This window comes from Aegilops tauschii, chromosome 4 (assembly GCF_002575655.3).
Source record: "Aegilops tauschii subsp. strangulata cultivar AL8/78 chromosome 4, Aet v6.0, whole genome shotgun sequence".
NCBI lineage: Eukaryota > Viridiplantae > Streptophyta > Magnoliopsida > Poales > Poaceae > Aegilops > Aegilops tauschii.
The window spans coordinates 352,954,463-353,024,742 of record NC_053038.3 but is presented as its reverse complement, the minus strand read 5'-3'; the positions used below and the strand labels follow the sequence as shown (position 1 = coordinate 353,024,742).

The 70,280-nt window shown below is 44.9% G+C and overlaps 5 protein-coding genes across 8 annotated transcripts in view; 2 read left to right on the top strand and 3 right to left on the bottom strand.

Moving 5' to 3' along the window:
- Positions 1 to 2,898, bottom strand: part of LOC141021878 (uncharacterized) — a 5,805-nt gene extending 2,907 nt beyond the window's left edge. Inside the window, exons 1-5 of the mRNA XM_073497730.1 lie at positions 1,500 to 2,898; positions 982 to 1,385; positions 766 to 837; positions 635 to 656; positions 1 to 515 (exon numbers count right to left, since the gene is read on the bottom strand). The exon at positions 1 to 515 is cut by the window's left edge and continues 1,853 nt beyond it. Of these exons, the coding sequence (XP_073353831.1) occupies positions 1 to 515; positions 635 to 656; positions 766 to 837; positions 982 to 1,385; positions 1,500 to 2,898 (2,412 nt within the window). The remainder of the gene's footprint in view (positions 516 to 634; positions 657 to 765; positions 838 to 981; positions 1,386 to 1,499) is intronic.
- Positions 2,899 to 20,323: 17,425 nt separating this feature from the next.
- Positions 20,324 to 34,549, top strand: LOC109785673 (uncharacterized). 3 transcript variants are annotated; one of them, XM_020344272.4, is made up of 18 exons: positions 20,324 to 20,644; positions 21,339 to 21,408; positions 21,496 to 22,518; positions 22,605 to 22,784; positions 22,880 to 22,993; positions 23,579 to 23,637; positions 23,750 to 23,816; positions 23,899 to 23,950; positions 24,160 to 24,252; positions 24,510 to 24,593; positions 24,708 to 25,117; positions 26,638 to 26,699; positions 27,310 to 27,379; positions 32,778 to 32,858; positions 32,961 to 33,062; positions 33,183 to 33,313; positions 33,623 to 33,731; positions 33,957 to 34,549. In XM_020344272.4, exons 1-18 carry the CDS (start codon positions 20,604 to 20,606, stop codon positions 33,990 to 33,992), a joined length of 2,784 nt encoding a protein of 927 aa, XP_020199861.1. In that variant the 5' UTR covers positions 20,324 to 20,603; the 3' UTR covers positions 33,993 to 34,549. The 3 variants fall into 3 exon arrangements, with proteins under 3 accessions (XP_020199861.1, XP_020199862.1, XP_020199860.1); XM_020344273.4 differs by having other exon boundaries at positions 20,508 to 21,169; XM_020344271.4 differs by lacking the exon at positions 20,324 to 20,644 and having other exon boundaries at positions 21,262 to 21,408.
- A 347-nt stretch (positions 34,550 to 34,896) lies between these two features.
- LOC109785675 (serine/threonine-protein kinase PBL27) lies at positions 34,897 to 39,050 on the bottom strand. 2 transcript variants are annotated; one of them, XM_040387260.3, is made up of 6 exons: positions 38,828 to 39,050; positions 36,843 to 37,033; positions 36,361 to 36,547; positions 35,883 to 36,274; positions 35,770 to 35,844; positions 35,066 to 35,439 (listed from the first exon to the last, which is right to left on the bottom strand). In XM_040387260.3, the coding sequence occupies exons 1-6, from the start codon at positions 38,952 to 38,954 to the stop codon at positions 35,188 to 35,190; spliced, it is 1,224 nt and encodes a 407-aa protein (XP_040243194.1). In that variant the 5' UTR covers positions 38,955 to 39,050; the 3' UTR covers positions 35,066 to 35,187. The 2 variants fall into 2 exon arrangements, with proteins under 2 accessions (XP_020199864.1, XP_040243194.1); XM_020344275.4 differs by lacking the exon at positions 35,770 to 35,844 and having other exon boundaries at positions 34,897 to 35,439; positions 38,828 to 39,045.
- A 238-nt stretch (positions 39,051 to 39,288) lies between these two features.
- Positions 39,289 to 41,487, top strand: LOC109785678 (elongator complex protein 6). The gene is made up of 5 exons (XM_020344276.4): positions 39,289 to 39,591; positions 40,297 to 40,363; positions 40,454 to 40,662; positions 40,747 to 40,893; positions 41,069 to 41,487. Exons 1-5 carry the CDS (start codon positions 39,376 to 39,378, stop codon positions 41,192 to 41,194), a joined length of 765 nt encoding a protein of 254 aa, XP_020199865.1. The 5' UTR covers positions 39,289 to 39,375; the 3' UTR covers positions 41,195 to 41,487.
- A 245-nt stretch (positions 41,488 to 41,732) lies between these two features.
- LOC109785674 (two-component response regulator-like PRR73) lies at positions 41,733 to 47,500 on the bottom strand. The gene is made up of 9 exons (XM_020344274.4): positions 47,197 to 47,500; positions 46,288 to 46,705; positions 45,096 to 45,257; positions 44,843 to 44,976; positions 44,506 to 44,706; positions 43,940 to 44,120; positions 43,445 to 43,853; positions 42,583 to 43,363; positions 41,733 to 42,190 (listed from the first exon to the last, which is right to left on the bottom strand). The coding sequence occupies exons 2-9, from the start codon at positions 46,601 to 46,603 to the stop codon at positions 42,083 to 42,085; spliced, it is 2,292 nt and encodes a 763-aa protein (XP_020199863.1). The 5' UTR covers positions 46,604 to 46,705; positions 47,197 to 47,500; the 3' UTR covers positions 41,733 to 42,082.
- Positions 47,501 to 70,280: the final 22,780 nt, after the last annotated feature.

Genomic DNA, 70,280 nt, shown 5'->3' with positions numbered 1-70,280 from the left:
TATCCAGTCAACATCATCAGGCATGTGAATATTTAGAAACCAGTGAATAAACTCCATTTTGTCTTGAGGATCACATGGGCCATAGATATTTGAAAGAATCCAAGACTGATTGGAAAGCAAACTGGTGAACTGCATGGAAAGTGAGAACCTGTTTTGTGCAATGATCTCCCCAGAGAATTGTGAGCAATTCCAGGCCACAAGAAGCCCCCCAGAAGCTCCAACAGAGGGGAGGAAGGCAAAGTTATTAATTCTAGAGGGGCAGAATTTTTTTAAGTAGGCAGTGTCAAAGGTCTCTCTTTTGGTTTCTTGAAGGCACACAATATTACAATCACTCTCATCAATCTTCTGTCTTAAAGCCAAGCATTTGTCCTCAGAATTCATACCTCTAATGTTCCAATTTAAGATATTCCAGTTTCTGTTGTTGTTATTCATGGAAACAAAAAAAGATTTTGTATCAGAGAGCAAGCACCACCACTTGATCGTCATCCAAGAAGGGAAGAAGCTGGCATAATACCCTGATCCACAACAGAACATAATTCCAGCAGTGCAACCAAAGATGACACATGAAAAGACTAGCAGGAAAGTACAGCCACAGGCATACAAGGTTCAGAAAGCACCAAGACCCAAGTCTTACAGTTGGCAAAAGCAGCAACAAACTAAGAGGTGTGGGAGTACAGACACAATCCCACCACACAACACTCCAAGAGGGGTCCCTAAACATTAAGAAGAGGTGATAGCATGTCCTTCTCCTTTGGCCAAGGGCACCTTGTCCAAAACCTCCTCATCCATTCTCTTGGGCTTCTTGGCCAGCATGTCCTCCAGTTCCCCCTCAGAAACCTTACAGAAAGAGGCAGTGAGAATTTTAACAATTGATTTTTTGATGATGGGAGGGGCAGCATTGCAAGGTAAGCAATTATTATTAGGGCAAGAATTTCTCTTGTAACCAGCATTGTCTTTCTTAATTCTGTCACTTCTTCTTACCTCTGTTTCCACAAGTGGAGTTTTTCCACTTCTCCTCTTCCTTAAGTTTTCCTGGCCAAAAGGTTGCAGCAAGGCCTGTGACTCCACATCATGCAGATTTGCAGCTACCCCAATATTCTCTTTACCCTTGTCCTGTACACCTTCCTCCATGGCCTGACAGATTGGTGCATGAGAGGTAGGACATTTGTCAGGTATATGGAACAGAAAAGCTTGGTCCATATTTTCCACAGCAGTGAACAGATCCCACATTCCAGATTTTAACATATTGACAGTCCAGGAAAACTTATCAGGGGACAGGAGGAAGTGGACAATAAAATTAAACCAACTTACAGGAATGTTGTTAGAGAAAGAGCTCCTGTTGTCCAATGCTTGCTCTTTAAAGTGCTGCTTCCATAGTAACAGGCCTTCTTCGGAAACAGATAGTTCAGTGTTAGCAGTGGCAGCCATCTAAATACTTTTCAGACCAAGGAGGGAAGGTGCCATGTTAAAGTGATCATTGATTTGATTAACCCAGTTACCTTGGAGACCTGACTGCAGGTCCTCTAAATTCTCCACAGGCTGTAGACTTCCTCTAGCAGTAATAACCTGTTCAGCATTGTCTTTCAAGACTTGAGCTGAAGATCCAGCAGTTGTCATAGGAAGATCAGAAAACATGACAGGCTCCAAGGCTGCTTCCAGAAGTGCAGGTTGGTCAGAAGCGACCTCCAAAGGAGGAGAAACATCAGGAGCAGCATGTGCTGCAAGAGGGGCAACATGTTGCAGTGGAGTTGCAGGAGGCTGATCATGCAAAGCATCCATTTCCTGGTTTTGCTCCTGCAATACAGGAGGCTCCTCATCATCTGACTGGTAAGCTTGAATTATGTTCTGCAGTCCAGTAGCCATCACAACAGCATCAGGTTGGGCAATTGCAGGAATATCAGCCCTAGCATGAATGGCTTCCACAGTAGCTGAAGGTAAAAACATATGAGAATTGTCTCCTTCAGAAAAAGACATGCCTGAAGAGAAACTGCTATTACTGGGAGCTGGAAGCAGCTCCTCACCATCTGCCCAGGCCATTTCCTCCTGCTGTACAACATCCAGTAGATCTTCCAACTCAGCATTAGGAACATGCTGATGGTTATCGTCCCAATTATCCCAGTTTGCAGCAACCTGAACATCCATCTCATTATTTATGGCGGCAACAACATGCAAACCCTTAGCAGGCACAGCATTCTCAGGTAAAGGGTGCGGGTCCTCATTAGCAGGAGGTAAAGGATCCTCATCGGCAGGTCCTCCACCAAGGAGCTCACTGGCCAGCACTTCGATGGAGGAAGACCAGCCGTCTCCCTCAAATTCATCCCCTTCAGACCAACGCAAATTTTTTGGGATGGTATCCAAGTTCAGCACTCTTGCCTTGACCACAATGCGACCCATGTGGTCGTCCTCCTTGTCCCAGGAAATCATGCGGCCAAACTTACTAACAGCACAAGCAAGATCTTCAGTGGTGCGGAAATCAAAAGGGACTCCCGTCAGAAGCAACCACACCACTCTGTTAAGATGAACCCTCCTGTGATTCCTTCCCTCATCATGCCTCGCAAAGCTAATGAACACATCTCCAAACTCGTGGGGGCTATCAAGGACCAACTTGTCCCTATCCCTAACCCGCGCGAGACGAACATATGCTTCACCGAACGGACACCGCTGGATATCTCGCAGTCCCAGCTGTCTATGCTCTACAATAAAATCCTCAAGAACATCTCTTACATTGGGGAACGGAGCATCTGTAGGGAGAGGGTGGATGGTCGCCATCGCCCAGTCCTCATGACAACGAGGGCACTGCGGAAGCACCACCCGAGCCACACCATTGTGCCCAAGAACCTGTTGAATGTTGAAGCCTTGTGGCACAAAGGGGCGTGGGTCGATCGGGATGTTGGCCATCGGCGTCGCCGAAGAATGTGAGATCACCGGCGAAGGGAGGCGCAAAGCACTAGAAGCAGAGCTTGTGCACAGAGGTGAGACAGAGGAACAGAGCGGAGAAGTTGAGGAGGCAAGGGGGCGACGAGGCTGGAAATTAGGAAAAGATCCCAAACAAAGCTCACTAAAAGAGGAAACGAGCGGAGGCTCGCGGGCTGGGCCAACTGATTGGAACCAGTCATGGACCGCATCTAGGTCCCAGGCCTCAGGCGATGGGCTGGGGAAAGTGTCAAACCTGAGGTAAGGAAAAAGCCCAGGTAGGCAAAAGGCATTGCACTCCTTAGCAAAATGGCCCAACTTGCCACATGCGTAGCACTGAAAAGAGGAATTTGAGCGAGCCAGATTCCCGCCCGACGAACCCGCAGCGGGATCCTCGCCCGAAGAGTGAGTAATGGGCAATGAGTGCACATTATTGCCCGAGGCCACATTACTGCTGACGGTCGGAAACTTCGCTAACCGAGCAAAAACCGACTGTCGTGGTTGATCGCCGGAAAAACTACCGGCGGCGGAGCGTGGGCGTGATCCAGACCTGACCAAAGTCCAAGAAGCTTCTTCCTCGCGATAAAAAAGTTGTTCTTCACGTAACCAGTTCGGACCTCCAAAACCCCAAAGATTGAACACTAACTCAAAATCCTTCTCAACCACCCGCCCTTGATTATAAATTTCAAAACCCACCGCTTTGGAGGCAACCGAAAACTTGAAGGATCTGTCCTTGAGATGTAGCACACGAAACCCCTGTGGATAACCACCAAAGCAAGATTGCAACGTGACACTGACTGTGTGACAATCCAACCGAAATCGAGCACGGCAAAAGGAAACCACCAAAGTGAATTCACGTTGACGAAAACCAGGTGAAAACACCACCAGATGACCAAACTTTTGTCTCATAGAGAACTGAAAATCTTTAGCTCGAGCAAAGTTGAGAGAGGGAGGGTCCATGGCCACGCAGGGCCAAAAAACTACCCACAAAGGGCCCAGAGACAGACAGGTGGACGGATGGATGGTGGCCGCCGACGCCGGAGTGGCAGCCGGCGGGAGGAGGGGTGGCCGCTGGGGCCGGAGTGGCCACCGGCGGGGAGCGCCTAGGGAGCGCCTAGAGAGAGCCTAGGGGGACCTTACTTCGACCTTTAGGCATAGTGTTGGCTGACCAACCTTGTAATCCTCTTTTGATTCTCCCTCCCCGTCGATTTCCCTCTGTTCCCCCTTCGTATATGTCCTTTAGTTGCCCCTGCCGCCGCTCCCGTGGTCGCCCGTGGTCGCCATGGCCGGAGCTCCGCTCGCGGCGCCCCCTAGCCGTGCCCATGAGCACCTGGCCGCGCCCAGCACCTCCTGGTCGCGTCCCGCCGCGCCATGGCTGCGCCCACACCCCGCGCCCCACCCCAATAATCTTTTTATCCTTAATGGAACGATACAAGTATGTGTCATGTCCCTTTCTGTCACTGGGATTGAGCAACGTAAGATCGAACCCATCACAAAAGCACCTCTCTCATTGCAAGATAAATCAATCTAGTTGGCCAAACCAAATGGATAGATCAAAGAGAAATACAAACTTATAACAATCATGCATAAAAGAGTTCAGAGATGACTCAAATAATATTCCTGAATAATCTGATCCTAAACCCACAATTCATCGGATCCCAACAAACACACCGCAAAAAAGGATTACATCGAATAGATCTATAAGAACATCGAGGAGAACATTGTATTGAAGATCAAAGAGAGATAAAAGGCCATCTAGCTACTAGCTATGGACCCGTAGGTCTGTGGTAAACTACTCACACATCATCGGAAGGGCAACAAGGTTGATGTAGAGGCCCTCCATGATCGATTCCCCCTCTGGCAGAGTACCGGAAAAGGTCTCCAGATGGGATCTCTGAAGAACAGAAACTTGCGGCGGCGAAAAATGTATTTTGGGTGGCTCTCTAATGTATTGGTAATATTTGAGAATTTATAGAAGTGGAATTAGGTCAAGAGGTGCCACGAGGGGCCCACAAGCCTGGGGGCGCCGCCCTGGGGCGCGCCTGGCAGGCTTGTTGCTCCCTCGTGACTCTTCAGGTCTTCTCTCAAAGTTTCTAGGGTCCCTTCTGGTCCAGAAAAAATCGTCAAAAAGTTTCATAGCATTTGGACCCCATTTGGTACTGATTTTCTGAAAAGCCAAAAAAAGGAAAAAAAAAACAACTGGCACTGGGCACTAGGTTAATAGGTTAGTCCCCAAAAATGATGTATAATTGCATAATAAACATCCAAGATTGATACTATAATAGCATGGAACAATCAAAAATTATAGGTATGTTGGAGACGTGCTACTTCTTGAGCTTGCATTGATTTTTCCCTCGAAGAGGAAAGGGTGATGCAGCAAAGCAGAGATAAGTATTTCCTAAGAGCCAAGGTATCAATCCAGTAGGAGGCACAAGCAAGTCCCCAATATATGCACCTGCACAAACTAACAAACACTTGCACACAACACGAAAAAGGGGTTGTCAATCCCTTCACGGTCATGAACAAGAGTGAGATCTGATAGAGATAGGTATAAAAGATAAATAGAAGAGCAAACTAAAGTAAATATAAATACATTGCAGCAATGTATTTTTGGGTTTTTTGTTTATAGATCTGAAAATATATAATGGAAAATAGACCCGGGGGCCATAGGTTTCACTAGAGGCTTCTCTCTTGAAAGGAAACATATGGTGGGTAAACAAATTATTGTCGAGCAATTGATAGAAAAGCGCATAGTTATGACGATATCTAAGGCAATGATCATGAATATAGGCATCACGTCCGTGACAAGTAGACCGAAACAATTCTGCATCTACTACTATTACTCCATACATCGACCGCTATCCAGCATGCATCTAGAGTATTAAGTTCATAAGAATAGAGTAACGCTTTAAGTAAGATGACATGATGTAGAAGGATAAACTCAAGCAATATGATATAAACCCCATCTTTTTATCCTTGATGGCAACAATACAATACGTGCCTCACTACCCCTTCTATCACTGGGTGATGACATTGCAAGATTGAACCCAAAACTAAGCACCTCTCCCATTGCAAGAAAAACCAATCTAGTTGGCCAAACCAAACTGATAGTTCAAGGAGAAATACAAAGATATCTTAATCATGCATAAAAGAGTTCGGAGAAGACTCAAATAATATCCATAGATAAACTGATCATAAATCCACAATTCATCGGATCTAGACAAACACACCATAAAAAGGTATTACATCGGATAGATCTCCAAGAACATTGTATTGAAGATCAAAGAGAGAGAAGAAGCCATCTAGCTACTAGTTGTGATAAACTACTCACGCTCCATTGGAAGGGCAGCAAGGTTGATGTAGAGGCCCTCCGTGATCGAATCCCCCTCCGGCAGAGTGTCGGAAAAGGCCCCAAGATGGGATCTCACGGGAACAGAGGCTTGCGGTGGCGGAAAAGTATTTTTGTGGATGCCTCTGGCATAGGGGGAATATTTGAGAATCTATAGTAGAAAGATTAGGGTTGGGGGACTCCCGAGGGGCCCACAAGCCTAGGGGGCGCCCCCCTCGGGCGCGCCTCTAGGGCTTGTGGCAACCTCGTGTGTCTTCTAGCCTCCTCCCGAAGCTTTCTAGGTTTCTTTTGGTCCAAGAAAAATCATCACGGAAGTTTTATTCCGTTTGGACTCCGTTTGATATTCCTTTTCTGTAAAACTCAAAAACAAGGAAAAAACAGAAACTGGCACTGGGCTCTGGGTTAATAAGTTAGTCCCAAAAATAATATAAAATAGCATATTAATGCATATAAAACATCCAAAACAGATAATATAATAGCATGGAACAATAAAAAATTATAGATACGTTGGATACGTATCAAGACGTATCGCACCTCTCCAGTCAATACACAATATCGGGATCTAGATACCCATATTGATTCCTTCATATTCCACAAAGATCTTTCTCAGTTGAACCACAATGTCGGGGATTCAGTTAATCCCGTATAGAATTCCCTTTGTCCGGCGATATGTTACTTGCCCGTGATTTGATCGTCGGTATCTCCATACATAGTTCAATCTCATTATCGGCAAGTCTCTTTACCGGTATCTCCATACCTAGTTCAATCTCATTACCCGCAAGCATGTGACTAATGACTAAACTCATTAGTCACATGCTTGCAAGCTTCGTGTGATGTTGTATTACCGAGAGGGCCCAGAGATATCTCTCCATCACATGGAGTGACTGTTGGATATATGCCCTAGAGGCAATAATAAAATGGTTATTATTATATTTCCTTGTTCATGATAATTGTCTATTGTTCATGCTATAATTGTGTTATCCGGAAATCGTAATACATGTGTGAATACATAGACCACAACATGTCCCTAGTGAGCCTCTAGTTGACTAGCTCGTTGATCAATAGATGGTTACGGTTTCCTGACCATGGACATTGGATGTCGTTGATAACGGGATCACATCATTAGGAGAATGATGTGATGGACAAGACCCAATCCTGAGCATAGCACAAGATCGTGTAGTTCGTCTGCTAAAGCTTTTCTAATGTCAAGTATCATTTCCTTAGACCATGAGATTGTGCAACTCCCGGATACCGTAGGAATGCTTTGGGTGTGCCAAACGTCACAACGTAACTGGCTGGCTATAAAGGTGCACTACAGGTATCTCCAAAAGTGTCTGTTGGGTTGGCACGAATCGAGACTGGGATTTGTCACTCCGTATGACGGAGAGGTATCTCTGGGCCCACTCCGTAATGCATCATCATAATGAGCTCAATGTGACTAAGTAGTTAGTCGCGGGATCATGCATTACAAAACGAGTAAGTGACTTGCCGGTAACGAGATTGAACGAGGTATTGGGATACCGACGATCGAATCTTGGGCAAGTAACGTACCGATTGACAAAGGGAATTGTATACAGGATTGATTGAATCCCCGACATCGTGGTTCATCCGATGAGATCATCGTGGAACATGTGGGAGCCAGCATGGGTATCCAGATCCCGCTATTGGTTATTGGCCAGAGAGCTGTCTCCGTCATGTCTGCATGATTCCCAAACCCGTAGGGTCTACACACTTAAGGTTCGGTGACGCTAGAGTTGTTATGGGAATTAGTGTGCAGTTACCGAATGTTGTTCGGAGTCCCGGATGAGATCCCGAACATCATGAGGAGTTCTGGAATGGTCCGGAGGTAAAGATTTATATCTGGGAAGTCCTATTTTGGCCACCGGAAAATGTTAGGGATTTTTCGGTATTGTACCAGGAAGGTTCTAGAAGGTTCCGGAGTGGGGCCCACCTGCACGGGGGACCCACATGAACGTGGGTAGTGAGGGCAAGGCCCCACACCCCTGGTCATGGCGCACCAAGATCCCCCCTTAGAAGGAATAAGATCATATCCCGAAGGGATAAGATCAAGATCCCTAAAAAAGGGGATAACAATCGGTGGGGAAGGGAAATGATGGGATTTCTTTCCCCCACCTTTGCCAACGCCCCAATGGACTTGGAGGGCAAGAAACCAGCCCCTCCACCCCTATATATAGTGGGGAGGCGCATGGGAGCCGCAGCCCTTCCGCTGGCGCAGCCCTCTCCCTCCCCAACACCTCCTCCGTAGTACTAGTGCTTGGCGAAGCCCTGCCGGAGAACTGCAAGCTCCACCACCACGCCGTCGTGCTGCCGGAGCTCTCCCTCAACTTCTCCTCTCCCCTTGTTGGATCAAGAAGGAGGAGACGTCCCCGGGCTATACGTGTGTTGAACGCAGAGGCGCCGTTGTTTGGCGCTTAGATCGGAATCAACCGTGATCTGAATCGCTGCGAGTACGACTCCTTCATCCGCGTTCTTGTAACGCTTCCGCATCGCGATCTTCAAGGGTATGAAGATGATCTCCCCTCTCTCTCGTTGCTAGTCTCTCCATAGATTGATCTTGGTGATGCGTAGATTTTTTTTTAATTTCTGCAACGATCCCCAACAGTGGCATCATGAGCTAGGTCTATGCGTAGTTTCTATGCACGAGTAGAACACAAGTTGTTGTGGGCGTCGATTTTGTCAATTTACTTGCCGTTACTAGTCTTATCTTGATTCGGCGGCATCGTGGGATGAAACGGCCTGGACCGACCTTACACGTACGCTTACGTGAGACAGGTTCCACCGACTAACATGCACTGGTTGCATAAGGTGGCTAGCGGGTGTCTGTCTCTCCCACTTTTGTCGGATCGGATTCGATGAAAAGGGTCCTTATGAAGGGTAAATATAAATTGGCATATCACGTTGTGGCTTTTGCGTAGGTAAGAAACGTTCTTGCTAGCAGCCACGTAAAACATGCAACAACAATTAGAGGACATCTAACTTGTTTTTGCAGGGTATGCTATGTGATGTGATATGGCCAAAAGGATGTGATGAATTATATATATGTGATGCATGAGATTGATCATGTTCTTGTAATAGGAATCACGACTTGCATGTCGATGAGTATGACAACCGGCAGGAGCCATATGAGTTGTCTTAATTTGTTATATGACCTGCGTGTCAATGAAAACGCCATGTAATTACTTTACTTTATTGCTAACTGTTAGCCATAGTAGTAGAAGTAACACTTGGCGAAACAACTTCATGAAGACACGATGATGGAGATCATGGTGTCATGCCGGTGACGATGATGATCATGGCACCCCGAAGATGGAGATCAAAAGGAGCAAAATGATATTGGTCATATCATGTCACTATTTGATTGCATGTGATGTTTATCATGTTTTTACATCTTATTTGCTTAGAACGACGGTTGCATAAATAAGATGATCCCTCATAAAATTTCAAGAAAGTGTTCCCCCTAACTGTGCACCGTTGCGAAAGTTCGTTGTTTCGAAGCACCACGTGATGATCGGGTGTGATAGATTCTAACGTTCGCATACAACGGGTGTAAGCCAAATTTACACATGCAAAACACTTAGGTTGACTTGACGAGCCTAGCATGTACAGACATGGCCTTGGAACACAAGAGACCAAAAGGTCGAACATGAGTCGTATAGTGGATACGATCAACATGAAGATGGTCACCGATGATGACTAGTCCGTCTCACGTGATGATCGGACACGACCTAGTTGACTCGGATCATGTATCACTTAGATGACTCGAGGGATGTCTATCTGAGTGGGAGTTCAATAAATAATTTTATTAGATGAACTTAATTATCATGAACATAGTCAAAAGGTCTTTGCAAATTATGTCGTACCTCACGCTTTGGTTCTACTATTTTAGATATGTTCCTAGAGAAAATTTAGTTGAGAGTTGACAGTAGAAATTATGCGGACTAGGTCCGTAAACTGAGGATTGTCCTCATTGCTGCGCAGAAGGATTATGTCCTTAATGCACCGCCCAGTGTGCTGAACCTCGAGCGTCGGTTGTGGATGTTGCGAACATCTGACATACACGTTTTGATGACTACATGATAGTTCAGTGCGTAATGCTAAATGGTTTAGAATTGAGGCATCAAAGACGTTTTTGAAACATCGCAGAACATATGAGATGTTCCAAGGACTGAAATTGGGATTTCAGGCTAGTGCCCACGTCAAGAGGTATGAGACCTCTGAGAAGTTTCTCAAAGTTGCAAACTAAGGAGAAAAGCTCAATCGTTGAGCATGTGCTCAGATTGTATGAGTACTACAATCGCTTGAATCGAGTGGGAGTTAATCTTCCAGATGAGATAGTGATGGTTCTCCAAAGTCACTGCCACCAAGCTACTAGAGCTTCGTGATGAACTATAACATATCAGGGATAGATATGATGATCCTTGAGCTATTCGCGACACCGCGAAAGTAGAAATCAAATAGGAGCATCAATTGTTGATGGTTAGTAAAACCACTAGTTTCAAGAAGGGCAAGGGAAAGAAAGGGATACTTCATGAAACGACAAATCAGTTGCTGCTCTAGTGAAGAAACCCAAGGTTGAACCCAAACCCGAGACTAAGTGCTTCTGAAATAAGGGGAACGGTCACTGAAGCAGAACTACCCTAGATACTTGGTAGATGAGAAGGCTGGCAAGGCCGACAGAAGTATATTGGATATACATTATAATGTGTACTTTACTAGTACTCCTAGTAGCACCAGGGTATTAAAATACCGGTTCAGTTGCTAAGTGTTAGTAACTCAAAATAAAAAGCTACGGAATAAACAGGAGACTAGCTGAAGGTGAGATGACGATATGTGTTGGAAGTGTTTCCAAGGTTGATGTGATCAAGCATCGCATGCTCCCTCTACCATCGAGATTGGTGTTAAACCTAAATAATTGTTATTTGGTGTTTGCGTTGAGCATAGACATGATTGGATTATGTTTATCGCAATACAGTTATTCATTTAAGGAGAATAATGGTTACTCTGTTTATTTGAATAATACCTTCAATGGTCTTGCACCTAAAATGAATGGTTTATTGAATCTCGATTGTAGTGATACACATGTTCATGCCAAAAGATATAAGATAGTAATGATAGTACCACATACTTGTGGCACTGCCATTTGAGTCATATTGGTATAAAACGCATGAAGAAGCTCCATGTTGATGGATCTTTCGACTCACTCGTTTCTTTGAAAAATTTGAGACATGCGAACCATGTCTATTGGTTTATACGCATGAAGAAACTCCATGCAGATGGATCGTTTGGACTCACTTGATTTTGAATCACTTGAGACATGCAAATCATACCACATGGGCAAGATGACTGAAAGGCCTCGTTTTCAGTGAGATGAAACAAGAGAGCAACTTGTTGGAAGTAATACATTTGATGTGTGCAATCCAATAAGTGCTGAGGCACGCAGTGAATATCGTTATGCTCTTACTTCACAGATGATTTGAGTAGATTCTAAGTATATTTACTCGATGAAACACAAGTCTGAATTATTGAAAGGTTCAAGTAATTTCAGAGTGAAGTTGAAGATCGTCGTGACAAGAGGATGAAATATCTATGATATGATCATAGAGATGAATATCTGAGTTACGTGTTTGGTACACAATTAAGACATTGTGGAAATTGTTTCACAACTAATGCCGCCTGGAACACCATAGTGTGATGGTGTGTCCGAACATCATAGCTGCACCCTATTGGATGTGGTGCATACCATGATGTCTCTTATCGAATTACCACTATCGTTTATGGGTTAGGCATTAGAGACAACCGCATTCACTTTAAATAGGGCACCACGTAATTCCGTTGAGATGACACCTATGAACTATGGTTTAGAGAAACCTAAGCTGTCATTTCTTAAAAATTTGGGGCTGCGACGCTTATGTGAAAAGGTTTAGCCTGATAAGCTCGAACCCAAAGCGGATAAATGCATCTTCATAGGACACCAAAACAGTTGGGTATACCTCCTATTTCGGATCAGGAACCAAAAGTGATTATTTCTAGAAACGGGTCCTTTCTCGAGGAAAAGTTTCTCTCGAAAGAATTGGTGGGAGGATGGTAGAGACTTGATGAGGTTATTGAACCGTCACTGTAGCAGGGCACGGGAAGTTGTTCCTGTAGCGCCTACACCAGTTGAAGTGGAAGCTGATGATAGTGATCATGAAACTTCGGATCAAGTCACTACCAAACCTCGTAGGTCGACAAGGATGTGAACTATTTCAGAGTGGTACGTAATCCTGTCTTGGAGGTCATGTTGCTAGACGACAATGAACCTACGAGCTATGGAGAAGCGATGGTGGGCCCGGATTCTGACAAATGGCTCGAGGCCATAAAATCCGATAGGATCCATATGTAAAAACAAAGTATAGACTTTGGAAGAACTACTTGATGGTCGTAAGGCTATTGGGTACAGATGGACTTTAAAAGGAAGACGGACAATGATGGTAAGTATCACCATTAAGAAAGCTTGACTTGTCGTTAAGATGTTTTCCGACAAGTTCAAGGAGTTGACTATGGTGAGACTTTCTCACTCGTAGCGATGCGAAGAGTCTGTTGGAATTGTATTAGCAGTTACTGCATTATTTATGAAATCTTGCAGATAGGATGTCAAAACATTGTTTCCTCGACAATTTTCTTGAGGAAAAGTTGTATGTGATACAACCAGAAGGTTTTTGTCAGTCCTAAAAGATGCTAACAAGTATGCAAAGCTCCAGCAATCCTTCTAAGGACTGGAGTAAGCATCTCGGAGTTGGAATATACGCTACGATGAGATGATCAAAGATTTTGGGTTTATACAAAGTTTATGAGAAACTTGTATTTCCAAAGAAGTGAGTGGGAGCACTATATAATTTCTGATGAGTATATGTTGTTGACATATTGTTGATCAAAATGATGTAGAATTTCTGGAAAGCATATAGGGTTATTTGAAAAGTGTTTTTCAATGGAAAACCTGGATTAAGCTACTTGAACATTGAGCATCAAGATCTATAAGGATAGATCAAAAACGCTTAATAGTACTTTCAAATGAATACATACCATGACAAGATTTTGAAGGAGTTCAAATAGATCAGCAAAGAAGGAGTTCTTGGCTGTGTTATAAGGTGTGAGCATTGAGTAAGACTCAAGATCTGACCACGACAGAAGAGAGAGAAAGGACGAAGGTCGTCCCCTATGCTTTAGACGTAGGCTCTACAGTATGCTATGCTGTGTACCGCACCCGAAGTGTGCCTTGCCATGAGTCAATCAAGGGGTACAAGAGTGATCCAGAATGGATCACATGACAGCGGTCAAACTTATCCTTAGTAACTAGTGGACTAAGGAATTTTCTCGATTATGGAGGTGGTAAAAGAGTTCGTCGTAAAGGGTTACGTCGATGCAAACTTTGACACTAATCCGGATGACTCTGAGTAGTAAACCGGATTCGTATAGTAGAGCAGTTATTTGGAATAGCTCCAAGTAGCGCATGGTAGCTGCATCTACAAGATGACATAGAGATTTGTAAAGCACACACGGATCTGAAAGGTTCAGACCCGTTGACTAATAACCTCTCTCACAAGCGAGATATGATCAAACCCCATGGGTGTTGGATTCATTACAATCACATAGTGATGTGAACTAGATTATTGACTCTAGTGCAAGTGGGAGACTGTTGGAAATATGCCCTAGAGGCAATAATAAAATGGTTATTATTATATTTCCTTATTCATGATAATTGTGTATTGTTCATGCTATAATTGTGTTATCCAGAAATCGTAATACATGTGTGAATACATAGACCACAACATGTCCCTAGTGAGCCTCTAGTTGACTAGCTCATTGATCAATAGATGGTTACGGTTTCCTGACCATGGACATTGGATGTCGTTGATAACGGGATCACATCATTAGGAGAATAATGTGATGGAAAAGACCCAATCCTAAGCATAGCACAAGATCGTGTAGTTCGTCTGCTAAAGCTTTTCTAATGTCAAGTATCATTTCCTTAGACCATGAGATTGTGCAACTCCCGGATACCGTAGGAATGCTTTGGGTGTGCCAAACGTCATAACGTAACTGGGTGGCTATAAAGGTGCACTACAGATATCTCCGAAAGTGTCTGTTGAGTTGGCACGAATCGAGACTGGGATTTGTCACTCCGTATGACGGAGAGGTATCTCTGGGCCCACTCGGTAATGCATCATCATAATGAGCTCAATGTGACTAAGTAGTTAGTCGCGGAATCATGCATTACGAAACGATTAAAGTGAATTGCCGGTAACGAGATTGAACGAGGTATTGGGATACTGACGATCGAATCTCGGGCAAGTAACATACCGATTGACAAAGGGAATTGTATACATGATTGATTGAATCCCCGATATCGTGGTTCATCCGATGAGATCATCGTGGAACATGTGGGAGCCAACATGGGTATCCAGATCCCGCTATTGGTTATTGGCCAGAGAGCTGTCTCGGTCATGTCTGCATGATTCCCGAACCCGTAGGGTCTACACACTTAAGGTTCGGTGACGCTAGAGTTATTATGGGAATTAGTGTGCAGTTACAGAATGTTGTTCGGAGTCCTGGATGAGATCCCGGACGTCACGAGGAGTTCCGGAATGGTCCGGAGGTAAAGATTTATATATGGGAAGTCCTATTTTGGCCACCGGAAAATGTTCGGGATTTTTCGGTATTGTACCAGGAAGGTTCTAGAAGGTTTTGGAGTGGGGCCCACCTGCATGGGGGGACCCACATGAACGTGGGTAGTGGGGGCAAGGCCCCACACCCCTGGTCAAGGCGCACCAAGATCCCCCCTTAGAAGGAATAAGATCATATCCCGAAGGGATAAGATCAAGATCCCTAAAAAAGGGGGATAACAATCGGCGGGGAAGGGAAATGATGGGATTTCTTTCCCCCACCTTTGCCAATGCCCCAATGGACTTGGAGGGCAAGAAACCAGCCCCCTCCACCCCTATATATAGTGGGGAGGTGCATGGGAGCCGCAGCCCTTCCGCTGGCGCAGCCCTCTCCCTCCCCAACACCTCCTCCGTAGTAGTAGTGCTTGGCGAAGCCCTGCCGGAGAACTGCAAGCTCCACCACCACGCCGTCGTGCTGCCGGAGCTCTCCCTCAACTTCTCCTCTCCCCTTGCTGGATCAAGAAGGAGGAGACGTCCCCGGGCTGTACGTGTGTTGAACGCAGAGGCTTCGTTGTTCGGCCCTTAGATCGGAATCAACTGCGATCTGAATCGCTACGAGTACGACTCCTTCATCCGCGTTCTTGTAATGCTTCCGCGTCGCGATCTTCAAGGGTATGAAGATGCTCTCCCCTCTCTCTCGTTGCTAGTCTCTCCATAGATTGATCTTGGTGATGCGTAGAATTTTTTTTAATTTCTGCAACGATCCCCAACAGTGACAAATTTCTGTCTCGATCCATGCAACACAACAAATACTTTCGGAGATACATGTAGAGTATCTTTATGATCACCCATTTACAAAGTGACATTTGATAGCACACATAGTATTCCTCCAATATCCGAGAGTGGCATGATCTCATGGTCTAAGGAACAGACACTTGCCGTGAAAAAAGTTGTAGCAAATAAACTAAGTGATACGATCTGATACTAAGCTTACGGTTGGGTCTGTCCATTACATCATTCTCCTAATGATGTGATCCCATTATCAAATGACAACTCATATCTATGGTTAGGAAACCTTAACCATCTTTGATCAACGAGCTAGTCTAGTAGAGGCTCACTAGGGACACGGTGTTGTTTATATATCCACACATGTATTTAAGTTTCCTGTCAATAGAGTTCTAGCATCAATAATAAACATTTATCATGAATAAGGAAATATGATAATAAACAATTTATTATTGCCTCTAGGTCATATTTTCAACAAAGACATGAGTCGTATGACATACCTTCACGATTATAAATGTACACACTTCTCTTCCTTAAGATTGCATTCCTTGTTGTCTGACGTAGATCAGTTCCTCTGAACTATAAACAAGAATGCAAACGAAATCCAAAGGCAAAAGAAAAGAGCAAAGCAAAACTTATTCTATTTTTTTGGGTTTTTGAAAGCTAACTTTGTAAACAAAAATCACAAACAGTGAAAAATAAAAATGAAAAACGAAAGCAAACAAAAGAAAGTGTTGTAACAAACCAACACGAGTGTTTGAAGCTTGGTGAGCTGGAGTACAACCTCATTACAGCTTATTAAAAATAATACTGCCACATCTTGATGTAGACGTGGTAGTGACCTCCCCAAGCTTAGGCTTTTGCAAGATATCATTTTGGCGGCGGCTGGTGAGGAGTCCATCCTTGGCTCTAGTTGGAGAAGTTGGTGTTCATGTACTTGGACGTGCTTCGAAGGGACTCGGCGAGGTTGACTATAAATGTCCATGTAGGAGGTGTAGGCTTCTTCTTGTGGCTACTCATCTTGGGGCTGCTCCTCTTCTTCGTCGATGGCGAGTTATGCTTCATCAACTTGTTCCAGTTCAGGGGCCTCTTACTCAAAAGCTACATCTCCTTCCTGTGACACGTAATGCAAAATTTCATCTTGTATGGAGAAACAGTTAGGCATAGGAGTAGGTAACAAGTACCTAACTCCAGGAATTCGAATACAATGACAACCATGGCGAACCAATACCACTACAGCACCAGAAAGAACTCTAATATTAACAAGGTTGTTACCGACAATGGGGCGGAGATGGTCAACATTCTTTCTGTACACATTTAACATTTTTCAAATATAAGTTTAACATGAGTGTGGTATGCATCGATGACATCAGGAAGACGGTGGACCGTGTGCTGGGTTCATGGTTCATGGATGAGAGGTATGGTTACGTCCTCCGACGTCTTAGTCGTGCGGGGGTGCCAGATCTGGAGATCGATGGCGTGTTCGTGGTGTTGCCTCGGTCTGATTCGTTCATTGGTAATGATTTCACTTTTGGTGAACCACCTTGGAGGTCTGCAAAGCTGCATATCAATGATGGAGCTGCGTCAGGCTCGGGTGAGGAAGTGATCCGTCATTTTTTTTCTTTGGTGGTTGCTGTGGTGGCACCAGAGGCAAGTGACACGAGTTGGTGTCAAGTTCGGAGGATCCGTCGGTCTTGATTGTATTTTTTCCTCTTGGCTGATGTTCCTTTGTACAAAGGCTAGTGTTATGTTGTCTTTTCAGTTTTATCAGGTTGATGTGTACGTGACTTGTACTATGATCCTTATGATATAAATGAGACACGTATTACCATGCAAAAAAATACAAGTTCAATATTTTTTTAATACATGGTCAACATTTTTTTATGCACATCCATCATTTTTCAAATACAAGTTTAACATTTTTTATACACATTTAACATTTTTCAAAAACAAGTTTAACATTTTTTTAATAAATGGTCAATATTTTCCTATGCACATTTAACATTTTTAAAATACAAGTTTAACATTCTTTGAATACAATGTCAACATTATTTATATACACATTTTAACATTTTTCAAATACAAGTTTAACATTTTTCAAACACTTGTTCAACATTTTTTAAATGCATGGATTAAGATATTTTAAATACATGGTCAATATTTTTATATGCACATTTCACGGTGTATATTCTTTTGTACATTTTTTGTATGCATGATAAACATTTTCTCTATATACATTTAACATTTTTCAAATGCTTGTCCAACATATTTAAAATGTTTATTGTAGAGTGTTATTTAATACTCCCTTTGCTCCTAAATATAAGTCCTTTTAGAGATTGTAATATGGACTAGATACAAAGCAAAATGAGTAAATTTATACTCTAAACTACGTCTATATACATCCATATGTAGTCCATATTAAAATCTCTAAAAATACTTATATTTAGGAACAGAGAGAGTATATAGAATATTTTATACAACAAAAGTTAATAAATAAATAAATAAATAAGAACACAGAAAACGTAAAAAAAATGAGGCTGTGGCTTCTCGCGCACCTGGGCCGGCCAATGCGCCCTCCCCTTCAGCGAGGATTCCCTCGCTCTCACAGTGAAGTGATGAAGAGAAGAAGAAGGAGAAATTAAATGGGCCGAACCCATGGTCGGGTGGATTGGCAAAAACAACTAAAACTAGCGCCGAAAGCGTCAAATAGGGGCCGCGGGCTGTGCACTCGCTGGGCCGATTCGTAGAGGCAGAAGAAGAATTCAGCCGCTGCAGGCCGACAACAGGATGGATCCCCCGCGTTCTACACGCCCCCTGTGTCCAGCTTAACGAACAGATCGACCAACCGGATCCTCCATGTGGCGCGCTCGGAGCTGCCGCTGCTGCTGCTACGTCCTCCTCGTCCCAACCTTAAAGCTACGCATCATAATCTATCAGTTGCTGTTGCAGAGAGGTTTGTGTTAGCTGGTGCATCACGGGCTGGCAATCTTATCCTATTTCTACCTGCTAGGTTGCCGTGAATTCGAATTCGAGTACCTACTCATGGTGCCTAATTGCAACGTTCCTCTAAATTGAACCGGATGCCCATATCCGTTCTAAACATCCGGACGGTCTGCCCCAACTGGCCTTCTTAAACAAGCGCAGATCAAATGTTTGGGCTGTCCGGTGGTCACATACCCAACTCATATGAAGCGCATATGGGAGGTCTAGACGCGTCCGGACACCATCGCCAAGTCAGACCGACCCATTATTGCCCACGCTGCCCTCCCCCCCCCCCCCCTCCTTTGTGTCCCCACATATACCCCAGCTAGACGACCGAACCCTAGTCAAAGCTCACTCTCTCGACCTATCCGCTCCATTGTCGTCTCCTTCCCCTCCTCTTCCCGCCCTATCACATCCCCTACGCCATGGTCGGGAACGGATTCGACATCGATTCTGATGAGATCGACTAGGGGCGCTCGCCGTGGACAACTTGGCTTGTCCTGGCCGGACAACGAAGAGCTAGCATTCTACATTGCCCTACGCCGCTTGCGGGCGGACAAAGATGGGAGTTCCTCCTCGATGGTGTCGTCGGCAGCCCGGATGGGCAGGTGTAGCTCCACGCCACGGCCGCACGACACCTTTCGTGCCTTCCCCGGTCAGGCGACCAATGGCACCCGAAACCGCCAGCAGCAGCTCCTCTCGAGCGGCACTAGGTGCTAGTGCCCGCAAGGCAGTCGGAGTCCGAGGGCCGCGCGTATCGCCTCGTAAGGCAGAGGGCGACACAGACCGCTTCTGGTTGCGGGCCCTGCAAATTCACGCCGGAGGCACTACCGCCCGCCAGCGACGATGTCGTGGCCCTCCGCGACGCCAACCGCCGCTCGTACACCTCGCCGGAGGCAGATGCCCGCTGGTGGTGGCGCTCCGCATCGGGCTTAAGGAGTCAGAGCGGGGTTTGCGAGGCAGAGGGCGGCGGCGGTGGAGAGAGCCCCACGGCCTGCGAGGGAGACGTCGCTCGTCGCATGCCGGGGATCATCTCCTCCTCCTCCTCCTCCTCCTCAGACAGCAGCACGACCGACGACGATGCTCCACCCACCCTCGAGGACAACCATCGCTCCCGAGACCCCAAGGGGAAGCGCCCCGACGAGAAAGCAGTGAACTCCGGCAGCTCTCTCTGTTAGTTAAATTTTAATCTAGCGTTAGTTAAGTGATGCACTCCGGCGTCCCTTTTGGATCGGATTGTACTAAACTTTTAATTCTCTATCTATGTCAAATTGATATCTTTATATGTTCTTATATAATAATTTACATAATTTGCATGTTTTTATATGAATTTGAGGACAGACAAACAAGAATATGATCATGAACTGAGACAAATAGGGTATGCTCTCCGTGGATGCGTCCGGACGTATAGGCGCAAATTAGGCAACACAGTTGTAAGATGATCTGATTCCCCTCGCTGCTTGCTGCCTGGGACCACGTCCGGTCCTCTCTTCACCAAACCGGCAAACCGACGAGGTCAAACTTGGCCTGCCATGGCACGAGGGGAGCACGCGACACCATCACATAATTAAGTGCGCACTACGCGATCCTCCGCTTTTAATTTAATTTCAATCAAAGATACATACACAGTCCAGTGTACTACACCAACCAATGAACCACGCACCCTGAACCTGAATGATGGCGCGATTGATCAGCGGAGAAGCTTGTGTTGGACTACAGAAAAAGCCTCTCCTTTCCTCATTCACGAAATCTTTCAAAATCCGGGTCAAACCCAGCCGGATTTAATCATCCTGATCCCCTCCTCGTCCTCCCTCGCGGCGCGGGAGCTGCCTACGAGTCAAACTGAGAGACCACGACGACGAACCGCTGCGCCCCGACGACCGGCCACGGCGCGCGCCGCCGCCGCCACCATGGGCGCCACGCCCTTCGACTTCGATTTCGACCACAAGAGGTGAGTCAGTGCCGCCAGCAGCAAATCAACCAAGCAACGGAGCCATGCACCGTCCACCAACCAGAGGGAACCGATGGCGCCCGCCCGCCCGCCCGCTCCGCCGACATCGTCGTGCCGCGCGCCACGTGCTCCGGAGCTCCCGCCTCCACGCAAAACGAGTTTTTTTCCCCTTCCATTCCCACGATCTGCGCTGAATCCATCTTCTTCTATTCCCCTCTCTCTCTCTGCCTCGCGTCCGGGCATCGGGGGGCGCGGAGGGGGTGCAATTAACGGGTGGGCTCGCGCGCGGCTCCCCTCCCATCTCACCGCGATCCCTTCGCCGTTCGTGATTCTTCGCCCCCCACCCCGCCCACGACCCCCTCACCTCAATTTGATTTTTTCCTCGCATTTCTTCCCATGTGCGCGGATCTCGGGGCGCGGCCGGCCTAGGGTTTATGGCTTTGGTCAATCCATGGCGTGCGCTGCCCAGGTCGTCCTGTCGCTTCTTCTTTAATGCGCACTGATCCCCATGGACGCCGAGTACCGGTAAAGCCCATAAATGCTAGCCCTCATTTCCATTTCTTCGCCTCCTTGGTTTCTCTCCTCGTCGTCTTTTCTAGATTTGGTCCGGGTCAGGATTGGTGTTGGGGGAAATGCGGTGGCCGGAGTTGTCGTCTCTGGGCATTGTGGCTGATGTTGTTGAGGTTTGGCGCAGGGACGTTTATGGATTCGCGGTGCGGCCGCAGCATCTGCAGCGTTTCCGCGAGTATGCCAAGATTTACAAGGTAATTTGTCAGACTGCAAATGTTCTCTTCCTTTCTCTGTTTATTTACTGATGAGAACTTCTCATCTTTCCGTGGGTTGGTCGCTAGGAAGAGGAAGATGAGAGAACACATCGATGGAAGGACTTCTTGGACAGATTGGCTGATTCTGCGGATTTGCCCAGCACACCCAGCATTCATGCCGCTGCTGCGGGGGATGCTGAAAGTGCAGAAAAGAGCGTCAAAGAAGAGCACCATGAAGCCGAAAACACAGATACCGACACAAATTTGGAATATTTGAAGGAAGCTGACGGCAATGAGGAACTCGGAGATGTAAACGGCGAGCCAGACGATATTAAGGGTGTCACTAGCAACTTGGAAAAACCAAAAGAGGACAGCAGTAGCAGGGGAGCAGATTGCGATGAAGATGACGAAGAAGAAGGTGAAGCAGAAGAGAGGAACATCAAAATAGAATGCGTAGATCAAGTTGATGACAATGATGAATCCATAGAAGCAAAAGGCAAGCCAGAGGATTTTGACGATGTCGCTGGCAACTCAGAAAAACTGAAAGAGGAGACCAGTGCAGACTATGTAACACCGAACAAAGCCTCGGAAGAATTCAAGGAAATAAATGAGGGCTCTGAAGAAATAAAAGTTATAAATGGGGGCTCGGAAGGATTTAAAGATCAAAATGGTGGGTCGAAGGAACTGGGAGAAGTGAATAATGACAACTTCAAAAGGTTTGAGGAGACCCCCTTCGATAAGGGGTTGTTGGATGAATTGGAGCCCATAAAAGTCGAGTCCTGGCGGCGGGTGAGGGCATCACTCAGCATCATTGAGAAAATGATGAGCTCTCGGGTCGTGAAAAGAAATGATACTGCAAATGCCATATCTGGAGAGGTTGCGACACAGCTTGCGTCAATTGAAGAAGACAGGGCAGTAGAAGAAACTCATGAAGGGAATTCAGCAGAGGAGTCATATGATGCAGAGAAGGTGGATCGGTCACAGGACGGGGCACCTGGTGATTCAACGAGTGTTACATTGGAGGGAGACAATGGAGGGTCTTATTTTCCTTGGAGGGAGGAACTGGAGAGCTTGGTTCGTGGAGGTGTGCCAATCGCTCTTAGAGGAGAGGTGCAACTGCAACCAGAATTGCGCCTTGCTTATCTGTCGGCTATGAGATATACCTTTACAATTACATTTGGTTTATTTTCTTGCAGATGTGGCAAGCATTTGTGGGTGTTGGTGCTCGGAAAATCACTGGGTATTACAACAAATTGCTAGATGAAAGGACAGATGTATTGGATGAAAAGGACCTTAAGGACCAAGTGGTGAATGAACAGAAAAGTTCACCAAAAAAGGATCCCAAGCCTGAGAAGTGGAAAGGACAGATAGAGAAGGTTGTTCACTAACAGTTCAAACTAAGTGGAAGTGTGCCCTTTGTTAACAAGTTCTAGTGTTTCTAAACACTTGATTTTTTCTGTTATCATTACAGGATTTGCCTCGAACATTTCCAGGACACCCTGCATTAGATGAGGACGGGAGAAATGCCTTGAGGCGGTTATTAACAGCATACGCAAGGCATAATCCATCTGTCGGATACTGCCAGGTAATTTGCTCATTGAAGATTTTTGGATTTTGACCTTATTTTTTGTAACCATCCATGAGTTTGTACGCCTAGACATCTTAAAAAATCTAAAAAACAATCATGGTAGTGTAGAAAAATAATATCATGTGTGTAGTGCAAGGAAACAAAAGATATGAACATTGCTTTGTTATATAACTTCTTGTTATCTCTTGCTTTATTTGTACAGTATGCAAATCATTACTTTGTCATGATTTTTCTACATGTGCCTAAATTAGTGTTATGATTATTATTTTTGCATAGTGTGCTGACCTGCGAAGGGGTTTGTATGAGCCTATTTTCCTAAAATCAGTTTGTCTAATTCACATCTAGATGTTATTTAAGGATGTCACATCTAAGCTCCCACAAATATATAATGCAACAACAAGAAACAGAAAAAAAACTAAAAAGAAAAAATAGACCACAGACAGAGTGTACATCAGCTTAGATGTGACATAACTATGTACATCTAGATATGTCCTAGACAGACCCTCCTAAAATCTGCTTTGTACTTTTAAGTTGACATAATGATGGTAGTATTTTATCTTACATCTTTGTTTTTTCTTGTAGGCCATGAACTTTTTTGCCGGGCTATTTTTATTGTTCATGCCTGAAGAGAATGCATTCTGGTAGGACTGTGCCTTTTCTCTTGAAAGCTACATCTGATGAATGATAATTTTATGGTTCAAGATCGTAAGCTATCTCCAGTTCTACAATTTCTTTGCCTTTTTTGTATTTTAGGGCTCTGGTGGGGGTCATTGACGAGTACTTTGAGGGTTACTACACTGAGGAAATGATTGAATCACAGGTACTTCTGATTTTTTGACAATTTATTCATCCATGTTTTTTATGCCACGAACAGTTGTATAATGTTGCCGCTTCATTCACAGGTTGACCAACTTGTTCTTGAGGACGTTGTACGAGAAAGGTTCCCAAAATTGGGTCTGTATTCCAGTGATATTACTGATACCTATGTATTTTTACATTCACAGTATTACTAAAAAATGACGCATGTGGATATGACTCACATTCAGTTGAAATCAGGAGCTGACATAGCTTAGATTTGTCTGAAGGCACAATGATTTATTTCCTTGAGAGCGTTTGATGGTGGTTATCACTTTGCACTGACATCGGTCGCAACTCTCTTTCAGCCAAACATACGGATATCTTGGGAGTTCAGGTGACATGGGTGACTGGACCATGGTTTCTTTCAATTTTCATCAACATGCTTCCATGGGAAAGTGGTCAGGTTTTATACAATATCTTTGTGCTTTCATGAAGATATGACAATATACAATTACAAACATTTTTCTCTAGATTGCTGCTGTAATATTTGATTATTTAGAGCCCCTTAAATACTTAGCATCTCAGGAAAATTTGTTAGGATATTGAAAAAACCCACACTAGTTTTTTATGTGTTACATAATCCTTATATTTGTATATATGTTCGAACAGATTAATGATTTAACTATACCTGATTGGAACTTTTCCTGTCTTTTAGTTCTTCGTGTTTGGGATGTGATCCTCTTTGAAGGAAATCGTACAATGTTGTTCCGGACAACCCTTGCTTTGCTGGACTTATATGGTACTAGTTATCCGTTTTTGGATTAATCTGAAAATGTTACTATGTCCTATTTTTTGTTCATTTGACTAAACTTTGATGTCTGCCCAACACTATATCTTTTATGTTAACTTTTAGGGCCTGCCTTGGTGACCACAAAGGATGCTGGAGATGCAATTACGTTACTGCAGTCTCTTGCTGGCTCTACCTTTGACAGCAGCCAACTTGTATTGACAGCTTGTATGGGTTTTCAGTCAGTCAAAGAAATGGGATTGCGAGAGCTAAGAGAAAAGCACAGGCCTGAGATTATAGCGGCTATGGAGGAAAGATCAAAAGACCGTAAATCCTGGAAAGATAAGAAGGGGTTAGCAACTAAATTATATAGCTTTAAACATGACCCCTCATCTGTGTGTCCACAAGTTGATTCCAAGGAAGGGGCAGATGGTTTGCAAGTGAATGGGGACTCTGGGTCAACAACCCTGGGGAGCTACCTTACTGGTTCAGCATTAGAAAATGAGTTGGATGAGGGCATTGATCTTCAAGATCAGGTAAAAAAGATCCTCTTCTACTGATTTCCATTTTTTCCTGTATGAGATGGTTGTTTCCCTAAAAGAATGTAACAAAGATGCGTGTAAAATATGCATCCAAGTTTATTTGTTACTTTGATGGTTAAAACTTGGTTATTCGTAACAGTTCTCTGTGATGATCTTTTTGTATAGTTTAATGGTTCTTTTTACAACAACAACAACAACAACAACAAAGCCTTTAGTCCCAAACAAGTTGGGGTAGGTAGGTTAGAGCTGAAACCCATAAGATCTAGAAACCAACTTATGGTTCTGGCACGTGGATAGCTAACTTCCACGCACCCCTGTCCATGGCTAGTTCTTTGGTGATATTACAGTCCTTCAGATCTCTCTTTACGGACTCCTCCCATGTCAAGTTTGGTCTGCCCCGACCTCTCTTGACATTATCAGCACGCTTTAGCCGTCCGCTATGCACTGGAGCTTCTGGAGTCTGCGCTGAATATGCCCAAACAATCTCAGACGATGTTGGACAAGTTGCTCTTCAATCGGTGCTACCCCAACTCTATCCCGTATATCATCATTCCAGACCCGATCCTTTCTTGTGTGGACACACATCCATCTCAACATGCGCATCTCCGTTACACCTAACTGTTGAACATATCGTCTTTTAGTTGGCTAACACTCTGTCATACAACATTGCGGGTCGAATCGCCGGCCTATAGAACCTGCCTTTTAGCTTTTGTAGCACTCTCTTGTCACATTGAACGCCAAAAGCTTCGCACCACTTCATCCATCCGGTTTTGATTCGATGGCTCACATCTTCATCGATATCACCATCCTTCTGCAGCATTGACCCCAAATATCGAAAGGTATCCTTCTGAGGTACCACCTGCCCATCAAGGCTAACCTCCTCCTCATGCTTAGTAGTACTGAAACCGCACCTCATGTACTCAGCTTTAGTTCTATTAAGCCTAAAACCCTTTGATTTCAAGGTTTGTCTCCATAGCTCTAGCTTCCTGTTAGCCCCCGTCCGACTATCATCGACTAGCACCACATCATCTGCAAAGAGCAATATCTCCTTATATCCCTTGTGACCTCATCCATCACCAAAGCAAAAAGATAAGGGCTCAAAGCTGACCCTTGGTGCGGTCATATTTTAATCGGGAAGTAATCAGTGTCGCCATCACTTGTTCGAACATTTGTCACAACATTATCATACATGTCCTTGCTGAGGGTAATGTACTTTGTTGGGACTTTGTGTTTGTCCAAGGCCCACCACATGACATTCTGTGGTATCTTATCGTAAACCTTCTCCAGGTCAATGGACACCATATGCAAGTCTATCTTTTGCTCCCTGTATCTCTCCATAAGTTGTCGTACCAAGAAAGTGGCTTCCATGGTCGACCTCCCAGGCATGAAACCAAACTGATTTTTGGTCACGCTTGATGGTTCTTTTTCTGTATAATTTAGTTTTCGCTGAGCTTAGTAAGCTGATTTCTTTTGCCAATCTGGAATTTTGAACACGTTGCATTGCTTTCACACAGGTAAAATGGCTAAAGGTTGAGCTGTGCAAACTGCTTGAGGAGAAAAGATCAGCTGAACTCAGGTTCATGTTACTTCTGTTCTGGTTCTGATTTCATTTGTTCCCTTAAGACTTGTAATATGTGCTCACTTTAAGGCAGCATCGGTATAAATTTCATTTTCCTGTTATGCTACGATGCTGGTATAAGTTCTTCAGTTAAATATAAGGAAAAATGCATGTCCTTCAACGTTCTGAGTGATAGTTAAAACAAAAGTACCTTTTGGTATTCAACATATATTTAAAATAGCAAACAAAACAAAAACTTTTTGGTTTGAATAACAAAGTTGTCTACTGGCTCTGTTCATACATCTGAGTTTAGCTACAGTATTCAGGGGAAAAGGTATTATTCAAAGGGACACTGTGCTCCCTATCTCCTTCACGTCTTCATGATAAGTCAGAAGATATTTACTTTGTGTGACCAAATTTCTTGAAACCTGTTCATCGGTTTCACTATAAAAGTCTTATCTAAATCTGCATCTGGAATTGGTATTAATCTTTAAATTCATGTATATTCTCATCTTGTTTGTCATTGTAAGTTGGGCCATATGGCTTAATTTTGCACTGTAACATTTTGCTTACTTGGCCTGTCAACACATGTCCATAAAGCTTGGCTTATATTTCTTGATAATCACAGGGCCGAGGAGTTAGAAACTGCTTTAATGGAGATGGTCACGCAGGACAATAGACGTACGCTGAGTGCTATGGTAATGATGTTATCTAGACTAACTTCTTTCCATAGGACAGCACAAATTTATGGCAGTACAAACTCCCCGTCCTTTTTTGGGTTAAAAGGTGATAGAAAATATGCAACTTAGTATTATCAAAGGGCAAAAGCCATCATATATACATGTACAAGGGAGGCCAAAGGCCAGAATGCAAAAGGCCAAAGGCCACCATAAATATAACTCTAACACCCCCCCTCAAACTCATGGTGGATCCACAACACTGAGTTTGGAGAGATAAAATCCATGTTGCGCTCTAGTCTGGGCCTTCGTGAAGAAGTCCGCTAGCTGTAACTCGGAAGGCACATACTGAAGAGCAATAACATGGTCCTGCACACCAGCGCGCACAAAGAAAGCATCAACACCAATATGCTTGGTGAGCTCATGCTTCACTGGGTCCCGCGCAATACTGATAGCACCTGTACTATCTGACAAGAGTGTAGTTGGTGTAGTAAAAGTAACACCAAAATCCTCGAGTAACCAGCGTAACCAAGTCACCTCTGCCGTGAGAAGAGCCATAGCTCGCAATTCAGCCTCTGCACTCGAATGGGAAACTGCTGTCTGTTTCTTCGTCTTCCAGGCAATGAGAGAACCACCAAGAAAGACACAGTAAGCAGAAAGTGAACGACGATCCGAAGGATCACTAGCTCAGGTAGCATCCGAATAGGCCTGGAGCTGTAACGAGCTGGAACGAGGAAAGAAAAGACGGCGAGAGATCGTGCCACGAAGATATCGTAGAACACGAAGAAGGTGACTATAGTGAACCGAAGTGGGAGAAGAAACAAACTGACTCAAGATATGGACAGGATATGAGATATCCGGACGAGTGACAGCGAGATAGACAAGACTCCCAACAAGATGACGATAACGAGTCGGATCAGACAAGGGCTCACCACCAGAAGCACGAAGGTGAACATTAAGCTCCATAGGAGTCTCGACTGTGCGTTCATCACTAAGAGCCGCACGAGCAAGAAGATCCTGGATATACTTTCCTTGGGAAATAAAAAAGCCATCAGAGGTGGAGGAAATCTCAATCCCAAGAAAGTAACGAAGTGGACCAAGATCGGACATAGAAAACTGCTCACTTAGACGGGCCTTGACAAAGGCAATGTACTCAAGATCATCGCCGGTGATGATCATGTCATCAACATATAGAAGAAGAAGAGTGCGACCACGAGCAGAAAGGTGGACAAACAGCGCTGGATCATGAGCACTAGGTGAAAAACCAGCAGCAGTGACCATCGAGGCAAAACGCTCAAACCAAGCGCGGGGGGCTTGCTTAAGGCCATAGAGAGAGCAACGAAGACGGCAAACCATTCCATCATGAACTGAATACCCAGGTGGTGGCTGCATATAAACTTCCTCACGCAACTCACCATTAAGAAAGGCATTCTTAACATCAAGCTGAGAAACGGACCAGTGGCGAACAGAGGCCATAGCGAGAAGTGTGCGAACAGTGGTCATATGGGCCACAAGAGCAAAGGTCTCATCATAATCACGACCATGCTCCTGCTGAGAGCCACGAGCCACAAGACGAGCTTTATAACGCTCAAGAGAACCATCAGAGCGCGTCTTAATCTTATAGACCCACTACAAGTGATGGGACGAACACGGGGAGGAAGAGAAACCAGATCCCACGTGCCGGTGCGCTCAAGGGCAGCAATCTCCTCTGCCATGGCAAACTGCCATTCAGGATGAACAATAGCATCTCGATAAGAAGTCGGCTCAACAACGGTCGAAAGACCATAGTGAGAAGGAGAATATCGATCAGGGGGCGGACAAGGCCGAGAACGAAGACCATAAGTCGGCTGAGAGGAGGAAGACGACACATCAGAAGTAGAGGGCACATCAGTAGACTCATCCACAACACGTCGACGACGAGTATAATGGAAAGGAAAGGAGGGGAGAGGTGGAATCAATGGAGGTGGAGACGGGGAATGTATCGATGATGAAGGTATCGGTGATGAAGGTGGAGAAGAGGAAGGTATCGGTGATGAAGGTGGAGAGTCATGCGATGAGGGAGGAGAAGAAACCATAGGAGAGGACGGCGTCGGATCTGCAACATCGGGACGAGGAGTAGGAATACTGGGCACAAAGGGGGGTGTATCCGGAAATGTAAGAAAAGAGATTTCCTCCGTGGAAAAGACCGAGGAGGATGGTCGCGGGTAGTAGGGACGAGACTCATCAAAGGTGACATCCCGGGAAATACGCATCCGACGACGGGATCCCAACACCGATAGCCCTTATGCTCATCACTGTATCCGAGAAAAACACACTCAACAGACTGAGCGGTCAGTTTGGTGCGTTCGCGAGGGGCAAGCAAAACATAGCAAACACAACCAAATAAGCAAAGCGCCGAATAATCAGGAGAACGACCAGAAAGACGCTCAAGAGGAATACCACCCTGTAGAGCAGCAGATGGCTGAATATTGATGAGATAAGTGGAAGTGGTAACAGCCTCAGCCCAGAAGTGAGGCGGAAGAGAGACAGCGATCATCATCGCACGCGTCGTCTCAAGAAGGTGACTATGCTTGCGCTCAGCCCCACCATTTTGAGCATGAGCACCAGGACAAGAGAACTGGGCAAGAGTACCCTGCTCAGCAAGGAATCCTCGCAGCGCATGGGAGATATACTCACCAGCTGAATCTGCGCGAAAAGCACGAATAGGAGTGGAGAACTGGGTATGAACCATGGCAGCAAATTTTATGTATATAGATAAGACCTCACTACGAGAAGACATGAAATAGATCCAAGTGTACCGAGAAAAATCGTCTATAAAGAAAATATAGTACCGATGACCCCCTTTCGAAGCGAAGGGAGCCGGACCCCAGACATCAGAGTGAATGAGATCAAAAGGGCGCTCGGACACCGACTCACTGTGAGGATAGGGTAGCTGAATTTGCTTGCCAAGCCTACAACCTAGACAATCCAATGAAACGTTACCGAAGACAGACCCCAGAACACCGCTATGAACCAAAGACGAGAGACGAGAACCACATAAATGGCCAAGACGATGATGCCATTGTTGAAAAGAGCTGGTAGATGCAGCAACAGGGGTTATGACACTGGCGACGGTGGCAGCGGAGGGAAGACGAAGGCAGTCAAGCTCCCAACGACCATCAGAGCGTCGAGGGCCAGCACCAAGCAGAGCGCCTGTGCGACGATCCTGAACAGAACACGGATCAAAGTCGAGAATGACCCTACAACTAGAGTCTACAATCTGACCACCAGATATGAGCTGCATGGTAAGTCGAGGAACATGAGCTACAGAGGGAACATGAAATGAAGAAGTGCTAAGAGTGCCTCGACTAGCTACAAGAAGGGGAGTGCCATCAGCCGTAAGAACACGAACAGGAGACTCGACTGGTCGAATAGAGGTCAAAGTGGAAGAATCATAAGTCATATGAAAAGACGCTCCAGTATCAAGAATCCATGGGGATGTACTTGAATGGGTAGAAGGTGGTTTCTCATTGCCAGAAGAGTCGGTCACGGATCCTGCAGAAGATTCCCAAGCGGCAAGAAGGCATTGCAGCTGCGCAATCTCACGCGCAGACAAGGCCACGGCGGAAGAAGTTGAGGTAGAAACACCTGCCGACGATGAGCAGTCGCTACCACCCGTGAAAGCCGTGTATGGAGGCGACCGAGAGTGGCGAGTCGATGTAGAGCCACATGTGGCAGCCATCGAGGGAGACGACGTGAAGCGGTCATTGCCGCGCACGGAAGCCACGAGAGCAGTTGGTGTAGAGCAGGCACCATCACCACGGGCAGAAGCCGCGAGAAGAATCGATGAATAGTGACCAGCACAGCCTGCTGAAGATGCTATGCCGTAGGGGACAACGTCGCAGCGACGAACACCAAGCACTGAACGACGACGCCTGTGCAAGACAGGATCAATATAGGGAACACCGTCGAAAAACTGCGGGCAGTGATGGAGATGCAGGCCCGAAGGAGACATCATATCAGATTTTTTTTTACTCTTTTTTTTTCTTTTTTTTTACACTGAAAAACGACCAGCGAAATCAGCCAAAAGCAGCCGAAAGGTAGCGCACAGGCACGAGGCAGGAAGCCAGCGGGCCGAACCAGCCCGATCGCAGCCGCCCAGCCGAGCGCCTCGATGGAGCAAGCGGGCGGAAAGCGCCCAATGGGCAGCAGGCGGCGGCCTGATGAGTGCCCGATCTGGAGGCGGCCGGCGGCGGGAATCAGGTCCGATTGGCAGCAGGCGACGGCCAGATGAGCGCCCGATCTGAAGGCGGCCGGCGACGGGAACCGGCGAACGGCGACGGGAATCAGGTCGGCGGCGGGCGTCCCGATCGAGTGTGGCCGAATCGGGAGCGCGTCCCAATCTGAGCTGCAACGGGCGGCAGAAAATCGACTAGGAACAGCGACTTGGGGTGGAACCCGCCGCCGGCAGCAGAGAAACGGCGAGCAACCGGCAGCAGAGATGGAATCCGGGCGGGGACGAAGATGGTGACCTCCGATAGCAGCTGCTCCGTTTTCCAGTTCGAGATCAATCTCGCACGGACGGGGAAGAGAGTAGAGCAGCGGCAGCAGAGAAAACTGCACGCGCAAGAGGCAATGGCCAAGCAGAAGCAGGAGAAGGTTTGGAGCAGCGCAGCCGGAAAAGGATGATCGCCACGGCGTGATTGGATCGAGCACGAGTTGCAGCGTGCGAAAAAAGAACCTAAAGCTCTAATACCATGATAGAAAATATGCAACTTAGTATTATCAAAGGGCAAAAGCCATCATATATACATGTACAAGGGAGGCCAAAGGCCAGAATGCAAAAGGCCAAAGGCCACCATAAATATAACTCTAACAAAAGGATCCCTTGCATATTTATGTTTGGATTTTTTTCCTAAACATGCATCAAAATTCATGTCTTCCGTATTAGAAGAGGCACTGAGATGGCGTGGGTCTTACAGCCAAAACAGCGAAAAATGTGAAGAGCAATAAACTGAAAGGCTAAGGGCTAAAGCTACAACAAAACAAGGCAAAAACACACCAAAAAGGGAAAGAACTGTACAGCTGCCCTAAATGATTAGGATCAAACGTCAGGCCGCCGTGTGTGCAGTGGCAGCCGACGCAGCTCTTTCCCTCCAGTGAGCATCTATAGCTTGGCTTCGACGATGATTTCCTCAACCAGCATGGCAACATTAGGATTAGCAGAGTCAAAGACGCAGTCATTTTGCAATTTCCTGAGTCGCCACATGGTCAGCAAAATCAGAGAGCACGCGCCTTGTACTTTATGTCTGTATTTGTTTCTAAATAAAGAGTCACTTTAAGATTATCACAGTAATGATGTACTTTAAGTCCTTTGGTCCCTTTTCCCTTCTTTCTTAAATTTAGATCTATATGTTCTTGACTTAGAGAAGATTCTCAGGTTGAGAAATTGGAGGCAGAGGTATCTGAATTCCGAGAAACTTTCGAAGATAAGCAAGAACAAGAAAAGGCAATGCTTGAGGTGCTGTCTTAGTGCCTTGGCTTTAGATTGCATAACACTCTCAACTTTGAAGTATTTTGTTCTGTCTTCTTGCTTAAAAAGTACACTTACTTGCCCATGCAGATTTTGTTAAGAATGGAGCAGGAGCAGAAAGTGACAGAAGATGCACGCATAGCTGCTGAGCGAGATGCTGCTGAACAAAAATACGCTGCTCATTTGATCCAGGTTAATCTTGGAGCCGCTTTTTAAAGCTGTTTTCTGGAAGTGCTGTTTTTCCTTCTACTTGTACAACTTATACTGTTGGGGAAGGTGAGATGCATGAGGTTTCATACCTTGTATATGCAGGAGAAGTATGAAGCAGTCTTGATAGCGCTTTCACAAATGGAGAAGAGAGCTGTGATGGCAGAAACTATGTTGGAAGCTACAAAGCAGTACCAGGCTGGGCAGGTTAAAGCCATCCAAACGTTCGCCCCAAAGTATGTTTTGGTTACTTAGCTGAAATCTTCCACCCTCCTAGTATTACCTAGTACTATTGCTGTGCTCTTTTCAAAATACAGTTGTGAACTTTACACTGGGCAACGAGCAAGACTAATTTGCTTTTCAGCTCATTGTACGTATCTTAATAGCTTGTGCTTTAGTTGATTTCTTTTGTTTTCCCATTGTCGCGTTCTCTGTCAGCAGATACTGTGGTTACTGCTAGTTGTTATATATATTTCTCACTGATTTTTAATATTGCAAGTCTATGTTCAAATGGTAACATTTCATTTTACTGGATTCTTTTGTAGGTCACCGCATGCAGACCTTGGGAAGATAAATCAAGAACCAAATCAAGATACACCTAACAAGAAAGTGGGCTTACTTTCTAGGGGGCTTGGATGGCTAGAGAAGAGCAAGGTACGTCGTAAAATGTGCAGTGCCCTAGGATATAATAGTTTGTGTATCTATACAGAAGGACCAACCTCTCTATGCAATCCTTGGAGAAAAGGAGAAGAAAAAGTTAGAGCAATATATTCACATAGCATTTTGAAATCATGACAATCCCAATGGTTCTTCTAGCTAGAAAGATGATAAAAAACTAAGGTGCTGTTGGTTCATTAATTTTCGAATTACTTTTATCAGGGAAAGTCGAATCCCACTGAAACGAATGAAGGCTAAACTCCTGTGGAATCAGGTAGAAAATCGTCGGTGCCAGCAAGGATCTTGATATCCATGAGTGATTGGGTTGCCAAATCGCTAGAAGAATCCTTCGAAACCAGCTAATTTTTGTCGGCAGGAAGAATCAACTTATGTTTCTCATGAAGTTTTCCTGAAATTGTACTTTGTATCATATTGGGTTCAATGGTCAGATGGAGTTATGTTGGTAGGTCCAAATCTTTGCAAGGCATCCATGTAAATTTTCTTCTCCAATTAGTTTCATTAAGATTGTCAATATTTAGTGTTACGGTTAGGAGAAAGAAAAAATACACACGAAACCCCCTGTGTTGTTAGGTTAGTTTTTGAGGATGTCATAGGGTTATACTGGGGAAGAACATGTTTTGTTCCTCTTGTGGAAAGAGTTTTGCAAAAGCACTGTAAAGGAAATGATGTTCCAGTGTCTTATTTGTTCTTTCGATACCGTTGGCTTGCAACATATTATTGGCATATGTTGCTTAGTGTAAAATACAAAGTATCTGTTGATTATTGCCAGGAATGATCATTCATTATTTAGTAAACTATATGGCATCTATATTTGTGTTCGTCTACATTTTGTGACCTGTCATGCCCATAGCATCCAGTCGCAGGACATGCAACTGCCTGGCACAAGAGTCAGGAACAGTTGGATAATAATCACCTGAAAAATGGCAGATAAAATAGGAGTAAACACTACATAGTGAAAAATATGCATGGAAATATGAAAACACAAGTGACAACCTAGATTTTTTGTGTTAGAAAGGGAAAAAAAAGGAAGAGATTGAACCAAAATTTGTGGGGCACAACCTCAACAAAACCAACACTTTTAGGTACAGGTTGAAGAGCACACGTACAGCAGCAACATGTCAACAAGAGAAGGAAGCGAAGATTAAGCGTCATGCAAGTATCCTCAACTACTATGAAGCTATGTCTCCAAGACCACATATGACAAGCCTCAGGCCCTCAGCAAGGGACACAGGGATATTTGCACCTACTCTACTCTATCTATCTAGTTTCTACAAACAAAACTTCCCCCCTCCAGCAATTCGGCCATATCGGAATGGGGAGTAGAGCATGTTCTTGATCACAGTATCATCATCATGATCATCATAACAAAGCCAGAAACACTACATTGCTTTGCACCGGTGTCCCCATGACTATGATATACTACTAGTTCCTCCTATATATCTTCCCCGGGTTGGTGAACTTGAGCTGCTGACTGCTGGTGGGCTAGTCGCCGCGTTCTTCTAGACTTTGAGATGTGAGCGAGAGCGGCAGCTACGTCTGTAATCTGAGGTCTCTGGCTGGCTGTTTTATTCAGGCACATTCGAGCAACGGAAAGGACCTGGTACAATGATGTCATGCTGTACTGATTGCCAAGCGCTGGATCTGCCAACATTGCAAAATCCCTCCTGTTGATCAAAGGGGTGGCCTGAAATTATACACCAACAAAAGTCACAACAATTAATCTTCATCGCAGAAAGAGAAACTCGTTTTACTTTTTAGACAAAGGGTTCTTAAGATGTACATTAAAGGGCCAAACAAAAACTATATATGTTTCTGTCTAGTGTAGGCCAAACCTATTGTGGCTTCCATATGAGGAATTATGGAGAAATGCCAAGAAGAATCTTATCTCAGCAATGGCAAGACCAAATGTAATAAAAGAAAATAACAAATCTATGCTAATCAGATGATTAAAAACTACCGATAAACTTATGATGCTTCTGCCAGTTTTCAGAAGCAAATATAAATCAGAACTCACCAAAGATATCTCAGGTAAACACAATGTTGTCCTTGGTATAGACATTATAGCATTGGGGAGAAGCAAGGAGTAGTTCTATAAAAGAAAAAGAAAATGCAGAAAGTGATGCTTACCCATTCAGCAAGACTACGCTCAGCTTTGATTCGACTCTGATCTAAAGCCTTTCTTCCTGTGATTACCTCCAATATGACAACACCAAAGCTGTAAACATCCGACTTGATGGTCAACTGACCGCTCTCAAGATACTCCGGTGCACAATACCCAGGTGTACCCATCACTCTAGTTGAAACATGAGTATCGTCGCCAGTCGGACCTAGCTTTGCCAAGCCAAAGTCGGCCAGCTTTGGATGATATTCCTCACCAAGCAAAATATTCGCACACTTCACGTCACGGTTTATGATAGGAGGGTTACAGTTCACATGCAAATGCTTCAGGCCTTGAGCTGCGCCAACAAGTATCTTTATCCTTGTATTCCAGTCAATAGGCTTCTTATCAGGGGGGAGATCTAGGAGGATAAAAAACAAAACCGAATTCCGGTTAAACAAGGTTCTGATTATTCTTTAAACAATATATGGTAGTTTAGTAACATACCAAAAATATGAGTTTCCAATGAACCCAAAGGCATGTATTCATAGACTAAAAGCCTCTGATCATCATCAGCGCAGAAGCCAACAAGCTTGACAAGATTCGGGTGATGCATCCTGCTCAACACCATAACTTCTGTGCAGAACTCTCTGTTCCCTTGCAATCCATTGGGGTTGAGAATCTTTATAGCAACCTGTTGCAGCAACATACAAGCGGATCATATAGTACACCATATCCTCACAAGCCTCACTTTTCATAACAAAACAACCTCAGTAAACCATAGCATAGATCGTCGACCACATTAAAAAATACGAAACAAAATGCTACCATGATCCATTCTTGAACTCACATCGGTTTAACTTCCCATCACATTGTCGTTCATGTGACTAACAATTTAGCAAGAAAATATCTTCCGTGTTTAATACATCATCGAACATGACTGCAATTCCAATTATTGACTACCCATAAAACGTAACACATGAACTCACCTCGTTGCCGTCCAGCACACCTTTATAAACCTTTCCGAACCCACCCTCTCCCAGAAAGTGATCTCGTGGGAAGCCCAATGTCGCCGCATTCAGCTCCTCGTAGGTGAATGATAGGCGATTGGTATGCGGACCAGGGCTTGAGATAAACTTAGTGCGCACGGCCCCCTGACTGGCCTCTAATCTAGAAATCTCTGCAGAAACAAAATAGATGCACCACCAATGTAGTTGTCAGCTATCACATGAAAAAGCCTAAACACTTTCATTATCCAGAACAACACCCGTTTATGTGGAAAATTATGAATCAGCAAAAAGGAACCGAACAATTCCAATTAGTATGCAAGAACAAAAAGGTTTATTGTAAACAGAAAAGTCAAAATGACAGAAATAACACAATTCTTTACTCAACAATATCCATGTTGAAGCAATCATGTAATCTAATTATTTATTTTTGAGTAAAGTATAGATGCATGGGGTTACCCAGTAATTGGACATAGTAATTCTATAGGTAGACTCCCAATTTTTTTTTAAAACCCAGTAATTGGACACAGTAAATCAATAAATTTAGACAGACATGTACACCTAGTAATACACCAGGAACACATAGATGTATACAGTTGTACCTCATTAATAAGCACAATAAACAGGGGCAGCTATAAACAACATGTAACCTGTTTCATTTGGCATATCGTACTGCGCATATTCAAAATTTTATTTTGGTGTCTCACTTAAGTTTTCATCTATATCACTGAAATCCGGGCTTTGCCAACACACTAATCCAACCATAGCAAGAAAAGGGACTCAAATTTGAGCGGGAACATGTATTATGTATACATCACACATAGCATCGCGATCGGGTAATAACATTAATTTACTTCCTAAATAAAAATTTCCAGAATCAAAGAACATTTACTCACTAGCTGGTAAGATAATGTGCAGTTTCAAGGCCCAGAACAGCACTTTCTGTTCTAGAAGATTATTTGGACATTTGCACTGTTTTGGTCGGCGCCACGCCGCCACTGCCACGGTGGTTGTGTAGGTTTTGGGCCACTTTGGTTATCTTCTTCTAAATATAGAAGAAGACCTCAAGACTGTGCTCTGACGTGTGTTCTATAGAAAGAAGAAGAAGAAGAAGCCCTAGGACCACAAGTTCATGGCGAAATTAATTACTCAATGGTTGGAAATATACTGTATAGCGCCAGTATATCTTGTCCTGCACACAGACCAATGAGATACTAAATGACTAGTAGAATGCCCCTAATTATTATCCTGATTTATTAAAATTAACTATATTCGATGTACATGTACTACTACAAGAATAAGAAAAATGTCATGGTACATTAGCGAACAAGACCTCTCCATTGCCCTGCAAACTTGAAAGTTGAAACAGAGGGAGTAGCCGATTGGTAAAAAAGTGAATTGAAGTATCCAAAGATGCGGCAATTTCTTGGTAGTATATCCAAAGATGTGCACATGCAAAGCAGAAAGAGAGGAACGCGTGAATCTTGTGCGGTTTCAGGGCCGAGAATCACACTTTCTTGGCGGAATCGATTACTTAATCGCGAAGAAATGGACTTGCAAGAAATCCTAATTCCCAAGAATGCAACGACTCGAACGATTGCGCAAAAATCACGAGAAAGCATTGCGGCATCGCAAATTGTGGGAGCGAAGACGGGCACGGCCGCCCATGCCATGGTACTATTCCGTACACATTTCACGAACCAAACATCAAGTGAAGTAGCGCCAAGAAACCACGGGATCAGCCGCGCAAGAACCCTCGCTCATAGACCACCGACGTCAGAAACGAACCGAGAATCCGATCAACCGCACGATACCAAGAGACTACCTCGAGCGGCGGGGCCAAACTAGCAGGCCGCCGCACACGGCCAAGAACCGGCGGCGCACCGGCGTTGGGGAAGAAGAAGAAGGAGAAGAATTCCCGCACCGCAAAGGAAGAGGAGGAAGAAGGAGAAGCCGCGCGCACGTACCAGCTGAGGGCAAGGGCGTGGGCGATGGCGAGGCGGCCGGCGCGATCTGGGACGGCTTCTCGGCGGGCTCCTTCCTCCTGTCCCCCGCCGCGGCGCCCTTCTTCTGCGACGAGGTGCAGCACCCCATGGCGTCCCGAGGCGCGGAATGCAGTGGGGAGGGAGGGAGGGAAGTGCGCAGGGTTTGGGAGCCGGAGGTTGGAACGGACGACAAGCGCAGGAAGAATGTGGGGAGAAACGGACGAGTCGACACGAGACGACTCCGTCCACCCTTTTGTCCACGACTCCGAGGAAGGGCGGAACTGCTCCACTGTCCTCAGGTGCCGTCTGCTGCCTCCGCCACGCCACGCCCGCCCCGCGTGACCGTTTTGCTTCCGTGGACACGCACGCGCACTCTCCGCTACGGTCGATGCGCCTTCGGACCTACGTTACGTACTTCCTCCAAGTGCGCCTTCCTCTGGACTTTGTTTTTTCTTTGCTCTCTGTGAAATTCGCTCAGGCACCTCCTTTTCCTTCCTTGGCTGCCGCCGCCGCCGCAGCTTGAGGCGGAGATGGAGGAGTACGGCGCGGGGGACCTCCTCAGCGAGGCCATGTGCGCCGGCGCGCGGGTGGTGGTGGTGGAGGACTGCGTGGAGGCGCCCGCCGCCTTCGTCCTCCACCTCCTCCTTAAGCGCGCGCTCGCTGCGGGCGGTGGCGGTGGCGGTGGCGCGGCGCTCCTCGCCCTCGCGCAGCCCTTTTCGCACTACGACCGCGTCCTCCGCAAGATGGTAAGCGTCCCGTGCTTGCTCCCAGCCTTACCATAACCTAACCACGCTCTCTGTCTCACACACACTTGTTACTTACTTAGTGAGTACTGCAGACTTGTAGTATGTTCTTAGTAGAGAAATTATGTAATCGTGCTCATGCTTGCTTCGATTCATCATCTGTAAATAAATGGGTGACAGTCCATCACAAAATTTGACAAGGTGATCTGGGTATAGAATCTACGGAATAGTATAAATAAGTTTGCTCTAATCTGAATATGGGACCGAATCCCATACCAAACACTCGCACTTTGAAAGTTTAAATAGGTTGGACTGGGGGGACTTCACGGTTATGACTGATGATGTTTCACTGCTGGAAGTCGCTGTCGTAAATCCGACTCCGTTGCCCAACATCATCCATCATAACAGTGAATCATTGGGTTTATGCATAATGCTTCATGTCAGAACTGTATACTTGTGTTGCCAGGAAGCCAGTACCGAATGAACTGGCAGCAATAGCTCAATGTATGTGAAATTTCAGTATTTCAACAACCAGCTCATCCAGAACCAGAAGGTCTAGCAAGTTTGCACAAGTTAAATCTAACTTTGATTGCTGCACTGGAGGCTGGACTGACCATTCAGAGAGCGTATATTTTTCGATTTCTACCAGTACTGTGGCCTACTCTAAATGTTGGACGGCTCATGATTTCTTCTTCTGAAATTTTCCAGGGCTGTAACTTATCCATGCATAGGAAGAGTGAGAGACTTCATTTCTTTGACTTGCAGGGGTTCCCAGGCAAGCAAGCAAACAATCTTTGAGTACCTTGTTTCTCCAAATGCTGCATCATTGTTAACAAGTCACTGATTTGCATGCTTGTTTACTCAGGTGGAACACAGGGAGGTGCCATTGCTGATAGCTTAGCTCAGCTGTATAGTGCTGTTCAGAGAGTGGTGGAGACATGCAGGGCTGGAGAAAATGCAGGTCGGTTCACGGTTATGATAGATGATGTTTCACTCTTGGAAGTTGCTGCCAATGGTTCTGCAGATGATGTCTTGGACTTCTTGCATTATTGTGTGACACTTACGTCTGAGATGGTAAAACTGAATCTGCCAATCACTGCCAGTACTCTTTCTTCACAGCATATTCACATTTTTTACACCTTGTTTGTGTCTTGGCAGAATTGCTCGCTTGTGGTTCTTATTCATGAGGATATTTATTCAAGCGAGGATGGTGTGGGACTTCTCGCACATCTGCGCTATATTGCGGATCTTGTGATTAAAGCAGCACCTCTGAGCACTGGTTTAGCCACTGATGTTCATGGACAGGTCAGGTTCCTTCTTGATCACCACTCTGCATACTTTAGGTTCTTGGCTTGATTTTTTGAGCCACTATAGATAGCTGTGAATTACTCCGGCAAACGTTGGTCTTATTGTGAATGGTGGCACTTGGCACCGTCCATTTTATTTAGAGTTGACAAGCGTTTCATTCTTTTGTCAACAGCTGTCAGTGGTAAACAAAGGAATGCTCATCGAGCAAAGGCCGGCGAAAGGGCAGAAAGTTTGGAGCTTCCATTTTAAGGTGAAGGAAAACGGCGCAGACTTCTTCTACCCAGGGAGCAGACATTAGAACTTTGGCCACAGTAAAGCTGCACAGCAGATATCGCTTCAGTGATGCCAGTTGATGGGTCTCTCGTTATGTTGAAGTTGCCCTGTTTTAAGGAATATCATGGAAAGGAAAGCAGCATTGCCCGGTTCAGGACCTGCATGGTTGCATCTCTTTTTGCCTTTTTTTGGGAAGTTTGTGTTGCCTTTATTCATTGGAAAAGGGGATGTACACAACATTGTAAGCCTGTGATATGGAGTATTCGAGCAGACGCTAGGGGAACTGCAATGCCAAAACATAATTACTCCCTCTGTAAAGTAGTGATCTAAAAGGTCTTATATTACCCCCTCTGTAAAGAAATAGTATATGATTGTTTAGATCATTATATTAGTGATCTAAACAAGCTTATATTTCTCTACAGAGGGAGTAGAAGTGAAGTGCAACCTTTTGACTTTAGAACACCACCTTGTCAGTTATATCAGCTTGGTCAAGGTGGAATGATTTAACATGCATTATGTATATAGATAGATATAGATAGATACGAGTGACAGCTTGGTCAAGGTTGAATAATTTAACATGCATTATGTATATAGATAGATATATACAGATATGAGTGACAACTTGGCTACTGGCTTGCTCCTTCTTAAGACTCTTCTTGAGTAAGACTAAGCATATCTATCTCTCCAAGAGAACTGAAGATCGCAAACCACAACGAGGGGTAACATGCATGGTACTTACTACGACGGATGGCCACATAGATTAGATATTACAAAAGTTCATCTGGAGTCGGCCGGCCAGGGACAATAATCATACGGGTGGGTCTTTATTTGTTGAGCACTCTAATGTGAGAGTCAATAACCTATGTACGTATGTAGTAACAGACGCTACAGTGGACCAGAAGGGAGGGTCGTGTCATCCGTCTTCTGCTTGGCCTGCCTCATCTTGTCCAGACTGTCGAACGAATTGCCCACGGACACGTGGCCGCTGCTCGGCCAGTCTCTTCCTGCTTTGGTACCGCACCTGAAAATAGCCAAGCCGACGAGGCCGTCAATACAGACCATCAGAGACGTCAAATGCTTCAGCAGATAAAATCACACTCCCCAAGGCACTATCAATTACATTTTCTACGCCTATGCTGCTATGCTATTCCGTTTAGTGGCCTGCCATTACATTTTTGGAAGCAACATAAAAGCTCATGTTTCTCTCTCGCTCTTTCTCTTTTTGTTTTGTTTTGACGAAATTAAGCGTTTCTCTCTTTCAGAAGTAAGAAGTTAATATTCATCATCATCATGACTTGCGTCCAACTACTAGGAAAACATTCCTGGTCATTCATACTATACTAAATCAAACTGAAAGGGGCCTAATTTTGGAAGTCCCTGCTTTAGAAAGCATGTAGCTGAAAATAGATTTACCTTTTTCCCGAAGTTCCTCTCTTTCCGCTTCTGCCTGAATTTGTTCACTGCAGCTTCTCGTTGGCTGAGCTGATTCTGACAAACCATGTCATTGCCACTACCGCTCGGCCTGCTCCCGCTGCCATTGCCACCGTCAGCCTCAATTTTGTCCATGGTACCACTCTCCATGTTTGGCCTTGCAATATTGGGAGCGGAGCTACTTCCATTCTGCGTATTGCTTCCATTATTGCTGCCTGAGACGCTCACGTTCACACCATAGTTAGCAGCATGACCTTCCATGGGTGAATCGGAAGCATTGGATGAGCCACACCGAGCGTTTGATGCACCGTCAATTAATGTCTGTTGCTGTGCCATAACATGGCGGTAATAGTGTGCATGATGGTGATGCTGCACAGAGCTTTGCTGTGCCTCGCTTGAGTGGCCCACTTTCACTGCATTGGCAATTTCTTCAGCAGCTTTGTCCTTGCGTGCCACATGAGCTGGTGACACTTGGTGCTGCACCGGATGGAATGCTGAAGTCTGCTGGTTCGATTTAACAAGTGATGGTAACATAACTCTCTCCCTGTCTGTACAAGGCTTTGCGATGGCATTCTTTGTACTGGAGCCCATGTCATTGTTGTTGCTACTGCCATTTGAGCCCTGCTTTATTTGAGCAGCATCTGAATTTGACTCCATCTTGCAGGTGGAGTTCGTTTTCACAGCCTCTGAGCTGTTATCTTGAGGTGAACAGCTTCCCCGAAATGTTGCCCCACCTTGATCGGAAGCCATGGGAGTATGGTACCTTGCAAAATAAAGGACAGTTAGTACGCAACTTATTGCTGTGTTCATAACTTAGTAACTATAGTGATGTTATGCTTTGCACCTGGTGAATGCTGACAGATTTGATCTTTTCGGAATACTTTGTTCATCATGGATTTCAGTTTCACATCTAGTTGTTTCCGATATCTTCAGACCCAGCTCTTGGGATGGCATGTTGATGGGAGAATCGTTTTTCATTTCATTCCCGTTTGGCATCTTGGAGGAGCAGTCAGGTGCATCAGTGATTCTAGCAGCCTGTTTCGATTCTGTGTTTCTGGCTATTGAACTAATCAAATCAGCAGTTTGACAAGTTGGTTTGTCGATGACTATTTTGTTTACTGACTTGTTTTGGGATGTGAGATTCTCATGCTGTTTTTCTGTTGGATTAACAGACATCTCATTTGGAGAAGATTGATACCCAAGACTTGAATTTCTAGGAGCGCCTATTTCTAAGTATTTCCCCATGGAGTCATCTGCATAGAAGTGGCAGTTGGTTGACAGACAGTAAAAGAAAAAGGTGTATTTACTTTGTACAAAGGATACTGTTAGCATAAGATACCATTATTTTCTTTTTGATTATTGATGTTCCTTTTATTTGCAGTCGGCAACCACCTATTGCTGCCTATCTCTGATCTGGGGTGAATTACTTGCGCACAAGTACTATCAGGTGATTCTGCTAGATGATCAGAAGACAAAAGTTGTGGGCTATCAATCTCCACAGCACGCTTCGTCCATGAACTCTGCATTTTAATATAGATCGGCGGCATGAGAATAGATTTTCAAAAGAGATTTCTTAAAAAACATTGGCACAAACGCTATCATTTTGTTACTCAGTTCTAAGGGTGGACTCAGGGTGAGACGTTAAAAGGTCTAAAATGCCCACGGTGAATCGCTCTAGGATCTGATCTGGGGTGAATTAGTGAATTACTAGGAAGTACAAAGTATGTGCACGAAAAAATTGTACTTAACACATAGCTTTTCAACCAGCAGAGGTATTAATCCTATTAATTTTGGAAGAGTCAAACATTTGTTCCGAGTAGTATTCAACTAATACCCTTTATATTACATCTATCGCAATCTTCTGATGAGTAAGAAGTACCTTCCAATTTTAAGTAACCGACGTACCTGAGTGCCACTGCCATTATCACTGCCATCCCTAGCATTGGGCCCAACACTAAAGTCGTCATCGGCATCATCATCGTCATCGTCATCGTCATCATGACTGCCGCAATCGTCATCGTCATCATGACTGTTGTTCTCATATTCATCACCAGCCTTCGGTTTGGAACATTTTTGTGTATGGATGCCACTTTCACTTCCACTGGACTAGATTCAGAAAAAGGCAAATTCCAGAGTGATAATCAGAGAAGATAAATAGGTAGGTCAAAGAAACTATGCCCTCGTGACTTTTGGGCTTGGTTTTCCGACATGAAATAAGCTAGACCAACAACAAGCAACTTACACTGTGGCATCGCCTCCATATGTGCTGCCAAAGGGTCTTAAGTTCATTCTTCCGTATCGGCTTCACTAAGAAGTCAACTGCTCCCTTTGATAGACACCTAAAGACTGTACTCATCGAGTCATTCTTAGACATCACTGCACAGAAACAACATAAGCTTTAGAAGCTAAGAATATTTAAACTAACAAATTAGCAAGGACCAAAATAAGTGTATTAATCTGTTGGAGCAATATGGTTGAGCAGGAAAGCTGCTTACTGATCACAGGAATGCCCTTGCAAATACTGTGACTCGTGATCTTACTGAGCAGACCAATGCCAGATAGACAAGGCATGGCGACCTCGGTTAATACCAGGTCAATACGGTTTTGCACATCTTCAAGATATTGCCATGCATGCAATCCATTCTCAGCAGAGATAACTACAAAGGAAAGATATGCATTTTGCAGTCAATGGATTGACGTAATTGAAACAGTTTCAAAGAAAAGCAATATTGATTTAGCTTTCACCTTTGAATATAAAAGGAAAGGCATAATTCTAATAGGAAATAACATAATGTACCGACCGAATTAACAAAAACATCAAACGTGCAATTTACATCAGGAAGATCCATGACACTTGAATAGAGTTTGTATTTACCCAATTTAGTGCAAGAAACTACTCAAAGATAACTAGGCTCAAGTTTGCAAAGTTCCTAGGTTCAGTTAGCTTGTGAGAGTGGGGATAAGTTAAAGCCTTGTCAAATCACTTCAGTTGCACTGATTTCAATTAGCAGCAAGACCAAATGTCAGTTGGCTATTTGATTTTTCTTTCTCGGTGTTGGTGCTCACCTTGGCATCTTTCTAACAAAAGTTCCTGGCCATTTATGCATTCATTCATGTTAACAGTTAACAAAACTATGCTGATTGATCAAGATTGACCATGCCCATCAACTGATGCACCAAGACGGGAGCATTCACCATCAGGCACCTTCTTCCACTGAAGTAAAACTAATAGCCAGATCAACTAATTGCTGACTGGGGAATTGAATGAAGATTTCATGTTCTAAATACAGGTCGGCATCATGGTGTCTTTAGCTATGATCAATTAGGATGTGCCATCAAAATCATTGCTCTTATTTTAGCATGCTCGATGCACTCTTTTTCACAACAAGCAATTTCAGTTCCCCCTTTTCCACAATAAGCAAGTCCAGTATCCCCTTGTTCTTTTTTGTTTTGGAAAAGGAGGATAACCTCCAGCCTCAGTATCCCCCTGTATAAATGTTGTGATAGATGTATGGTCGCACTATCAGTTCAAAATCAACTCGAAGTGAAATCTAAAACTGAAAGAGAGAGAGAACAAAATACAATAACATGAACACTCTGGCCTCTAACAGACCTACAAACAACAAAAGATCAAAATCCAATTTAATAATTTACTTGAAACTAGAGTTTAAATTTGCAGGGCATTACCTTCATAGCCACACTTACGGAGCAGAGCACGGACAACATGTCGGGTACAGTCATCGTTCTCCACCAGCAAGACCCTTAGTGTCTTCACCGGCAGGAACTTCTCCCACCGGATAACCCGGTCTTGCTGCTGCTTCTGCTCGTCCAAGCCTGGCGGCGCACTGTGCGTGCTGGGCCAGTCCTCTTCCTTGATGCCGCCCCTCCATTCCTTGTCCTCGTTTGCCTTGAGGGCATGGCCATTCTCTACGGCGCCGTTTCCGGTTCCCCTAATATCACTGGTGGAAGGTCCGTCCGCGCCAGCTTGACCGGCGCTCACCATCAGCTGGATCCGTGGCGTTTGCAACTAGAGACGGTTCACAGACGACGGCGCATGCCCTGCCCTGGCTTCAGAAATGGGCATGCTGCATCCAACGACTGGAATCTGCAACGAGCACGCATGGATCAAGGTCGAATCTATCACGAGCATGAGAAATGCTTCGAATTATGGGCAGTTCGTCGTCAATTGACACGCACACCGTACGAAATTGTTAAGGCTCGGCGCGAGAACGGATTTACCGTACAAAATTGGTACTAGTTACTGGAGCAAAGATGAGCGTAATTTAGAGATTATAGGAGCTTAAAAGACTGAGGAAATAGTCTTGGTGATGAGATGAAATTAGACTGCATCAGCAGTACTCGAGCTTTCAACAGAATCAGACAGGTAAACCAAGCGTCAAACTCCCACCGCGACTCAACCCCGACGAGGCATCACTGACAGAGCGCCTCACGGCGGTCCACCCGTGCCGGATTCCGGCGGCGGGCGGCCGAGATCCACCGAATTTCGAGGCCCCCGGCCCCAAAATCAGCTAAAGCGAACCCCCAAAAAGGTGGACAGAGACGAGCGCTTGCGTTGCCAGAGGGAAGGGCGCGCACCGTGGTGGGTCGAGGGGCGGGCGGTGGCGGCATGGGCGTGGGCGCGCGAGCTTTGACCCGCGCGTGGAAGTAGCCGTGGATGTTTCCACAACGCGGCGGGGTGTCACGAGGACCAGGCGAGAGATAAAACTGAGCCTGGGCTCTGTGGGGAGAAGAGAGGAGAGAAGTGGTGGTGCCGAAGGAAGGAAGGAGGCGAGGGGACGAGAGGGAGGAAATAGATAACGGGGCGACCATGACGTGGAGCAAGTGGAGGCGGGGAGGGCCGGAGGGAGCGGGTGGGGCTTGCGACCCGCCGGGATCCGACGAAATCTAAAGCCGCGCGCTCCATCGGCCCGTCAGATCCGCCCGGGGAGCCCCGACACGTGGAGCGCCGCGTGGGGCTCCGCCGCGGCCGGGGCGCTGCCGGGTGGGGCCGAGCGACGCACTTCGGTAGGTGCGGGTTGGCGGCTACTGTAGTTGACAGTGGGCCCGGGAGGGGCGCCGCAGGAAAGATCGTCACGGCGTAGCCTCATCACGTCTTCACGGCGTTTAGGCATGGCTGGGTTTTTCTTTTTGTGGTAATGAAAGGGATGGGGTTGGAGGCTGGAGAGTGATCTGTGGACTAGAGTAGTACAGTTTTACCTTTTCTGGCATCGTTTTTCTGGTTCAACAGGAACGCTTCGTCTCATCCACACGTTTTGAGACCTCATGCAATGGCCTTTTTTTCTACGAGAAAACAAGTTTGCCTTGTTTCTAAAATAAGCTACTAATTCTAAATCAATCTGAGCCGCACACTTGTAAGCTTGCTTTTCTATTACTCCCTCCATTTCAAAATAAGTATCGTGATTTTTGTTTTGATTTTGAAGTAAAACGAGGAGACTTGTTTTGGAAAGGAGGCTTAGTTTATGGTTCTTCAGCTGTGCTGTGCTGTGCTAAGTTTCATTCATAGTAAATTGTCAATCTATAAGTAGTGAACTACGAGTAGAAATTTTAGCATTCTAGCTGGCCAACTATTTGTTTCTTTAGCTACAACAAGAATTAAAATAAAATGAGCATTAAAATAGTTTTATACCAAAAATAGCAACTATAATAAATAAAATAACGGACAATTTGGCAAATTTTGATATTATGCACCACTATAGCAAACAAGGCTTCTATCATTTATGGTTGTCGCATGTGTTTTCACAGATTTTTCGACCTTTCATTTTCGTTGCTACCACTCAGTGAGGTAGCAATAATTAATTATGTTTTAGCTTATCTCAGTTCTATCTATGAACTTGAAGATGGCGATGACAAACATAGGATAGACATGATTTGAGCCTTAGGAGCATGTTGAGAAATTGATTTGATTACTAAGTAAGCCACTCCATGCTTGGGCACGTGTAACGCCCTGACCACAATCATCGATTTCCATTTGTTATGACTGACTATCCCCTGGAATATAGCTTGGTCAAATATGCTTAATCAGCCCACTTTGTGCTTACTCACATGAACCTGAGAACCATTTTTTCGGAGGTTCTTTGGAGATGAACTTCCGAAAAAGAAAGTCCTAATATGAGTAGTTTATCAATTCTATTAACCATGATGTCACGTACACCCAACTCAAAGAAACCAACATCTCCGTCGGTCTAACAAGAACGCTCACTCTGGGGAGAACGTCTAGTTGATCGTTGGTTGAGAATGATAGTTGTCGCTGGTGTTAGGCTCTCCTGCGCCGCCGGCCACTCCGGCCCCAGCGCCCACCTGCTCATGACGATCGCCACTCCGGGACCGTCGCCCCCCACTCCCCATGGCCACCCCGTTGCCCCCCGACCGTCGGCCGTAGCCATGAGCTGCGATGGATGGAGTCGAGTCCCTCCTCCGCCGGATCTGATGCCCCGTCCTACCGCGACGCGCTCTGCTCGACGCCCTCTCGCCAGGCCTGTAGCGACCCGACCTCAAACGGTCAAGTCTCTGTGCTTAAGTGTCATCCCTGGATCGGTAATGCTGACACACACAGTACTCGAAGGATTTATAACAAAGTAGCAATCACACACTTATTACATCGATAGTCTCAAAAGAGAACTTATTACAATAAATATGGGTTAAGGCCATCTAAATAAATAACAGCGGAAGGTTTGGAAGATAAAGTGAGTCCATCAACTCCAACGACATAGCTGAGTGCACGACAACGACCTAGCGCACCTTACTCTTCGTCTGAAAAGTCTGCAACATGAGACGTTGCAGCCCGAAAACGGGTCAGCACATGGAATATGCTGGCAATATAACACAGTAGAGCAATGAACAAGATAGATGCTATCACTACATGCATATATGGCTGGTGGAGGTTCTATGGTTAATATGTTTTTGCGAAAAGCCAATTTTTCCCTACAACAAAGGAATATATTTTATTTAACTATCATGGTAGTTGAACAACATTGAGAAGGTTCCTCCAACTCAAACCCAATTAAAAGTAGTTATCAACCCAACAAATTAAATTAGAGTGATGAGATCCATAAGATAATCCAAGAACCAGATACTCAAGATGTTCATAACCGGGGACACGGCTAACCATGATTAGTTTGTACACTCTGCAGAGGTTTGCGCACTTTTCCCCACAAGACTCGATCTCCTTCGTTGGATTTCTCGCACTACATGGTGTTTGAAAAACAAATGAACGAGACACAGTCTTTCAGAAACATTAACTCTTTACTCTGGGTGGACAGTTACACCTACTTTCCCCTACATCTGCTAGCCCGCCACTGAAAGAGGTCATGCAACATATATACTCAACTATGCTAGAGCCCATAATAGCTTGTGGCTGCACACGGAAGTTTCTAGCATGAATAATCTTATGATCCCTTTGAGCCTGGGTGACGGACCGTAGGATGATCACACGGGTACTCCGAGATATCCTAGGACAACACTGGATTCTCCAGGTGCCCACAAGAAATCCACCCAGATGTGTATTAAAGTTGCCACCTTAAGTTAGCCATTAATTAAACACTCACAACTGCCATGGATCTCTCAAACCAAACCACGTCTACGAGCATAGCATAGCAACATAAGCATAACGTAGAAGTAACTCCCAGGGTTTGATAATAAACAGGGCAATAGGTTCTACCTCATCATCTACTTCCCAATACCCACACGTTAATCACATCCTAATCATGCAGTGTTTGAGGATTGAAACTAATGCATAAAAACTGGGTATGAAAAGAGTATGATCAATGTTAGGGATGGCAATGGGTACCCATTATCCGCGTACCCTGTGGGTAAAAACCCTATTAGGGTAAGGGTATGGGACAAAAAATTACCCATGGGTAATTAAATGGGAAAATATCATACCCATCGGGTAGAGAGGGTACGGGTATGGGATCGTATAACCCATGCCCGCGTACCCATGTACCCATCTAAAATGTTGACAGGTGGGTTTCCGTTAATATTCCAATGTATTCATTTCCCCTCCTAATCATGCTAGGTAAAAACTCTAATGTGTATTCAAATTATCTCTATAATTTATCATGATTTCGTGAACTAAAAGTGTATGCATATGTGTTGTTATTTATGATTATGTGTTGTTGTTTAACATTTTTATATGTCACTTTATAGGCAAGTATTTTTCTTTATGAGAATATGTTGTTGTTACAATATGTTGTTGTACATTGCTGTTTAAAATGTGTTGCTATTAATAATTTATGATTATATGTTGCTTTTTACAACTATTTTCTACTCAATTGATGTGTTGTAAACGCGGTTATTTGTACCCGCGGGTACCCATATACCCTGGCGGGTGACGGATATGGGAAAAAATTGTACCCTTGACGGGTATGGGCATGGGTGATGGGTAAACTCAGGGCGGACGGGTAAGGGTATGGGGTAGCTCCACCCGTACCCATACCCTGCGGGTGCCATCCCTAATCAATGTGTTACTTGCCTTGCTGACGATCCGCAAAACCTAGTGACTCGTAGTAGCACGCTTCGCACTCCGGGAATTCTATCGCAAACAAATAATAGCATACATAAGCACTCAAGCAAAGATGCACAGGTAAAACTCAAATAAGAAGATCAAATATGAAAGCTCAACTGAAGAGATTTGATCTGCAAAAAGAATCAATCAAATCGGAGCTACGGAACTGAAACTACGGTCAAAAGAACTTCGAATACAAATCTGCTTGAAACCAAATTTTAAATTGTCAAAACCTTGTTCAAGTTGATTAAACAGAAAGAGGGACTCGAGACAAAGATTTTGGCGTTGGTTTCACTGGATTTGGACAAACGGTTAAGAAACGGCAAGCGTTTGAAGATCAGGGGCTAATCTGCGATAAAAGTAATCGCGGATAGGTCCCTGGGTGAAAATAAAGTAAAAAGAAAAGACTAACGAACGAACGTTCACTGTCTGAACCTAACCGGCGAATATCGTTCGTAAAAACGAACGAACGGACGAGCGTCCGCTAAATAAGTAAACCGGCGAAAACCGAACCAAAAAACGCATCTAGGTTTTTAAAAAAAAACCAAAAAAACCGGGACGATGAGATCCGACGGCGGCGGCTCGGATTCCGGCAAGGCGCAACCGGGGCGGCGGCTCCGGCGGCTAGGCGACGGCGGCGCGACATCGGGACGCGGCGCGGGCGGCGGCGCAACACGGCAGCAGCAGCGGCGGGCGGCGCGGAGGCGTGCGGCGGGGCTGCAGTGCGGCTCGGGAGGCGGGTTGCGGTGCGGCGGCGGTGTGGGGCAAGAGGGGGGGCGGCGGTATTTATTAGGGGGGCAGAGGTAGCGTGGGGGAGGGGCGACGGCGTCGTGACCGACTCGGCCACGGCGGGGCTGGCGTGCGCGGCGCGGACTCCGCGAGGGAGACGGCGGCGCGAGGTGGGCCGGCTCGGCTGGGCCGCTGGCCCAGTCGGGCGTTGACCTTCTTTTTAAAACAGATTCCGCCGGAAAAAATCCAAAAAATAAAATAAAAATCTAAAAATGCCAAAACAAATTTTCACCGTCTAAATAGAATATTTAGAACAAAGTGAACATTTTCTTGGCCTAAGAGTGCAATTTTGAAAAATGCATATTTTCTAATTCAAATAAAATAGCAATAAAATCCAAATAAAATTATTTGTTTGATTTTAATATTTTTCCTCCAATATTTCATTTATTTTGGAGAAGTCATATTATATCCTCTCATTTTTTTAATATGAAATATTTTTGGAGGGAAAAGTAATTAAAACCAAAATGATCCTTGTTTCGATATTTGAGAAAATTCAAATATAAAAACGGTGAAATCCCCAACTCTCTCCATGGGTCCTTGAGTTGCTTAGAATTTCGAGGATCATGAAACGAAATGTAATAAAATATGATATGCATGAATGACCTATGTATAACATTCCAAATTAAAAATTTGGGATGTTACAAACCTACCCCCCTTAAGATGAATCTCGCCCTCGAGATTCGGGTTGGCTAGAAAATAGGTGTGGGTGGTCTTTGCGTAGATCATCCTCTCATTCCCAGGTGGCTTCATCCTCGGTATGGTGGCTCCACTGAACTTTGCAAAACTTGATAACTTTGCTGCGAGTAACTCGGTTGGCAAACTCGAGAATCTTAACTGGTTTCTCCTCATAGGTCAGATCACTGTCCAACTGAATAGCTTCCAGGGGCACTGTATCTCTCAGAGGTATATCAGCCATCTTTGCATGGCACTTCTTCAACTGAGAAACGTGAAACACATCATGAACTCCTGACAATCCTTCGGGTAAATCCAACTTGTAGGCAACCTCTCCCATACATTCCAAAACTCGGTATGGTCCTACAAATCTCGGGGCTAACTTTCCCTTAACTCCAAATCGTTTAACTCCTCGCAGAGGTTATACTGGAAGATAGGCTCTGTCTCCGACTTCATAGACTACCTCCTTGCATTTCGAGTCTGCATAACTCTTCTGCCTGGACTGTGCTACCTTCAGTCTATCTCGAATCAGCTTAACCTTCTCTTCTGACTCTTTGATCAAATCGGGTCCAAACAACTGACGGTCTCCAACTTCATCCCACATCAACGGTGTCCTGCATCTTCGTCCATACAAGGCTTCGAAAGGGGCCATCTTCAAACTGGCTTGGTAGCTATTGTTGTATGAGAACTCCGCGTAAGGCAAATTGTCATCCCAACTAGATCCATAATCTAGCGCACAAGCTCTCAACATGTCCTCCAGAATCTGATTGACTCTCTCAGTCGTCCATCTGTCTGCGGATGAAAGGCTGTAGTAAACTCTAGTCTGGTCCCCAAAGTCTGGTGCAGCTGATGCCAAAACTTTGAAGTGAATTGTGTTCCTCTATATGATACGATGGTCCTCGGAACTCCATGCAGACATACGATCCTGGTCATATATATCTTGGCCAACTTCGCACTTGTATAAGTGGTTTTCACTGGGATAAAGTGAACTACTTTGGTCAAGCGATCAACTACTACCCAGATAGAATCATATCCCGATCGGGTCTTGGGTAATCCGGTGATAAAATCCATGCCAAGCTTGTCCCACTTCCATTCGGGTATCGGCATAGGCTGCAGTAGTCCTGCTGACTTCTGATGTTCTGCCTTCACTCTCTGACATACATCACACACTGCTACATACTCGGCAATATCCTTCTTCATACCAGTCCACCAAAAACGCTCCTTCAACCAAAACTCACATTTGCTGAACTTGGCATACAACTGGTGTCCTCTGAGCTTCTCGAGAACTAAACGCAAGTGTTCCTTGTGCTCCTCTTCATTCTTCGAGTATACCAAAATATCATCAATGAACACCACAACAAACTTATCCAAGAACTCCATAAACACCTTATTCATCATACTCATGAAATAGGCAGGGGCATTAGTCAATCCAAATGACATAACCGTGTACTCATATAACCCGTATCTTGTGGTGAAAGTTGTCTTTGGTATATCCTTTTCTCGTATCTTCAGCTGGTGATATCCTGATTGCAGATCGATCTTCGAAAACACTTTAGCTCCTTGCAGCTGGTCAAACAAATCATTGATCATCGGCAGTGGGTACTTGTTCTTGATCGTCACTTCATTCAACGCACGATAATCAACAACCATTCTCAACGATCCATCCTTCTTCTCAACCAAGAGCACAGGGGCTCCCCATGGTGAGGAACTTCGTCGGATGTAACCTTTCTCCAGTAGCTCCTTAATCTGTTTCTTGATCTCTTCCAGATCATTCGCGGGCATCCGGTATGGTCTCTTCGATATCGGTCCGGTGCCTGGCAACAGCTCTATCAAAAACTCGATGTCTCGATCTGGCGGCATGCCTGGTAATTCCTCTGGAAACACATCCGGGTAATCCTTCACAACAGGCACTTCCTCCTGAACAACTCCTGAGAGGGAATTTACTTGAGTCCTCCTAGGCGCATGCCTAGATACATACTTGATCCTTTTTCCCTCCGGGGTGGTGAGCAGAATTGACTTACTGGCGCAATCGATGTTTCCTCCATACATCGACAACCAATCCATGCCTAGAATCACATCCAATCCTTGGGATTCTAGAATTATAAAGTCTGAGGGGAAGGTATGGCTACCTATGGTTAATGGCATCTGAAACATCCACTACTTGCCATATACTCAGCTCCGGGTGAGGTTACTAACATAGGTGTTCTAAGAACTTTAGTGGGCAACTTATACTTATCCACAAATCCCCTTGAAATGTATGAATGCGATGCACCAGTATCAAAAGGAACGAGAGCGGTAAATGACTTAACCAAAAACTTACCGATAACTGCGTCTGGCTGCTCTTCAACCTCCTCCACGTTAACGTGGTTCACTTGTCCCCTGTTGAAAGGGTTGGGCTTCTTCCCAGAGCTTCCATTGCGTTGCCATTCTTTGCTTCAGAACACTCGGTGGCGTAGTGTCCAGTCTTCCCGCACTTGAAACAAGTAATGTGACTTAAGTCCTTCTTGGCGGGTGTGGCTGGGTTGGAGCGGTTCTGATTGTTGCTTGCTCCATTCCCATTCCCATTCTTGGGGCCGTTGTGATTATGAGAACTTCCTCCATTGTGAGTGTGGCCTCCATGGTTATGGGTATATCCTCCCGAGTTCGGGGTAAAACGCGGCTTCTGCTGAGCCCCTGAATTGTACTTCCCTTGTCCATACTTCCTCTTGTGGCTCTCAATTTGTTGCTGCTTCCCTTCAATCATAAGGGCCTTGTCTACCAACTCCTGGTAGTTGTTAAATGTTGCCACCATTAACTGCATGCTCATCTCATCATTCAACCCTTCCATAAACTTCTCCTGCTTCGCGGCATCTGTGGCCACATCCTCAGGGGCATAGCGAGATAACTTGCTAAACCCATCTACGTACTGCCCCACAGTACGATTCCCCTGGCGTAAGTTGCGAAACTCATGCTTCTTCATGCTCATAGCTCCAGTTCAGACATGGGCTGTGCGGAAAGCTTGCTGAAACTGTTCCCAAGTGATATTGGCTATAGGGAAAGTGGCTGTGTAATTCTCCCACCATGAGGCTGCGGGTCCATCCAATTGATGTGCGGCAAAACGCACCTTCTCAGCATCTATGCAACCTGCGGTGGTCAACTCCCTTCCAATCCTGCGTAGCCAATCATCAGCAACTATCGGCTCGGTGCTACTGGAAAACACCGGCGGCCGCAACCTCAGAAAACGGGCTAAATTGTCAACTGGAGGTGGTGGCGGTGGGTTGTTGTTGTTGTTGCCTTGGTTCTAAACTAACAACTGCATCAAGGCATTCTGCTGCTGGATCAACTGAGTGAGCTCCGGTGGGAAAACAAATCCGGTGTCACGTCTCAGAGGCATCTGATGGGTTTAGAGAGAAGAGATAAAGAATAGAGTGAGGTCTAAGGGGAAATCACTACCCATATACACATGAGACAAACACAATCATATCACACCAAATCAATTCAAACAAGGGCATACAATCGATCTAATTATCGTTACAGTGCTCGGACTACTACTATATACATGCGGGAAATACTACTGATCATATGGTGGTCTACTAGAAATTTTGATCGGTGGAAGACTCCATGATATCCGCTCCAGCTTCATCTTCGTAATCATCATCACTACTGTCAGGGTCGGAGTCGGTGTCATCGATGATGATGTAGTCTTCATAACGGATGTCGTTGGATTGGTCATCACCTCCTACTGGCGCGGGGTCTCCTGTGACGCCCGGATAATTAAGCTACAGTGATCCCCTGCTAATGATGCCATGTCACCGCGGTTACTGTTGATAAACTCTCGATAGTTCAGAACTGAAACAAATTCAAAATTTAAATAAAAGAAAACAATAAAAGTTTTCAAATATTAAAACTAAAATGTTCGGAGTGAACCAAATATTGCATAGGTAATTATGGTGGAGAAACCACACTTTTATAAAATGTTTAAATACTCTAAAATGAATAAAACAGTAGCAAATACAATTATTTAAATGCTTTAAAAATAATAAACATCTTCAAAACTAAATTGTTATAAGTATTAAACTATTGTGGCAGTGGCATAATTTGTAAAATCTATTTAGGTGTCACTTTGGTAATTTACTAAAACAAAATAAAAGAGAAACTAGAAATAAAACAGAAAAGAAAAATAAATAAAAAGTAAAAAGAAAGCAAAAGAAAAGAAACCCCGGGCTCCCCAAGGGCCTTGGCCCACTGGCCCAGCTGGCCAGCTAGCCAGCCCAACCCAGCCAGCCCAACTCCCCCTCCCCGGTCTTCTTCCCTGTTCCAGCGACCGCATCGCTACAGGGGCGAGACCCCGCCGGATTACCTCGCCGGCATCGCCGCGAGAGGATAAGGCCTCCACCTCCCGCGACGCCTCGGGCACCTCCACTCCCCCCTCTCTCTCCTCTCGGCCTCTGCGCCTCTCTCTTCCCCCCCAGGTCCGCGCCGCTCCTCCCTTCCCCACGCCCGACGCGGTCGCCGCCGTTCACCGTCGTTCACATGGCCACCGTGCCCGCCTCGCCGCCCCAAGGTGTCTCCAAGGACCGCCGTCGCCCGCTGCTGCGTCTGGTGCAGCCCGTTGGAGACCGGAGCCCCTACAACGAGCACACCGAGCTCGTCTTCAGCTTCGGACGCCGGCGACCCCCTTCTTCCCCGACGCCGACCTGCTGCTCCTAAGCCTCTCACCGGCCTCCGTGTGCCGCGCGGTGAGCCTCTCCCCCCTCCTCCCCTGTCCTTTCTCTCTCGCGCGCCCCCTAGCGGCTTCCCCACACGCGCCCGAACGCCGCGCCGCGGAGCTCGTCGCCGGCGGGTCTCCGGTGACCATTTGGTCATGGGCGTAGGCCCGTTAGCTCGACCGCATCGTGCCGCACCCGCCTAGCTAGTTAGTTCGGCCGCTCGCGCGCTCTAACGTCGCACCCGCCCCAGCCCGAAGCACCTCGCCGCTGGCGAGCTCGAAGTGCTCGCCCCCGCCCGTTCCAGCCACTCCGGCCACCACCGTTGGACGCGCGGCGCCGAGCCGCGTCGAACGCGCCCAGCCACAACCCCGCAGACCCCCTGTGCGCGAAACCCGCGCCCCTCCCGAGCCGCGCCGCCGCGTTTGGCTCGTCGGAGTCGCTCCGGCGCCGGCCGCCGACGTGGCTGGCCTGGGGCCACCCCCAGTACCACTGCCAGTGGGCCCCATGGACCCAGTTGACTGGGTTGACTCAGTCAACTGCTGACTGGGCAGGCCCAGCCACTGACATGCGGGCCCCGCCGCAAAAATTAAAAAAAAAGGAAAAAGGAAAATGTTTTATAAATAAAATTAATTAGATTAACTAATCACTCACTGACATATGGGGCCCACCCCTCTAATTAGACTGTTAGTTTAGTTTAAATTAATATTAGACTAACAGAGGCTGACATGTGGGTCCCACTGGACCCACCTGTCTGGGTTGACTGGTCAGCCGACCTGTTGACCTGCTGACGTCAGCATTACCTCATGCTGACGTCATAATTCATTTTTGCTAAATTCAAATAATTCGAGAAATTCAAATAAACTTTGAAAATTCATATCTTTTAAACCGTAACTCGGATGAAAATGTTTTCTATATGAAAGTTGCTCAGAACGACGAGACGAATCCGAATACGCAGTCCGTTCGTCCACCACACCTCCCTAACCTATCGAACTAGCAACTTTCCCCCTCCGGTCCGTCTGTTCGAAAACGCGAAACATCGGGAATACCTCCCGGATGTTCCCCCCCTTCGCCGGTACCACCTACTGCCGCGTTAGGACACACCTAGCATCGCTCATTGTCATGTCACGCATCGTCATGCTTATGTTTGCATTGTATTTACTGTTTCTTCCCCCTCTTCTCTCCGGTAGACTACGAGACCGACACTGCTGCTGCCCAGTTCGACTACGGAGTCGACGACCCCTCCTACTTGCCAGAGCAACCAGGCAAGCCCCCCCCCTTGATCACCAGATATCGCCTTTTCTTCTCTATACTGCTTGCATTAGAGTAGTGTAGCATGTTACTGTTTTTCGATATCCTATCCTGATGCATAGCCCATCCTTGCTACTACTGTTGATACCTTTACCTGCTATCCTACTGCTTAGTATAGGATGCTAGTGTTCCATCAGTGGCCCTACACTCTTGTCCGTCTGCCATGCTATACTACTGGGCCGTGATCACTTTGGGAGGTGATCACGGGTATATACTATATACATTTATACATGACACATGTGGTGACTAAAGTCGGGTTGGCTCGAGGAGTACCCGCAAGTGATTCTGATGAGGGGGCTGAAAGGACAGGTGGCTCCACCCCGGTAGAGGTGTGCCTCGGTTCCTGACGGCCCCCGACTGTTACTTTATGGCGGAGCGACAGGGCAGGTTGAGACCACCTAGGAGAGAGGTGGGCCTGGCCCTGGTCGGCGTTCGCGGATGCTTAACACGCTTAACGAGTTCTTGGTATTTGATCTGAGTCTGGCCATTTGGTCTATACGCACTAACCATCTACGTGGGAGTAGTTATGGGTATCCCGACGTCGTGGTATCAGCCGAAGCTCTTTTGACGTCAGCGACTGAGTGGCGCGCGCCGCATTGGACCGTAAGCTCGCGCTTGTATTAAGGGGGCTAGGTCTGCTTCCGGTCGCGTACGCAACGTGCAGGTGTGCATAGGGCGATGGGCCCAGACCCCTGCGCGCATAGGTTTAGACCGGCGTGCTGACCTCTCTGATGAGCCTAGGTGGGGCTGCGACGTGTTGATCTTACGAGGCCGGGCATGACCCAGAAAAGTGTGTCCGGCCAAATGGGATCGAGCGTGTTGGGTTATGTGGTGCACCCCTGCAGGGAAGTTTATCTATTCGAATAGCCGTGTCCCTCGGTAAAAGGACGACCCGGAGTTGTACCTTGACCTTATGACAACTAGAACTGGATACTGAATAAAATACACCCTTCCAAGTGCCAGATACAACCCGGTGATCGCTCTCTAACAGGGCGACGAGGAGGGGATCGCCGGGTAGGATTATGCTATGCGATGCTACTTGGAGGACTTCAATCTACTCTCTTCTACCTGCTGCAAGATGGAGATGGCCAGAAGCGTAGTCTTCGACAGGACTAGCTATCCCCCTTTTATTCTGGCATTCTGCAGTTCAGTCCACTGATATGCCCCTTTACACATATACCCATGCATATGTAGTATAGCTCCTTGCTTGCGAGTACTTTGGATGAGTACTCACGGTTGCTTGTCTCCCTCTTTCCCCTTTTTCTATACCGGATTGTCGCAACCAGATGCTGGAGTCCAGGAGCTAGAGATCCCGAGGGTGATTCTACATGGAGTTCGGCTTCGAGGAGTAGTTAGGAGGTCCCGGGCAGGAGGCCTTGCCTTTTCGATCGTTGCTACTTTTGTGCTAGCCTTCTTAAGGCAAACTTGTTTAACTTATGTCTGTACTCAGATATTATTGCTTCCGCTGACTCGTCTATGATCGAGCACTTGTATTCGAGCCCTCGAGGCCCCTGGCTTGTATTATGATGCTTGTATGACTTATTTATGTTGTAGAGTTGTGTTGTGATATCTTCCCGTGAGTCCCTGACCTTGATCGTACACATTTGCGTGCATGATTAGTGTACGGTCAAATCGGGGGCGTCACATCTCCCATGAATACTCTGAGCTTCCTTGTCAGGTCGTCATTCTTCTCCACTAGTATTGCGATTTCTTCCTCGCATCCGTCGCATGTAGACTTGAGTTCCGCTTCTAGCTCCATGTTCCTGGTCATCGCCTTCTTGAGATCTATCATGCTTGCACACATCTGGTTCTCCTGTCGACGAATGTGCTGGTTTAGCTCCTGGATAAAAGCTGCAATGGACCTGTCCCTCCCGGTACTGATCATCTCCCATTGCTCATCCCGGCGCCCACATATCTGATAGATGGTGTCCTTAAGATCCTGTTTGTAGACTTCTCTGATGCGTCCCATAGCAATGTGGGCTGCCATGCTCTTTCCTAGACTCCAGGTTGGTGCGTCAAAAGAAAACTCTATGGGCTCAGTGACTGGCGTGAACGTCCTTCCTGGAACTTGAACTCGAATCATCCATCGCTCCTCTTCTGGTAAAGTGGCGGTGTAGGTCCCGGTGAAGCTTGGTATTCCGATGTTCAGGTACCTAGTAACTTCCTTCAAGTGTGTCCCAAAAGGTGTGTCTTCATCCGGTTGTGTAAACTTGTTCCTTGAGTCCGCCATCCTAAAGGGTAGAAAATGGAGAGGAGTTAGAAATGAGTAGAGAAGAGTGACCTATGGCTCATCTTAGTGGTCGTGTCCTATATTCAGCGTGTGCTCTGATACCATCTTGTAGCGACCCGACCTCAGACGGTCAAGTCTCTGTGCTTAAGTGTTATCCCTGGATCGGTAATGCTGACACACGCAGTACTCGAAGGATTTATAACAGAGTAGCAATCACACACTTATTACATCGATAGTCACAAAAGAGAACTTATTACAATAAATATGGCTTAAGGCCATCTAAATAAATAACAGCGGAAGGCTTGGAAGATAAAGTGAGTCCATCAACTCCAACGGCATAGCTGAGTGCACGACAACGACCTAGCGCACCTTACTCTTCGTGTGAAAAGTCTGCAACATGATACGTTGCAGCCCGAAAACGGAGCACATGGAATATGCTGGCAATATAACACAGTAGAGCAATGAACAAGATAGATGCTATCACTACATGCATATATGGCTGGTGGAGGCTCTATGGTTAATATGTTTTTGCGAAAAGCCAACTTTTCCCTACAACAAAGGAATATATTTTATTTAACTATCATGGTAGTTGAACAACATTGAGAAGGTTCCTCCAACTCAAACCCAATTAAAAGTCGTTATCAACCCAACAAATTAAATTAGAGTGATGAGATCCATATGATAATCCAAGAACCAGATACTCAAGATGTCCATAACCGGGGACACGGCTAACCATGATTAGTTTGTACACTCTGCAGAGGTTTGCGCACTTTTCCCCACAAGACTCGATCTCCTCCATTGAATTTCTCGCACTACATGGTGTTTGAGAAACGGATGAACGAGACACAGTCTTTCAGAAACATTAACTCTTTACTCTGGGTGGACAGTTACACCTACTTTCTCCTACATCTGCTAGCCCACCACTGAAAGAGGTCATGCAACATACTCAACTATGCTAGAGCCCATAATAGCTTGTGGCTGCACACGGAAGTTTCTAGCATGAATAATCTTATGATCCCTTTGAGCCTGGGTGGCGGACCGTAGGATGATCACACGGGTACTCCGGGATATCCTAGGACAACACTGGATTCTCCAGGTGCCCACAAGCAATCCACCCAGATGTGTATTAAAGTTGCCACCTTAAGTTAACCATTAATTAAACACTCACAACTGTCATGGATCTCTCAAACCAAACCACGTCTACGAGCATAGCATAGCAACATAAGCATAACGTAGAAGTAACTCCCAGGGTTTGATAATAAACAGGGCAATAGGTTCTACCTCATCATCTACTTCCCAATACCCACATGTTAATCACATCCTAATCATGCAATGTTTGAGGATTGAAACTAATGCATAAAAACTGTGTATGAAAAGAGTATGATCAATGTGTTACTTGCCTTGCCGACGATCCGCAAAACCTAGTGACTCGTAGTAGCACGCTTCGCACTCCGGGAATTCTATCGCAAACAAACAATAGCATACATAAGCACTCAATCAAAGATGCACGGGTAAAACTCAAATAAGAAGATCAAATCTGAAAACTCAACTGAAGAGATTCGATCTGCAAAAAGAATCAATCAAATCGGAGCTACGAAACTGAAACTACGGTCAAAAGAACTTCGAATACAAATCTGCTTGAAACCAATTTTCAAATTGTCAAAACCTTGTTCAAGTTTATTATACATAAAGAGGGACTCGAGACAAAGATTTCGGCGTTGGTTTCACTGGATTTGGACAAATGGTTAAGAAACGGCGAGCGTTTGAAGATCAGGGGCTAATCTGCGATAAAAGTAATCACGGATAGGTCCCTAGGTGAAAATAAAATAAAAAGAAAAGACGAACGAACGAACGTTCGCTGTCCGAACCTAACTGGCGAATATCGTTCGTAAAAACGAACGAACGGACGAACGTCCGCTAAATAAGTAAACCGACGAAAACCGAACAAAAAAACGCATCTAGGTTTTTTTTAAACCGGGGTTTTTACCTAAAACCAAAAAAAACCGCGACGACGAGATCCGACGGCGGCGGCTCGGATTCCGGCGAGGCACGGGCGGGGCGGCGGCTCCGGCGGCGCGGCAGTGGGACGCGGCGCGGGTGGCGGCGCAGCAGCGGCGGGCGGCGAGGAGGCGTGCAGCGGCGCGAGGCGGCGGGGTTGCGGTGCGGCTCGGGAGGTGATACGTCTCCAACGTATCTATAATTTTTGATTGCTCCATGCTATATTATCTTCTGTTTTGGACATTATTGGGCTTTATTATTCACTTTTATATTATTTTTGGGACTAACCTATTAACCGGAGGCCCAACCCAGAATTGCTGTTTTTTGCCTATTTCAGAGTTTCGCAGAAAAAGAATATCAAACGGAGTCCAAACGGAATGAAGCCTTCGGGAACATGATTTTCGGAACGAACATGATCCAGGAGACTTGGACCCGACGTCAAGGAAGCTTCCAGGAGGCCACGAGATAGGGGGGCGCGCCTACATCCCAGGCGCGCCCTCCACCCTCGTGGGCTCCACGTTGCTCCACCGACGTACTCCTTCCTCCTATATATACCTACGTAACCCCAAACGATCAGATACGGAGCCAAAAACCTAATTCCACCACCGCAACCTTCTGTACCCATGAGATCCCATCTTGGGGCCTGTTTCGGAGCTCCGCCGGAGGGGGCATCCATCACGGAGGGCTTCTACATCAACACCATAGCCTCTCCGATGAAGTGTGAGTAGTTTACCTCAGACCTTCGGGTCCGTAGTTATTAGCTAGATGGCTTATTCTCTCTTTTTGGATCTCAATACAATGTTCTCCCCCTCTCTCGTGGAGATCTATTCGATGTAATCTTCTTTTGCGGTGTGTTTGTTGAGACCGATGAATTGTGGGTTTATGATCAAGTTTATCTATGAACAATATTTGAATCTTCTGAATTCTTTTATGTATGATTGGTTATCTTTGCAAGTCTCTTTGAATTATCAGTTTGGTTTGGCCTACTAGATTGATCTTTCTTGCAATGGGAGAAGTGCTTAGCTTTGGGTTCAATCTTGCGGTGTCCTTTCCCAGTGACAGTAGGGGCAGCAAGGCACGTATTGTATTGTTGCCACCGAGGATAACAAGATGTTTTTTTATCATATTGCATGAATTTATCCCTCTACATCATGTCATCTTGCTTAAGGCGTTACTCTGTTCTTATGAACTTAATACTCTAGATGCATACTGGATGGCGGTCGATGTGTGGAGTAATAATAGTAGATGCAGGCAGGAGTCGGTCTACTTGTCTCGGACGTGATGCCTATATACATGATCATACCTAGATATTCTCATAACTATGCTCAATTCTGTCAATTGCTCAACAGTAATTTGTTCACCCACCGTAAAATACTTATGCTCATGAGAGAAGCCACTAGTGAAACCTATGGCCCCGGGTCTATCTTCATCATATTAATCTTCCATCACTTTGCTTTTTTACTTTGCTTTTATTTTACTTTGCATCTTTATCATAAAAATACTAAAAATATTATCATATCATATCTATCAGATCTCACTCTCGTAAGTGACCGTGTAGGGATTGACAACCCCTTATCGCGTTGGTTGCGAGGATTTATTTGTTTTGTGTAGGTGCGAGGGACTCGCGCGTAGCCTCCTACTGGATTGATACCTTGGTTCTCAAAAACTGAGGGAAATACTTACGCTACTTTGCTGTATCACCCTTTCCTCTTCAAGGGAAAACCAACGCAGTGCTCAAGAGGTAGCAAGAAGGATTTCTGGCGCCGTTGCCGGGGAGGTCTACGCAAAAGTCAACATACCAAGTACCCATCACAAACCCTTATCTCCCGCATTACATTATTTGCCATTTGCCTCTCGTTTTCCTCTCCCCCACTTCACCCTTGCCGTTTTATTCGCCCTCTCTTTTCCGTTTGCTTCTTTTTGCCCGTCTCTTGTTTGCTTGTGTGTTGGATTGCTTGTTTGTCATGATGGCTCAAGATAATACCAAATTATGTGACTTTACCAATACCAACAATAATGATTTCCTTAGCACTCCGATTGCTCCTCTTACCGATACTGAATCTTGTGAAATCAATGCTGCTTTGTTGAATCTTGTCATGAAAGACCAATTCGCCGGCCTTCCTAGTGAAGATGCCGCTACTTATCTAAACAGCTTCGTTGATTTGTGTGATATGCAAAAGAAGAAAGATGTTGACAATGATATTGTTAAATTGAAGCTATTTCCTTTTTCGCTTAGAGATCGTGGTAAAGCTTGGTTTTCGTCTTTGCCTAAAAATAGTATTGATTCTAGGAATGAGTGCAAAGATGCTTTTATCTCTAAGTATTTTCCTCCCGCTAAGATCATCTCTCTTAGAAACGATATTATGAATTTTAAGCAACTTGATCATGAACATGTTGCACAAGCTTGGGAGAGGATGAAATTAATGATACGTAATTGCCCTACGCATGGTTTAAATTTGTGGATGATTATACAAATTTTTTATGCCAGATTGAATTTTGCTTCTAGAAATCTTTTAGATTCGGCCGCGGGAGGCACTTTTATGGAAATCACTTTAGGAGAAGCTACTAAACTCCTAGATAATATTATGGTTAATTATTCTCAATGGCACACTGAAAGATCTACTAATAAAAAAGTGCATGCGATAGAAGAAATTAATGTTTTGAGTGGAAAGATGGATGAACTTATGAAATTATTTGCTAGTAAAAGTGTTTCTTCTGATCCTAATGATATGCCCTTGTCTACTTTGATTGAGAATAATAATGAATCTATGGATGTGAATTTTGTTGGTAGGAATAATTTTGGTAACAACGGTATAGAGGAAACTTTAATCCTAGGCCTTGTCCTAGCAATTCCTCTAATAATTATGGTAATTCCTACAACAATTCTTATGGAAATTTTAATAAGATGCCCTCTGAATTTAAGACTAGTGTTAAGGAATTTATGAATTCGCAAAAGAATTTCAATGCCTTGCTTGAAGAAAAATTGCTTAAAGTTGATGAATTGGCTAGGAACGTTGATAGAATTTCTCTTGATGTTGATTCTTTGAAACTGAGATCTATTCCTCCTAATCATGATATCAATGAGTCTCTCAAAGCCATGAGAATTTCCATTGATGAGTGCAAAGAAAGAACCGCTAGGATGCGTGCTAAGAAAGATTGCTTTATGAAAGCGTGTTCTTCAAATTTCTATAAAAACAAAGATGAAGATCTAAAAGTTATTGATGTGTCCCCTATTAAATCTTTGTTTTGCGATATGAATCTTGATAATGATGGGACTGAATATGATCCACCTTTACCTAGAAGGCGTTCCAAAAATTCGGAGTTTTTAGATCTTGATGCTAAAATTGATAAAAGTGGGATTGAAGAGATCAATACTCTAGATGTTAATAAACCCACTATTTTGGATTTCAAGGAATTTAATTATGACAATTGCTCTTTGATAGATTGTATTTCCTTGTTGCAATCCGTGCTAAATTCTCCTCATGCTTATAGTCAAAATAAAGCTTTTACCAAACATATCGTCGATGCTTTGATGCAATCTTATGAAGAAAAACTTGAGTTGGAAGTTTCTATCCCTAGAAAACTTTATGATGAGTGGTAACCTACTATTAAAATTAAGATTAAAGATCATGAATGCTATGCTTTGTGTGATTTGGGTGCTAGTGTTTCCACGATTTCAAAAACTTTGTGCGATTTGCTAGGTTTCCGTGATTTTGATGATTGCTCTTTAAACTTGCACCTTGCGGATTCCACTATTAAGAAACCTACGGGAAGAATTAATGATGTTCTTATTGTTGCAAATAGGAACTATGTTCCCGTAGATTTTATCGCTCTTGACATTGATTTCAATCCTTCATGTCCTATTATTCTTGGTAGACCTTTCCTTAGAACGATTGGTGCAATTATTGATATGAAGGAAGGGAATATTAGATTCCAATTTCCATTAAAGAAAGGCATGGAACACTTCCCTAGGAAGAAAATAAAATTACCATATGAATCTATTATGAGAGCAACTTATGGATTGCCCACCAAAGATGGCAATACCTAGATCTATCCTTGCTTTTATGCCTAGCTAGGGGCATTAAACGATAGCGCTTGTTGGGAGGCAACCCAATTTTATTTTTATTTTTTGCTTTTTGCTTCTGTTTAGGAATAAATATTTGTTCTAGCCTCTGGTTAGATGTGTTTTTATGTTTTAATTAGTGTTTGTGCCAAGTTAAACCTATAGGATCTTCTTGGATGATAGTTATTTGATCTTGCAGAAATTCCAGAAACTTTCTGTTCACGAAAATAATTGTTAAAAATCACCAGAACGTGATAAATTACTGATTCAAATTTATTCTGATCAATAAACAAATTGTCTAGGTCTTCCTATTTTGGCTGATTTTTTGGAGTTCCAGAAGTTTGCATTAGTTAGAGATTACTACAGACTGTTCTGTTTTTGACAGATTCTGTTTTTCGTGTGTTGTTTGCTTATTTTGATGAATCTATGGCTAGTAAAATAGTTTATAAACCATAGAGAAGTTGGAATACATTAGGTTTAACACCAATATAAATAAAGAATGAGTTCATTACTGTACCTTGAAGTGGTCTTTTGTTTTCTTTCGCTAACGGAGCTCACGAGATTTTCTGCTGAGTTTTGTGTTGTGAAGTTTTCAAGTTTTGGGTGAAAGATTTGATGGATTATGAAACAAGGAGTGGCAAGAGCCTAAGCTTGGGGATGCCCAAGGCACCCCCAAGATAATCTAAGGACACCAAAAAGCCAAAGCTTGGGGATGCCCCGGAAGGCATCCCCTCTTTCGTCTACTTCCATCGGTAACTTTACTTGGAGCTATATTTTTATTCACCACATGATATGTGTTTTGCTTGGAGCGCCTTGTGTGATTTGATTCTTTGTTTTTTAGTTTACCACAATCATCCTTGCTGTACACACCTTTTAAGAGAGACACACATGATTTGGAAATTATTAGAATACTCTATGTGCTTCACTTATATCTTTTGAGTTATATAGTTTTTGCTCTAGTGCTTCACTTATATCTTTTAGAGCACGGTGGTGGATTTGTTTTATAGAAACTATTGATCTCTCATGCTTCACTTAGATTATTTTGAGAGTCTTAAATAGCATGGTAATTTGCTTAAAAAATCCTAATATGCTAGGTATTCAAGATAGTAAAAACTTTCTTATGAGTGTGTTGAATACTAAGAGAAGTTTGATGCTTGATGATTGTTTTGAGACATGGAGGTAGTGATATCAAAGTCGTGCTAGTTGAGTAGTTGTGAATTCTAGAAATACTTGTGTTGAAGTTTGCAAGTCCCGTAGCATGCACGTATGGTAAACGTTATGTAACAAATTTGAAACATGAGGTGTTCTTTGATTGTCCTCCTTATGAGTGGCGGTCGGGGACGAGCAATGGTCTTTTCCTACCAATCTATCCCCCTAGGAGCATGCGCGTAGTGCTTGGTTTTTGATGACTTGTAGATTTTTGCAATAAGCATGTGAGTTCTTTATGACTAATGTTGAGTCCATGGATTATATGCACTCTCACCTTTCCATCACTGCTAGCCTCTTCGGTACCGTGCATTGCCCTTTCTCACATTGAGAGTTGGTGCAAACTTCGCCGGTGCATCCAAACCCCGTGATATGATACGCTCTTTCACACATAAACCTCCTTATATCTTCCTCAAAACAGCCACCATACCTACCTATTATGGCATTTCCATAGCCATTCCGAGATATATTGCCATGCAACTTTCCACCATTCCGTTTATCATGACACGTTCATCATTGTCATATTGCTTAGCATGATCATGTAGTTGACATAGTATTTGTGGCAAAGCCACCGTTCATAATTCTTTCATACATGTCACTCTTGGTTCATTGCATATCCCGGTACACCACCGGAGGCATTCACATAAAGTCATACTTTGTTCTAGTATCGAGTTGTAATCATTGAGTTGTAAATAAATAGAAGTGTGATGGTCATCATTTAATAGAGCATTGTCCCCCAAAAAAGAGAAAGACCAAATAAAAAAAAAGAAGGCCCAAAAAAATAAATAAAAAGGGACAATGCTACTATCCTTTTACCACACTTGTGCTTCAAAGTAGTACCATAATCTTCATGATAGAGAGTCTCTTGTTTTGTCACTTTCATATACTAGTGGGAATTTTTCATTATAGAACTTGGCTTGTATATTCCAACAATGGGCCTCCTCAAGTGCCCTAGGTCTTCGTGAGCAAGCAAGTTGGATGCAGACCCACTTAGTTTCTTTTGTTGAGCTTTCATACATTTATAGCTCTAGTGCATCCGTTGCATGGCAATCCCTACTCCTTGCATCAACATCAATCGATGGGCATCTCCATAACTCATTGATTAGCCTCGTTGATGTGAGAATTTCTCCTTTTTTGTCTTCTCCACATAACCCCCATCATTATATTCTATTCCATCCATAGTGCTATGTCCATGGCTCACGCTCATGTATTGCGTGAAGGTTTATAAAGTTTGAGATTACTAAAGTATGAAACAATTGCTTGGCTTGTCATTGGGGTTGTGCATGATGAGAGCATTCTTGTGTGATGAAAATGAAGCATGACTAAACTATATGATTTTGTAGGGATGAACTTTCTTTGGCCATGTTATTTTGAGAGGACATAATTGCTTAGTTAGTATGCTTGAAGTAATATTATTTTTATGTCAATATGAACTTTTATCTTGAATCTTTCGGATCTGAATATTCATACCACAATTAAGAAGAATTACATTGAAATTATGCCAAGTAGCATTCCGCATCAAAAATTCTGTTTTTATCATTTACCTACTCGAGGACGAGCAGGAATTAAGCTTGGGGATGCTTGATACGTCTCCAACGTATCTATAATTTTTGATTGCTCCATGCTATATTATCTTCTGTTTTGGACATTATTGGGCTTTATTATTCACTTTTATATTATTTTTGGGACTAACCTATTAACCGGAGGCCCAGCCCAGAATTGTTGTTTTTTGCCTATTTCGGAGTTTCGCAGAAAAAGAATATCAAACGGAGTCCAAACGGAATAAAACCTTCGGGAACATGATTTCCGGAACGAACATGATCCAGGAGACTTGGACCCTATGTCAAGGAAGCTTCAAGGAGGCCACGAGGTAGGGGGGCGCGCCTACCCCCCAAGTGCGCCCTCCACCCTCGCGGGCCCCACGTTGCTCCACCGACGTACTCCTTCCTCCTATATATACCTACGTACCCCCAAACGATCAGATACGGAGCCAAAAACCTAATTCCACCGCCGCAACCTTCTGTACCCACGAGATCCCATCTTGGGGCCTGTTCCGGAGCTCCGCCGGAGGGGGCATCCATCACGGAGGGCTTCTACATCAACACCATAGCCTCTCCGATGAAGTGTGAGTAGTTTACCTCAGACCTTCGGGTCCATAGTTATTAGCTAGATGGCTTCTTCTCTCTTTTTGGATCTCAATAC

Excerpts from the sequence above, each read along its gene's own strand:
- LOC109785678 (XM_020344276.4), top strand. The coding sequence starts at position 39,376 with ATGGAGGAGTACGGCGCGGGGGACCTCCTCAGCGAGGCCATGTGCGCC. Across the intron at positions 39,592-40,296 it reads ACCGCGTCCTCCGCAAGATG|GGCTGTAACTTATCCATGCA; the intron begins GTAAGCGTCCCG and ends GAAATTTTCCAG. Across the intron at positions 40,894-41,068 it reads CCACTGATGTTCATGGACAG|CTGTCAGTGGTAAACAAAGG; the intron begins GTCAGGTTCCTT and ends TTTTGTCAACAG.
- LOC109785675 (XM_040387260.3), bottom strand. The coding sequence starts at position 38,954 with ATGGGGTGCTGCACCTCGTCGCAGAAGAAGGGCGCCGCGGCGGGGGAC. Across the intron at positions 37,034-38,827 it reads CACGCCCTTGCCCTCAGCTG|AGATTTCTAGATTAGAGGCC; the intron begins GTACGTGCGCGC and ends TTGTTTCTGCAG. Across the intron at positions 35,845-35,882 it reads AGCGTAGTCTTGCTGAATGG|AACTACTCCTTGCTTCTCCC; the intron begins GTAAGCATCACT and ends TTTCTTTTATAG.
- LOC109785673 (XM_020344271.4), top strand. The coding sequence starts at position 21,277 with ATGCGGTGGCCGGAGTTGTCGTCTCTGGGCATTGTGGCTGATGTTGTT. Across the intron at positions 22,994-23,578 it reads CATCTGTCGGATACTGCCAG|GCCATGAACTTTTTTGCCGG; the intron begins GTAATTTGCTCA and ends TTTTTCTTGTAG. Across the intron at positions 24,594-24,707 it reads TGCTTTGCTGGACTTATATG|GGCCTGCCTTGGTGACCACA; the intron begins GTACTAGTTATC and ends GTTAACTTTTAG.
- LOC109785674 (XM_020344274.4), bottom strand. The coding sequence starts at position 46,603 with ATGGTGAGCGCCGGTCAAGCTGGCGCGGACGGACCTTCCACCAGTGAT. Across the intron at positions 45,258-46,287 it reads CCGTAAGTGTGGCTATGAAG|TTATCTCTGCTGAGAATGGA; the intron begins GTAATGCCCTGC and ends TTTCCTTTGTAG. Across the intron at positions 42,191-42,582 it reads AGAGGAACTTCGGGAAAAAG|GTGCGGTACCAAAGCAGGAA; the intron begins GTAAATCTATTT and ends GGCTATTTTCAG.